The sequence below is a fragment of the Pinus tabuliformis genome, chromosome 1_1 (genome assembly GCF_031772625.1).
Source record: "Pinus tabuliformis cultivar Carrire ecotype Pingquan chromosome 1_1, CPIR1, whole genome shotgun sequence".
Taxonomy (NCBI): Eukaryota; Viridiplantae; Streptophyta; class Pinopsida; order Pinales; family Pinaceae; genus Pinus; species Pinus tabuliformis.
This window is the reverse complement of record NC_142297.1, coordinates 798481118-798542065: the sequence shown is the minus strand read 5'-3', so window position 1 is coordinate 798542065 and position 60948 is coordinate 798481118. Positions and strand designations below refer to the sequence as shown.

Here is a 60948-nt window from a genome sequence, read left to right as displayed (position 1 = left end):
TATAACTTTACACCTACAAGAATAGGAACCTTCACCGGTTTACTATCTTGCATATTAAATCTCTGCAATATTATCTTGACATACTTCCTCTGGTTTAACTAGAGCTTCCTCTTTGCCTGATCTCTTTTAATTTCCATGCCCAAAATATAGTTTGCAGCACCAAGATTTTTCATGTTGAATTTGGAGGACAATTGGGTCTTCGAATCCTGGATAATTTCTTTGTCATTTCCAGCCAGCAACATATCATCCACATACAAGACCAAATAAATAACACGGTCACCAATTAATTTAAAATACACATAGTGATCTGCTTTGCTTCTGGTGAAGCCAAGTCCCCGTATAAATGTATCAAATTTCTAATACCACATCCTTGGTGACTGTTTTAACCCATATAGAGACTTATTTAACTTTCATACCAGTTCTTTCTTACGCTTCGCTGCAAAGCCTTCAGGTTGCTTCATGTAGATTTCCTCCTCCAGATCCCCGTGAAGAAATGTTGTCTTCACATCCATCTGTTCTACCTCAAAATCAAAAGTAATAGCTACAGATAAAAGTAATCTAATAGAAGTTACCTTGGAAACAGGAGAAAAAATATCACCAAAATCAATTCCCGACACCTGGGAATAACCTTTTGCTACCAACCGAGCTTTGTATTTCTCCACCTTTCCTTTTGCATTTGTCTTCTTCTTGAACACCCATCTACTACCAATGGGTTTCCTTCCAGCCGGCAACTCCACCAGATCCCAAGCCTCATTTTTGTGCAAAGATGCCATTTCATCAACCATGGCCTCTTTCCAGAGGTTTCCATCCTCTAAATCTACTGCTTCCTTCACAGTTCTAGGATCATCATCAGTAACAGATAAAGCAAAATTTGAACAGAAAGCAGATGGACTATACCTTTTGGCTGCCTTCTTTCTCGAGCTGATCTTCTCACACCTGGAGTTTGTGGCTCTTCATCTTCTGATTCCTCATCTGTTGTAGAGTCTGATTCTTCCTCCTTTAGCTCAAACTCTTTCCTCTCAGGTTCCTTTGGTTGGACTTCACGTTTAATAACATCTTTCACCTCTCTGAAAACCACATCTTCGCTGTACACAACCTTCCTTGTTATTGGGTTCCAAAGCTTATAACCCTTTAAACCATCCTTATACCCAATAAAGATGCACTTTTCAGATTTACTATCCAACTTGGTTCGTTTCTCCTTTGTAACATGTACATATGTATCACATCCAAATACCCTCAAATGTGAAAGAGAGGGTTTCTTACTAGTCCATACCTCTTGTGGAGTTTTATCCTCCAACGCAGATGAAGATGATCTGTTGACCAGGTGACATGTTGTCTCCACCGCCTCTGCCCAAAATTCCTATCCTAACCCGGCACCACTGAGCATGCTTCTTTCCATTTCCATCAACGTTTTGTTCATTCTTTCTGCAACTCCATTTTGTTTAGGTGTATATGGAGTAGTCTTCTATTGTGCTATACCACACTTCTTACATAATTCTTCAAATTCCTTACTGCAAAACTCTCCACCGTTATCTATCCTCAGCACCTTTATCTTCTTCTCTGTCTGGTTTTCCACCAGAGCCTTGAATTCTTTAAACCTGTCAAAGACTTCAGATTTCTTCTTAAGGAAATATATCCATGTATTCCTTGAGAAGTCATCTATAAATGATACATAGTACATAGACTTACCCAGTGATGGAACCTTCACAGGTCCAAACACATCACTATGCACAAGCTCTAATATATGTTTCGCACTCTTACCACTAGAGGGGAAACTCACCCGATTCTACTTCCCATATACAAAATTTTCACAGAATTTAAAATCCAGAGAGCTATTACTCATACCTTCTACCATACCTTTACCATGAAGTATTCGAAGGCCCTTCTCTCAAATATGTCTAAGTCCTTGATGCCACAGCATGGTCTTCTCTCCAGAGACCACTAGATTTTCTACTCCACTTTCAGGAACCACAGAACTATTGCACCCATCAACAACTGTGCTAACTTGCAGCTTGTACAGAGTTCCAATCCGAACTCCTCGCATCAATACCAATGCTCCCCGAACCATCTTGCAGGTATCCTTCTCGAACACTGTTTTTACACCTACATCATCCAACTTGCTTACAGAAATCAGATTTCTGGCCAATGCAGGAATATGAAAAACACCCGAAGTGTTTTAACCCTTCCACCTTGCAACTTCAACTTTACTTTTCCACGACCAATGATTCTAGCCTTCCTATCATCCCCTAAGAAGACATCACCACCATCGTATTTCTCATACTCGCAGAACCACTCTCTATGGGGAGTGAAGTGAAAGGATGCACCTGAGTCAATCAACCATACCTCATGATCTACATGTGTACTTGAAGAAGCCAAGTACACATCCCCACCTTCATCTGAGGTGGTTTTTTCCTCTGTAGAAGGAGCACCATCAGATACCTTTCCTTTATCGGGAGCTTTAGATTTACAGTCCCTTTTGTAGTGCCCTTCCTTTCTGCATTTCCATCACACCACCTTTATAGGTTTTTCTGGAGATTTAGATCTCCCTCTAGATTTAGATCTCCCACTCGATGACTTATTTTTGTTTCTGTTATGGGACTATCCTCGTACAGACAAGGCATCACCATTTTGGCTCTCCATATTTTTCCATCTCATCTCCTCCATCAGCAAGGATGAGACTATTTCATCAAACTGTAAGGCAGTTGCATTGCTACCTATTGCAATAACCAGACTATCCCAAGAATCTGGTAGAGAACACAACAAATTGATGCACTTATCTTCATCTGAAATCTTAATATCAACAGATGCTAACTGACTTACCACAGTATTAAATGCGTTTAGATGCTCTGTCATCGAGTCTCCATCTTTCATCCTCAGGTTATACAACTTTTTCTCTGGGAACAGTTTATTCACTAGAGACTTAGATTGGTACAAAGTCCCTAATTTGTCCCACAAAGCCTTTGCCGTAGCTTCCCCTGATACATTCAACAATACTGAATCTGAGAGACACAATCGTATTGTGCTCTTTGCATTCCGATCCAACTTCTTCCATTCTTCATCAGACACTCCCATTAGTTTATTACCCGGATCTACCGCGATCCATTGGTCTTTATCCACCAATAGATCCTCCATCTTGAGTTTCCACAACTCAAAACTCTGACCATTAAATTTCTCGATCTCTATCTTTCCACTACTCGCCATCTTCTTTCACCACCAAAATCGATCTCGCAGATCTCCCACTGAACATGGTCTACCACAGGCCCGAGCGAAACCCCTCAAAAACAAATGCATCCCCTTGAAGCCAAAACAACTCCGATACCAAATGTAGGTTTTAACCCCATATAGAAATTACCTGCATACGAATTCTAAAACACATAAAATAAAAAATTTGAGAACATAACACATAAAACACATATACACCGAGATTTTCCCCTGGATCCCAAAACCGGGACTACCAGCTTGATTTTTCATTATGTTCCTTTCAATGTTATAATACATATTTATACATGCCAAAGCATCCAATACCATGGACCGAAAACCATCGCATCCAAAACCATGGACCGAAAACCATCGCGTCCAAAAACATGTATGAAAATCATGCACAAAACCATAGGTGGGTTCGGCCAACCTAACATAGGTTTCAAAACCAAAATTTTCCAGGGCGCTGCCTCGGACCCCATGGAGTGGGGTTACCTGCACCCCTCAAACCCCCTGTGACCCCCTTGTTATGAAATCGGCACAACGAAGGGGGGGCTCTGCCACCCCTCTAACCCCCAGGTTAACTATGTGGGCTAGTCATGGAAAGAATATAACACAACCCAACACATTCCACATGACTGGTGATAAAAATTTATTCACTGCCTTGGAGGAGAAAGATCTCAAGATGCGCAAAAAGATGGGTGACGATGGAAGGTATAGTGTTTCAGGAGTGGGCACAGTTGCTTTTCAGAGTGAGCATGGAGCTCCTCTCACTTGGACAAATGTGATGTATGTGCCTGGACTGAAGAAGAACTTGGTATTGGTCGCGATGTTGGAGGACAAAGGTTGCGATGTTGTCTTCAGTAAAGGAAAGGTGTTCCTAAGACACATAGCCACAGGTCAGACCAAGAGTATAGGGATTCGGGTGAATAATATCTATAAAATAGAGGTAGATGATTGTGTAGCATTGAGTATGAAAGAATAATTGGTGTAAAGCCAGGACATTGGCAAGTTGTGGCATTGGAAGTTGGGCCATTTGCATCATGGGGCTTTGAAGATAATGTAGATGATATCTACAGGACTTCCCAAAGGTAAACTTGAGAAAGTTGACACATGCAAAGGTTGTACCTTGGGAAATTACACCAAGTCTTCCTTTCAAGATCGAGATAGTTGAGCAGAGACTATCTTAGAGTGAGTTCATATTGATTTGTGTGGACCATTCTCGACAACATCCACAGCAAAGAAAAGGTATTATGTGATTTTCATTGATGGCTATTCTCGTAAATGCTGGATTTATTTCATGTAGAAGAAGGACCAAAATTTCACAAAGTTTTGTGAGTTCAAAGCTTTGGTCGAGAAAGAGTCAGGGAAGAAGATCAAGGCCTTAAGAAGTGACAATGGTGGAGAATATGTCTCTCAAGAGTTTAAGGACTTTTGTGCAATGGAAGGAATTAAACGAGAGTTAACAGCACCTCATAACCCACACCAGAATGGGGTGGCTGAGAGGAAGAATAGAACTATTATAGGGTAGCACTGGAAATGTTGCATGACCAAGGCCTACCACTTCACTTGTGAGCTGAGGCATGCAACACAGCGGTCTATTTCCAAAATAGAAGCCCACATCGCATACTTGGGATGAAGACACCAGAGGAAGCTTTCTCCGGTAAGAGACCAAATGTGGGTCACTTCAAGATCTTTGGCTCATCGGTATATTTCCATGCTACAAAGGATGCACGGAATAATCTTGAGCCGACAACAGAGTTGGGGATATTTGTGGGGTACAGTGATACACCTCACAACTATCGGGTGTACTTGCCTACCAGTCGGAGGAGAGTGGTTCAAAGAGATCTCAAGTTTGATGAGCAGAAGGCCATGCGAGTTTCCCTCGAGAGGGAGCTCTAACTACAGGTTGTTAAGGAACTGTTGGTTCCTAAGGAAGAGGAGCCTCAGACTGATGCGGAGCAGCTGCATGCAGAGGTTCCACAAGTGGAGGCATCCACTCAAGTAGAGTCTTCCAGAGATGGATGGAAGCACACAAGAGAAGCTGACAAATTGTTAGAGGATGCGAGAGAGAATGTGGGAGTACCATCTTCTCAGCACAAATAGAGGAGGTCACCTGAGAGGTACACTGGATACATGGCCCTTACTAGGGAATGTGTTGAGACTGAGCCATCTTCCTTTGAGGAAGCAGTGCAGCAACCGATCTGGGTTGATGCTATGGTAGAGGAGTATGACTCCATAGTTCGTAACAGTGTTTGGGACGTGGTTCTGAGACCAGAGAACAAGTCAGTTGTGATTTTCCGTTGGCTTTACAAGGTAAAGCAAGCTGCTGATGGTAGTGTGGAGAAGCATAAGGTAAGATTTGTTTCCCGTGGCTTTTCACAGGCTGAGGGGATTGACTGTGATGAGAATTTTTCTCCTATCGCAAGGTACTCATCTATCAGATCTATGTTGGCACTATCAACACAGATGGGTTGGAAGATCCATCAGATGGATGTGAAGACTGCATTCCTCAATGGCCAGATTGAGGAAGAGATGTACATAGAGCAGCGAAAGGTTTTGAGACCTTCAATCGTGAGTCGCATGTGTGCTGACTCAAGAGAGCGTTGTACGGGCTGAAGCAATCACCTCGTGCTTGGTACACCAAGATAGAAAACTACTTCACTGAGTTGGGCTTCATAAAGAGTGAAGCAGATGTGAACCTGTACCACATTGTGGTGAAAGGTAAGTTGTTGCTCATTGTACTTTATGTTGATGATATCATATTGACTGGTGATGATCATTTGATTATGTCTTTAAAGGAGGACCTTGCAAGAGAATTCGATATGAAAGACATGGGTCTCATGCATTACTTCCTTGGCATGGAAGTGTGGCAGAAGGATGGGGAGTTGTTTGTGTCTCAGGGCAAGTATGCCAATGAGATACTCAGGAGATTCTACATGGAGAAGTGCAAGCCCATGCAAACTCCTCTAGCAGGTAACTAGAGGAAGGAGGCTACTACTTCAAGAGAAATGGTAGAGGCTACAGTGTACATGCAGCTTGTGGGTTCATTGATGTACTTAGTGTACACACGACCAGATTTGTGCTATGCGGTGAACCAGCTGAGTCAAGTGATGGTTAAGCCTACCAAGATTTTTTGGAAGGTGGCAAAGCATGTATTGAGATACCTCAGAGGCACATCTCAATATGGATTATGGTACATACGGACAGAGGGAGTGAAGCTATAGGGCTTCACTGATGCAAATTGGGTAGGGAGTCCATCAAATCGGAAGAGCACATCAGGAGGGATTTTCAACCTTGGGTCAGCGGAAGTTTCTTGGTACAGCAAGAAACAGAGGTCAGTCGCACTTAGCTCGACAGAGGCAGAATACATGGCTGCAAGTCAGGCAGCATGTGAGGCCATCTAGATGCGGAAAATCCTAGTTGGTTTGTTTGATCAGAGGATGGATCCAACTGTGATCTATTGTGATAATAAGAGTTGTATCAAACTCTCTGAGAATCCAGTATTTCATGATAGGTCTAAGCACATCGACATGCAGTATCATCATCTCAGAGACTGTGTAGTGAGGAGGATCATGTTGTTGCAGTATATTTCAACAGAGGAGCATGATGCTGACATTTTGACAAAGGCATTGTCAAAGTGTAAGTTCGAGTTCCATAGAGACAGGATCGAGGTGGAAAATAATCCCTTTCTTGTTGAGAGGGAGTGTTGAAATATGGCAACAAGAATATTCCAATTTAATTTGTCCTTGAATTAAATTGTGAATTAAAATCGAATTTAGTCTTAACAGCTACTTGGAAATAATTAATTAATTAGTTGGAGAAATTCAAGTTAGAAGTCTTTCTGAAGTCATGCAAGAGTTATCCCTTAAATTAAGGAGATAAGATTGAGTTATATTTTATTTGTAATTAGTTAACTTAGTTTACTGAGTTAAGTCCAGTTAAATTAGTTCCAAACTGTTTAAGAAACTAATAATGAGTTAACAGTCAGTTGATGCATTAATGCATCCAACTTGTGCTACTCCAATTAACTGAAGATTCCCTCATCAGTAACTCATGCATGTCTATTCTGAGAAAGACCCAATTGAGATTAATGTCAAGGATAGTGTACTATCAATTGCATGTGTTTTATCATGGATAAAACTCATGCATGCAGTCAAGGGATTAATCCTTGATGATTGCGCAATTTTGGAGGTTGATCATCCACTTGGTAATAGGAAATCATCCACAAGGAACAGCGCAAGGAAATAGGAGCTTGGATGGCAAAGAGGAACGCTGGAGAGAAGCCAAGATTGCCTGTGAGCATCTATGAGGATTGTACTGAGAGCTGGCTAGTTATGAGAGCTAAGGCTTTGTATAATTCCTATCTATTTCCACCGCGTATGATAATACAATAGATGGGGTTTTCAGCTGAGGCTTTCCCCAAATTATTTACATGTGTATTGTGCCATTGATTCTTCTTCTTCTGGTTATATTTTTCAGCTCGATCTTTAAGCTTCCACAAATTGATAGTAGAAGTAGGTCATAGTATTCTTCTTTGATTTATATTGCATTATTGGGTTAACCTACCATCAGATTTTCTACAATTGGGGGAGAAATTCCCTCACTTTCCAATTGATTGATAAATCTTTTAGCGGCCCAAAAGCTTATTTGTGGGGAGGAATGATCCAGGTCACTCCAGAAATAGAAGTGGCCTTGAAAAAAAAACTCAAAAATCAAAGTCATCATATTGAAGTGAAACTAGGATCAGATTGTAGTGCTCATCGTCCTAATTCCAACAGTGTGAACAACACTCAAATCAGAGTTTGTATGCTCAAGATATAGCCGGTCAAACTAGGCCAAGTCGTAGTGACTAACGAGGCAACAATTTGGCAAAGGGATGGCACATTGAATCTGGTGGTCGGAACATGCGAATTTGTCACCTCTTTTGCTGATGATCCTCGAAACTCGACAATTTTTTTATAGCTCATATGGGCTATATAACAAATAATAATAATAATAAAATTCGGTTGGTGGGCCACCAACCCCGCCAACTAAGCAATAAATATGTTTCAATGACATTATTCATATAATATAATTAAGGGTTGGGCCACCAGAGACCCGAGCCCACCCGACCATATGAGAACACCACGTGGAGGAGGCTAGTAGGGTTCGAACCCACCTAACCCATGTGGGTCAACCCACCAACAGGCGGCCCCAAATATTACACCACCAATTGTAAAACATAACCATCAGGTGATAAAACATAACCGTTGGGTAATAGACCATAAAAATGCACCATATATAACATTTGTTACACCAAAACACGGGTTCCATGTGGTTGGACCCTGTAACCTCCCACTACTTGCGTGTTATTTATATGCCGCTAGCTAATGGGCCAACGACCCTTGGTTGGAAAAATCCACCAAACAACATGATTTAAACCTTAAAAAGTTTCTCATCCAGAGAGGAGTGGCGGAACCGAGAAGCAGCGAGATGAGTTTTGTAGGTGGGAATCTTGGGAGAATCTTTTTGCATGGAATATTGAGGGAATCTAAAGATTCCTTAGAGCTCCAAAGGTCACTTGACCAAAATATTGTCTAGTTTATAGTCGTTTGCCATGATTTCGTGCCACAAATCCAATGATGATGTCCGTTTCTACATCTGAGATTTGCACTTTTCGTCCATGACAGAAATTCGAGGTATAAGGGTCATTTATGTAAAGTTGATTGTAATTCATTTTTTCTACCATTTAATAATAGAGGCCTCACCACATTGATCAGGGCCCAGAGACATAGCCCACATTAGGTGAGCTCTATAATTATATAATTTTGTGCCTTTGATCTCATGGTTGGCTTATGATTTCCGCTTCTTTTTCATGTATTTAAGTTACTTGGTTACATGCTCTTTTGTATGCAATTATATATGCATCCTTCAAGTTAAAATATCTGGATTAATAAACCACACGGAGAGTAGGCCATTCTCCTTGTTGTTATGTGACTTGACTTTGGTTTTAATAGGGAGTCATATTGGTTCTTACTGTTGGAGGAAGTTGATAAACCACATAAATAGTGGACTCCTCTACTTGATGATTTGGTTGATTGGTATATATGTAAATACCCTTGAGCACTTAACTCCCAAAACTATGAATCTGGCTCGGGGGTGGTCAACTAGAAGAAATAAAGCAATGTAGTTGTCATATGGATGAGTGGAGAGTTGAAGTCCCTCCCTTAGTTTATATTCATTCAAGCTATACAAATAAGTTTGTTTACTTATACCTATGTTGCATTGTGAAAAGTGGAGGATCTTGTTATGTGTTATAACACTACACGTATATCAACATTGATTACAAAGGAATGTATTGTTTGTAGTTGTTTATAATGAGATGGTTATGTGAATGAATCTTGTTTTTATGAAAGGTGGGAGGTCTTTGTATGGATGTGTTGGTACTATTCTGAGTATGGATATATTTATATGATCATTTATGAATGTTTAATATGCTCAGTTCAATTGATACAATGTGGAATTCATAGTTCAACATGACATGGCTCTTATGGATTTATGTGCTTAAGATTGTTGAAAGTATGTGATTGATGTTGTGCATGGTATGTTATATCAATAGATTTGATACAATATGATTGAGACCGATGATGGGGTGGTTATGGTGTTGTTGTGTTGAATTACAAAGCGTTGCTAGTTGTGGTTTAACTGAGAGTTGAAGCCTAAAAGTAGGCATGTAATTGAATCTATTTATTGTATTCTATATTGAATCAATGTATAAAATGTTACAGCTAGAATGAAGGTTTTATTCCTATGGAAATTAGTGTTCTAAGAAACATTGTGTATCAATGGAAGTTTGGGCAAAGTCCTAGAAATCCTTAAAAGTTTCAAAGTCTGAGGAAGTGCAGAGAATACAGTTGTATCTAGGTCTGTATATGTTATCAGTGTAATTTTCTATCCTAGCTAGATAAATGCGAGCTTGAAGGAAATATATGAGGGTCTGAACATCAAGGTCAATTCCCTTGTGCATATTCATGAAAATTCTAGATTTGAAATGAACCTAGATAACTTGTGGAAAGGTGGGTAGAGCTACTATCTAATGTGAGGCATGTTTTAGGAGTCCAAGAGCTCGAAGCTCGATAGGCTCGCGAGTCGTATTTCGAGCAAATTCTGGGGTGGAGACCTTGGTCATAGAGTGGCGCAAGGCTATATTTCACCGTAGACAATAGATGCATATAGGAATTTAGGGCATCTGTTGACAATTGCATGGTTGCAATACTGAGAGGCTTGGATGTGAGTTAGGCCTGGATGTGTTGTGGAGTGAGGGTGATCAAGAAATATTAGAGGATTTGGGGATCTAAGATATTTTTTGAGTGAAAATTGTGTGAATAATTGTTTTATGGATAAATCCCCCTTGTGGACAAGGGTGATTTCCCTAGATTTGGCACCCATATCTAGAACAAAACATATAGTGGCAATAAACTTTCCTGAGGTTTATTACACATCAAAGCAAAAATTAACATAGAAATAGGATAGATACATAGCTTTTCCCAAATGATTGTCCTCATTGGTTATTTGTAACTCTTGGTCTTGTTCTTTATGCTTAGATGCAAAAACCTACAAGTGACAAAAGTAAATAAATCATCAAAGCACCGATGATTCAAAGATAATATGGTGTAACCTATATAAGTGATCAAGGAAGCAAATAATAAACATTGTTAACATGTAAACAATCATTTATGGGAAATAATAATGTAATTGTATTAAGAATGTAAAAAAAAGTTACAACCTAGTATTGATGTTATAGATCTCTTTTTTTATTTTTATTCATTCCAATGCCTTGCTTTCAAAAAATTTGGGGGGGGGGGGGGTGCTGGGGGAAGATAGGAATTTCGGTAGAGTTTCACGAAGCCTCCTGAGATTTTCTGACTAACCATCTTAATAGGATATAGTTCTATTTTTAAGCTTGGGAGGGATAATAAGTGATATGGGATGGAGTTTCATATCCAAGTGATATCCAACTAGGTAGGAAGTCGAACCAAATCCAAACTGATCGAAGAATATGCCATCCATGAGGCTTTTGGAGTATAAGCTTCTTGTATTCTTTTAATTTTTACTTTTTTTAAAACAATGTCACACCCTATGAACAGGAAAAATGTGGCAATGTCGTGGGTCAAAAGTTAGACATAGTGCAACAACCTAGCAAGATCATAGGTAATTATGGTCCCACCTATGCCACCCTTTAAAATTTGATTTTTTTAAAGTATTTTCATAATATTCTTATCTTCGTGGGTGAGTTTCTCTTCCAAATTATTTTAGGGGTTGTTGGAAATTGTGCTTTAGATGATGAAGGATAGGGGTATGATATCATCTATTATAAGTGAAAAAAAATAATATGTAATAGAATTCCTGCTACAGTATGAAGTCAAAATAAAGGTGATGATTGAACTAATTTATCATGCAAAGGCATTGAAAAAGGGATCAACTAGTCAGAAACCTGCTAACAACCATCAACAAATTACAACTCAATGATATCATATCATCATCTATAAGGTAGGAATTCCCATACTTAGTATACAAGTTACTTAAAGTACGAGTATGGACTATGTAAAGATCCATGCCAAATGAGGAAGGTCATGGCCACCAACATACATTGTGGATCCATGCATTCTTGACTCAATATGAACATAGGCACCAAATATACACTATGGATATGCACCAATCATAAATACTCAAATAACTCCATCACAACTTGGACATAACAGATTAGGTCAGGGTCTTCATCTCTATTGACAAAGTACGAATATATCCATGTGAATCAATGTGTTGAGGTCGAACATGGTAGAAATCATCTGATTAATAGTCAATGAAAGCATCTGATTACTAGTCAATGATGAAAACTACTAATAGGCATTAAAGGAACCACCAATAATGAAAATGGTCGTTAAGGTACTCAAGTACATTCTGTGGAGTGTAAATAAATGATCTAAAGTTGAACACTCATAGAATCAATCAATCGAAGTTCAATGATGTAAACCCATCGTCGAAGGTGAGGAAACATGTCATTAGGGCATGCAAGCTCTAAGGTATTGAATGGTTTCTAAATCAACTTCCCATATAATTTGTTTAAGTCAATAGGAAGTGATTCGTTGCAGGATGGCCTTGATGTATCCCCCATCAATGACACGAAACATGTATAAATATTTTATGTGGAACAGAGCATATAATAATTTAGGTATGAACCATGGATGAACAACACAATAAAATCCTTTAAAGACTGTAAAAGATGATTAATTTAGATATGGCCGATGTGATAGAAGGCTTAGAAACTGAAAACAGGTTGAACATCTCTTGAACATATTAATGACGCGACAATTGTCATGGTAGCACTTACTCAAAAAGTGGATCATAGACCCAAGTATAAGACCTTTAAAAGGTCATGTATGATCAATGAGAGACAAGTGGATTTCCCAACCTTGACACAAGAAGTGAAATGGTGTCATGTTCAAGAGTGACTTACTTCCATACATAGTAGATACACATTCCCTTCCCAAATTTCCCCCACCATTTCTAGCAAGTAAATCTTTATTTTTATGGAAGCTTGAGGAGGATAACATATGCTCAAAACTATAAGCTCATCCATCGGAAGAGTCATTCAAAGTATTTTTAACAAACCCTAGGAAGGAGTGGTTTAGTCCCGATTTAGAAATGTGTCTTTTTTGTTTAAGTTTTATGATTCCAAGGAAGGCGTAACTCAATGTCTATTCATGTTTACAAAATTTGAAAAGAAATAAAAGGGAAACTCCAAGATGAACTTTTTCATTTAGTTTTAATGAGTCCAAAAAGGGATAAAAGATAACTCGTTCAGTTATTTCAATGTAAAATTTGAACGAGCTAGGAAAAATTAAAGCTTGCCATTTTTTCATATTTAGGGAGTCTTAAAAGAACATAAAGAAGACTCCAAGGGAGTTCTTTTCATAAATTTAGTCTCCCATGGCCGAAAAAAGATAAAACAATACAATGGATACCTCTTCTAGCCATGATTGACTAGAGTATACCTTTTTCATACTTAGTCTATCTGGTCCAAAAAATGGGTAAAATCACACCGAATAGACACCCTTTCTAATCCTTTTAATGAATTTGAAAGGAAACAAGTTCACTCAACAAGCTTTTCATGTTCAGGGAGTCTAAAAAAATATAAATAAGACTCCAAGGGAGCTTTTTTCTTATAGTTTTTACAAGCCCGAAAAAGCTATAAAAGTATACTCGATAACTTATTCTCATGTATTTACGAGAACGAGAAGGAAAAATACTAAGATCGAGATAGGTTTTATTTTACACAAGCTTGAAATAGAGAAAAACTATGCTTGAGATATGTTTCATTTTTACACAATCTTGAAACAGAGAAAAAATCATGCTTGAGATAGATTTCATTTTTAAATAAGCTTGAAACAAAGAAAAAACTATGCTTGAGATAGTTTACCTTGCCCCTTGTTGTCGTTTTTTATTTTTGAGGTTGAGGGAGTAAACACATTGGACAACATCAAAACCACTTTGGAAGCTAGGATCTAGCCCTGCCAGCTTCAAAGAGGGATCTCTTTGTTTAATTTAGCTTTGTTTTAATGTAAGTTTTAGGCTAGCTATGATTGTACTTGTTTGCTTTGTTTGAAAGGTTTGGCTGATATGAGTGTTGTAATTCCATTGGGCTATGGAGTCTATAAACTAAACTGGAGTTTTTGCATCAATTTTTAGAGGAGTTCTCACAGGGCAAGCTAGGTTGCACTAACTAGATCTTTTTAGAAATTAAATGGATGGTGGGATAGCAGAAGTGTAAGGTTCAATAGAGACCAAAGATCAATTAAGAATTCCTTGATATGACTTCAGTGGAAAACATTAAAATTAGCAACAACCAAAATAGGGCGCTCTCAGTAGCAAATCCTATTTATCACAGTTTCCATTGATTAATTCAAATATTTGGAATAAAAAAGAAAGGAAAAACAATGTTTAAGCAAATAGATAAAAGAGACACATCACCATTTATTACACCACATGAATCCTGTGAAAGGTCCTTGTATTATTGATGCTCCAGTGCTTTGAAAATTACAATAGGCAAAAGGAAATTACATTCGGAAATAACCCTTAATACTTCAATGAGTGAAGTATTTATAATGAAAATTTACAAAATTCTTTACAAAATCGTTGTCAAACCGATAGTGTATTATTAACCTAATTACAAACTATATCATCAAATCCTGGCAAAAGACGTAGGTTGTTGAAGAGAACGGGGGCCGTGTTTTGATGGTTTCGATTACTGAGTCATCCTGAAACAGTGTTGCGACGTTGAACTGACCGTTGTGTTGGATGTTGCCTACAAAATTCGTTTTACTACTCATGATTTATCCTTCAATCCAATAAATCAACCAACTCCTCCCATCTCTTTTCACCTGGCACTGTCAACTTTGTTACCCTGCGATAAATTTCATCTACCTCTATGTATTTAGAAAAAATTGGTTTTACGGTAAAAATATATTTTACCCCATTCTACACATGGAAATCATTTGACATGGTCTCCAAGGATTCCTTTGATGTCATACTTCCTTTAATTCCACTGAACTTAATGTTGATTTAGGCCACTTCTTTCATCTTCAAGATATCGTCTTCCTGAGTGATCAACTTGTCATTTATGACATAGATACTGGACAATCCCTTTTGCATTAAGGCTTAAATCCTGTTTGTAAACATGTTTACCTGCAACTCTAAGGTTTCACACCTTTCCTCCAACTGATCAATGAGATTTCTCTTTGACAAGACATTATTGACTTCTAGAATGGTGGAAGTTCTATCACTAACTCCTACTTCCTCTAGCTCATATCTGGACTTTGATTTTAAGAGTTTAATTATATTGGCAGCTTCTGTTGGCATCTCTCCCATCTTTTCCCTTCCTTGCACAATAGTTTCTGTTTCCTGCTCTATTAGCTCTTTCTGCTCAAATATATTTTGGATAGAAGGCTAAATCTCATTCACATAGTCTAATATGTTCATCCAAATAGGTTTCTTGGCTTGGGCCAAGTTTTGGCCAATTGAAGTGTCTCTGTCTACCTGGTGCAACTTTTCCAACAGCCTCAGGGATTTCTCCAATTCAGCAGTCCGAGCGGCTTTAGCTTTGGCCTTTTGCACTTCCAAAGCTTTGAGTTGGCCTTGCAAAGTCTCAATTTCCTTTGACTGCAATGACATGTTTTGAAGTGTCTGTGTTACCTATTCAACACTGGGAGTCTGAGTTGAAGAAGTAGTTGCAATGGTTTCTCCTGTTGATGGCAGTTGAGAAAGAGGTACAACATCCAGGGGGACAATGGACATCTTCAGACTGTCTTCCTTCTCCTTTATCAATTTCTCCTACTCTTCCTCCTTTTGCCTAATCTGTATATTTTGCTCTATGATCAATTTCATCATATTTTCTTTCTATGCTTCACCCTCTTCAATGTCCTTGGTCATTGGATCTTCTATGGCTAGTAGCTTGAGCTTCTTTCTCAATGCTGCAATGTCCAAGTTCTTCTTTCTAATAATCTCCTTAGCAACATTAACATCTTTAGGATCATACCCTATCTTAATCACCAAGTCTTCCAAAGACTTGGTCATGTTATCTTTGGCCAAGGAGGAAACTTGCTCCATCGTCATGTGTGACTAGATATTTGCAAAAGAAACCTGCAATTTATAAAGTGACATTGTCGTGTTAGTTAGAGTGGAGGATATCATTTCACTAGTTTTCTTGTGCATCTCCATTTGATCAATGGGATGTATGTCCTTTGTGATGAATTCAAAGGTGGTTCTCTTGTAGTCTACTGTTGATTTGGGTTGTGGAATATGGGCCTCAAGAAAGGCCATCTGCATTTTACCATGCTCTGTGTCAAACACTGACAACAATCTACTTTGTGAGCTGGAAGTCTACTTCCAGAATTGGTTGTAATGGTTGTTCTTAAGAATTTCATTTCTGAGCTTTATCTCTCTGTACCTGCCAAAAATTGTCTTATCTTTTTCTGTTTGGATAGTTTGTGATTCTAACTCTGTCTCCTTATGACCTTGTGAAGATGAAGGTTCAGAAGGAGATGTAGTGAACTTGGTAGTTGAAGGTGGTGAACCTGTGATGATGATGGTTGACTGCTCTTTAGTTTCTTTGTCTACTTGTGTTATAGGAGTTACCTTTGGTCTTTTTCTATAAATGATTGTGAATTTTATAGCTTCAATTCCAGTAGTAGATGATGATCCTTCCTCCCTCTGCCTTTTGCTTGATTTTTCCTGAGGAATTGGATTCTGCAAACTGGAAGTAGAAACAAGCTGCTCTTCAATTTCGTGTAAGGTATTTTCTTACCACTCCAGCTGATTGGCATACTACTCTATGTCTGGCCTTGAATTATGAATGTAAGGAGTGTTGTTGTTTTCCACTATGAGCATTGAGATGATGCCATAGGGGTCATAAGACCACGTAAAGCTCAAAATGAACTTCATTCCCTTCAGTATTTTATTTTCTTCCTCTCCCACTCTCTTGGTGTTGCACACAAATAGACCCAACTATGTCTTTATCCTAAATTGTGCCTTCTTCTTGGCCACTACAAAATGAATGTCATATGATAGAGGAGGAATAACCTGTTATAGAGTTTTATGAACCCAATGTTGTGGACTACCAAGTGAGTCCATCCTTAAGGGTGATGTTGGGTTCATAAAACTCTATAATAGGTCATTCCTCCTCTATCTTAAACTATATTCACCTGTATGGATTCATTATTTAACAATGTCATATGAGTTCAACATCTGCCTGATATACTCCAGTGCAAAGATCCTCATTGGGAGGTAGTTGGGGAGTTTATAGGGGGCTAGTTCACAGCCATACACTCTAATTTCTATGTAGTTTTGATATAGATACCAGTCACCGGTCTTTTCTTGGTATGATAGATGCAGGATTCTCTTGATTTTCTCACTAATTCAGGGTTGTACCGCACTATTGAGAATGTTCATGGATGGATGAACAAAGTCTTCAATAAATTGCTTGTAGGTGAATTCCTTATGTTCTTTCATGACCAATGAGGTCCAAAAGATCATTGGTTGTTAGTTCCCTGCATCATCCAACTTCTGCAATGCAAAACTGAACTTGTCTTCTTGATAATAGATGAATATGTAAATCAAAATAGAGGTGTAATTGAACACCTGCTTTGTAGGAAACTTAATAAATTTCTCATGATTATTATTAGCCAAGAACTTACTGAAGTTGAAAATCCTAAAATGGGCTCATCTACCTACTGATCAGAATGATAGCCTAAAATGTAAGAAATCATGGAAATAATCTTGCTTGGCCTCATCAAGGAAAGCGGAAGAAGGATATGGAGGATTCTTCTTGGACAATTGGGCATTCTCTGGCAAGAAAATCTCAAAAATTATGCCTTTGGTGGCAAATTCCATCTTTTGATAAAGTTGGGTGAGGGCTTCTAGGGAGAAAGGGGCAACATTTTCCGCAGTGCAGGCCAGCATCATTTGGTCAATGGATTGGGCTGTGATGGTGAAAAGAATGTCACCTGTAGGGGCAATAATGGCTCTCTGGGCAGGGACATAGCATGCTTGACACCTTCTGGTAAATTTTTGGGCTTGGAATGTCAAGGGGAAGATATAATGGGGGAGGTTGGACTCCCAAAGCCCTTTTTCATCAGTCTTGTCTGTGTGCTTATCCTCTAACCAACAATACAGTTCTAGAAAATCACAGTCACACTGAGTGTCATTTATCCTATAATCTCTATCCGCTAATGGTATATCATCTAAATCTACAAAAGGGGGAATTAATGTATTAATGCTCTTATCCTGGGTTTTAGTTTTAGGAGGCATGACTGTAAATAATCTGTGAATCGAATGAATTTACAGAGGAGGCTTACTGAGGTTAGCAAGATATCAGATTGTCAGGTGAAAATGGAAAGAAAAGTCAGTTTCTATCACAGTTTGGTCGCGGAAATGCTTTGATGGAGATCGCTGTGGGAAATTATGAATATAAAAAACAATCAGGAGTGAAAGGTTGAGAATGACAGGCTCGGAGTTATCTAAACATTGTGACAAAGTCCTGTTTGGAATGGCGCAGGACTGTTAGGATGAACGGTTACTCAAGAAAATAGAAATAAATGAAGAACGAGTATTTGGCCGGGAAAGCATTCAATTGGCCCAACGATCATGCCATGTGGCAGGCGATAAGTGGTGGAAGCAGAGTGGTGGGGCGCGGTGGAAGAATAAGGGAAAGGCAGTTTTTGGAGGATGTAGCGGGTGGTTAGTGGTATCTGATGGGGGGTTAGCGGTATTATTTGACTTGATAAATAAATCAACTCCTCCCCCGTGCCAGTTAATGATAGGTCGATTATTGTCAATATTATTAACAAGAACGATAACTCCTTCCCAAATTTTTCTTTTCACCGTTCTCCCTCACTTCCCTATTATAATAAAAATTTTGACAATATTAATAATAATATGAAGAAACATAATACCTCTAAAAATTCAATTAAATACAAAAATAATAAGAATGAGTTCACTTATAATAATAACTCATCTTTCAATTTTAATAATAATAATAATAATATGGTAGGTTTTAAGAATGTTATTAATCTTTCCAGCAAAAATTTTGATCCCTTCGTCTTTAGTCTCCTCAATAAAGGTCTCAATTTTTCCCTTGGCCTGAATAAGACTCCTACTGATGACATCATCTGTAGCATTGAATACAGGATCAAGGACCTTCCACACAATATCAAGGAGACTATCAGACAAGATTGCATCGTTGTTCTTAGGAAGGCTAAACCTCCTAAGAAGAACCTAAGCAAGGTCAAGTTTCTTTCTCTTAAAACCCTAAGGGATGACCCCGACATTGTCGTCCTTAAGGCGGATAATGGTGGAGATGTTGTCATTCTTGACAAGTCTGATTATGTCCACAAAATGGTAGAACATCTATCTAGTAGTGGGAGTTACATCAAGCTTAAGAAAAATCCCCTTAAATCCATTTCTAAGGAGGTTTCTTCTACGATTAAAGCAATTCCATCTCTTAATCCCCTTTCCCATAAACTCATCGTAAGAAACCCCCTTACCCCTAGAATCTATGGTCTTCCGAAGATTCATAAATTTGGTGCCCCCTTGAGACCTATCGTTAATACCATTAACGGTCTGACCTATCCTCTAGCTAAGTTCCTAGCCCAAAAGCTCAAACCTCTTGTGGGCTGCACTAATTCTTTTGTGAAAGACTCTGCCTCCTTTGTTCAAGAATGGAAAGATATCAAATTAGATCCTGGAGATTTATTGGTGAGTTTTGATGTCATTTCCTTATACACAAAACTCCCCATCCAAGAAGCCATTGATATCATTAATCGTATCACTGATAAAGGCACTGCCAAGTTAGGTGGCCTTCACCTCACCTCTACTTTCTTTAGTTTCCAAGGTGAGTTCTATGAACAAACCTATGGTGTTTTGATGGGCTCCCTTCTCTTGCCCGTCGTCACAAACTTGTTTATGGAAGATTTTGTGATAAGGGCCCTTGCATTCACCAAATTCCGTCCTAAAAAATGGAAGATGTTTTTCGATGACACTTGTGCCATCTGGCCTCATGAACGGGAGAAACTAGATATGTTCCTCAACCACCTGAATTCTCTTTCAGATTCCATTAAGTTCACCATGGAGGTTGAGGAGAATGGTCGCCTTCCCTTTCTCAACATTCTCCTTTCTAGGAGGGATGACGGTTCCATTTTTCACCAAGTTTTTCGAAAGAAGACTCACACGGAGCAGTACCTCCATGCTAGTTCTCATCATTTCCTAGCTCAGAAATTCAAGGTTCTCGACACTCTCGCTACCCGTGCTCTAAGAATCTCAGATGATAACCACCTTGATCAGGAGAAGTCTCATCTTCTTGAGGTTTTTGAGAACAATGGGTATAGCAGACCCCTTAGCCTCAAGGCCTTTCAAAGAGCTAGCAAAGAGCTGAGGGTTAAACCCACTCTTGCTGATCCTATTCCTAAGGTTTATCTCCCATATATCTAAGGAACCACCGATAGGATTGCCCATATTCTTAAGAACACTAATGTTTCTTCCTCCTTCAAACCTCTCAATACCATTAAAAATTCTCTTATATTGTTTAAGGACCTTATTGACCCAAAGGGCTCAAAAGGGGTCTACCTTGTTCCCTGCTCATGTGGTATCCCCTACATTGGAGAAACAGGAAGATCTATTAAGCAGAGGATCATTGAACATGCTACTGACATTAGACACAATCGCTCCCGCACCTCGGCTCTTGCAGAACATGTTACTGACATCAGACACAATTGCTCCTGCACCTCGGCTCTTGTAGAACATGCTGAGAAATCAAAACACCATGTCTGCATTGAAGAATCCAAATTCATCGCTAAGATTGATCATTTCCACCACAGGAAGCTCAGGGAAGCAATTGAGATTGAAAGGCATGCCAAAAACCTCAATAGGGAAGATGGCTAGAAATTAAGTAAAAGTTGGATTCCAGCTCTCGCTTCATAACTTCACTGCCCTTTCCTCACCCTTATCTTTTTTCATCTTTAGTTGTTTCTATCCTAATTTTTTTTTCTTTCTTCTTGTTAATGGTAATACCTTTACCCTATCTTTTCTTTTTTTCCTTTTTAAGGAGGATGAACTATCCTCTTTCCTTTGATGGTCTCATAAAATTTATTTTTGAATCATTCCTAGCAATGAAGTTTGAACCAAATTTTCCTTAATTAAATCACCCCCAACTAACAGTTTCTTGAATAATTAAATAATAATTACATAAATTAATCATTTTTAATAATATTATCAACCAATTTACTATGATAATGGCTAGTTTTTCTACCTAATTCACTCTAACTAATAATATTATATAAATAAATGATTCATAGATGATATTATTATTTGATTTTAAAAATAAATTAGTTTTAATTATGAACTAATTCTTTACCTAAAAACTAATTCTCAACCAAATATTATTATATATATTAATTATTTTTACTAATATTATTAACTAATTTATTAAAATGGCTAGTTTTCCGCATTATTCGCATTGAATAGGTCAACCCTAACTATTAATATTATATAAATAAATTATGCTTGGATAATATTATTATTTTAATTGATAAAGATATTAATTATTTTTAAGATTATTATTAACTAATTTATTAATTATAACGGCTAGTCTTCTACCTAACTCACCTTGAATAAAGCAACCCTAACTAATAATATCACGTAAATTAGTTATTCTTAGATTATATTATTATTTAAATTGATAAATTATTTACAAATTCGATATTAATTAATTAATTATTACATAACAATTATTTTCTAACTTAATATACATCTTTTCATCACATATTCCTAAATAATTTCATTTTACCAACGACTAGTTTTGAACGGCTTACCCTGAACCATGGTGCATCCCTGCTATTTATTCTCTCAGATCGTTTGGTTTCTCACCTTGTCCTGAGGATGAACCACATTAGTTGGTTCGAAATGTCAACCCAATCCTTACAATGTGATTAATCCGAAAGACTACTCTCTACATTATGGATCACAAAAGTCTTAGATCTAACATTATTACCCTTCACGGAAAGGGAATGGCTGAAAAGGCTCGTCAATTTGAACGGGCTCGACTGAAAATTGCTAAGAAGAAATCTGATTTGACCTTTCTCAAAAGGTGTAGGGATGCATCATTGGTTCCAGTGTTCGCCCATATCTCTCATCCGCTTAATAACTCTAAAAATAAGCATGTTTTTCTGAAATCTAGCTCTACTCTTGTTAGATCTGAAATTGGTTTAATGAGGGATCTTGATCATCTTTCCCGCAGACTTCTCTCGCTCCATTTGTATCTAGCAAACAAGGTTTCGTTTTCTCTATGGATGGTGATCGATGGTAGTTCGGCAACGAAGGCCCTCTCGTTAGAGGAATCCACGATGAAAAAGCATTTGATTAAATTTGAGAAACTATTCAACGTTGGAACTCGCTCCTCCGACTTCGCTTTTGTCCTTGAGTTGCGTCCGTCGACAAGTGCAACCAATAAAGAGAAGATTATTGCTTTAAAGGACTAGATTTTCTCGCAAAATTCAGCTTCAAGGTCGTCTAGATCCGCATTGGCCTTTCTGTCCTCCTCTCTGCCATGGTCTCTTACATTCTCTGCATCGTCTTCCTTAGTGTCATCCTCGGTCTCTGCTCCTTCTCGGTCCTCATCGTTGGCTGTCTTGGTTTCACCCTCGTCTCCAGCCTCTCTCTCTTCCTTTAGAAGCTCTCATCACGTAGACACGGTGATAGATCTAGTGGATTTGTTACCTTTTGTTCCGTTGAATTCTATTTCGTCCATTGGACTCTCCGAGTCTAACCTCTCTCGCTCTGGCGCATTACCTCCTACTCGCCCCGCAATGAACCTGCTCCAAGCTCCTATCTTATCCAAGCTTTCTTCGTCCTCCGTCCAAGCTTCTTCCTACCCCATGGCGCCCCTGCCCCCTCGTGCTCTGCTCCCCTCTTCCCCTCCGTACGCCATCCCTCCCCCTCTACACTTGGATGAGTGCAATGTCGCGGCCCCTCCCTCCCTTGATGATTCCTTCCCCCCTCCCTCGGATTTCGTTCTCAGCTCCTCCCCCATGCATGTTAATGATAAGTCGATTATTGCCGATATTATTAACAACACTGATAACTCCTTCCCTAATTTTGATTTTCATCGTTCTCCCTCGCTTCCCTATTATAATAAATATTTTGACAATATTAATAATAATATGAAGAAATATAATAAATGCTCTAAAAATTCAATTAAATACAAAAATAATAAGAATACTATTAATACGAATGACTTCACTTATAATAATAACTCCTCTTTCAAGTTTAATAATAATAATAATAACTACTACTACTACTATAATAATAATTACAACAACTACTATAATAAAAATAATAATAATATGGTAGGTTTTAAGAATGTTATTAATCTTTCGAGCAAAAGTTTTGATCCCTCCGTTTTTAGTCTCCTCAATAAAGGTCTCAATTTTTCCCTTGCCCCGAATAAGATTCCTACTGATGACATCATCTATAGCATCGAATACGGGATCAAGGACCTTCCAAACAATATCAAGGAGACTATCAGACAAGATTGCGCCACTGTTCTTAGTAAGGCTAAACCTCCTAAGAAGAACCTAAGAAAGGCCAAGTTTCTTGCTCTTAAAACCCTAAGGGATGACCTCGACATTGTCATCCTTAAGGCGAACAAGGGTGGAGCTGTTGTCATTCTTGACAAGTCTAATTATGTCCATGAAATGGTAGAACATCTATCTAGTAGTGGGAGTTACATCAATCTTAAGAAAAATCCCCTTAAACCCATTTCTAAGGAGGTTTCTTCAACAATTAAATCAAACCATATCCTAATCCCCTTTCCCGTAAGCTCATCGTAAGCAGCCCCCTAACCCCTAGAATCTATGGTCTTCTGAAGATTCATAAATCTGGTGCCCCCTTGAGACCTATCGTTAATACCATTAACGGTTCGACCTATCCTATGGCTAAGTTCCTAGCCCAAAATCTCAAACCTCTTGTAGGATGCACTGATTCTTTTATGAAAGACTCTGCCTCCTTCATTCAAGAATGGAAAGATATCAAATTAGATCCTGGAGATTTATTGGTGAGGTTTGATGTCCTTTCCTTATACACCAAAATCCCCATCCAAGTAGCTGTTGATATCATTAATCGCATCACTAATAAGGACACTTCCAAGTTAGTTGGCCTTTGCCTCACCTCTACTTTCTTCAGTTTCCAAGGCGAGTTCTATGAACAAACCTATGGTGTTGCGATGGGCTCCCCTCTCTCCCCCATTGTTGTAAACTCGTTTATGGAAGATTTTGAGACAAGGGCCCTTGCATCTGCCAAATTCCATCCTAAAAAATGGAAGTGGTTTGTCGATGACACTTGTGTCATCTAGCCTCATGGATGGGAGAAACTAGTTCTGTTCCTCAACCATTCTCTTTAAGATTCCATCAAGTTCACTATGGAAGTTGAGGAGAATGGTCGTCTTTCCTTTCTCGACATTCTTCTTTCTAGGAGGGATGATGGTTCCATTGGTCACCAAGTTTTCCAAAATAAGACTCACATAGAACAATACCTCCATTCCAATTCTCATCATTTCCCAGCTCAAAAATTCAGGGTTCTCAGCACTCTCGCTACCCGTGCTCTAAGAATCTTGGATGATGACCACCTTGATCAGAAGAGGTCTCTTCTTCTTGAGGTTTTTGAGAAAAATGGGTATAGAAAACCCCTTAGCCTCAAGGCCTTTCACAGAGCTAGCAAAGAGTCGAGGGTTAAATCCGTTCTTGCTGATCCTATTCCTAAGAAAGGAACCACGGATAGGATTTCCCATATTCTTAAGAAGACTAATGTTTCTTCCTCCTTCAAACATCTCAATACCATTAAAAATTCTCTTAGACCAGTTAAGGACCCTATTGACCCAAAGGACTCAAAAGGGGTCTACCTCATTCCCTACTACTGTGGTATCCCCTACATTGGAGAAACAGGAAGATCTATTAAGCAGAGGATCAGTGAACATGCTGTTGACATCAGACACAATTGCTCTCGCACCTCGGCTCTTGCAAAACATGCTAAGAAATCAAAACACCATGTCTACATTGAAGAATCCAAAGTCATCGCTAAGATTGATCATTTCCACAACAGGAAGCTCAAGGAAGCGATTGAGATTGAAATGCATGCCAAAAACCTCAATAGGGATGATGGCTAGAAATTAAGTAAACGTTGGATTCCAGCTCTCGCTTCATAAATCCGACGCCCTTTCCTCACCCTTATCTTTTTTCATCCTCAGTGGTTTTCTATCCTAATTTTTTTTTCTTTCTTCTTGTTGATGGTATTACCTTTACTCTATCTTTTCTTTTTTTCCTTTTTAAGGAGGATAAACTATCCTCTTTCCTTTGATGGTCTCATAAAATTTATTTTTGAATCATTCCTAGCAATGAAGTTTGAACCAAATTTTCCTTAATTAAATCACCCCCAACTAATAGAATCTTGAATGATTATTTTAGGTCATAGTATTATATAAATAATTAATTTATTACATAATAATTACATAAATTAATCATTTTTAATAAAATTATCAACCAAATTACTATGAAAACTACTAGTTTTTCTACTTAATGCACCCTAACTAATAATATTATATAAATAAATTATTCATATATTATTTGACTTGAAAAATAAATTAGTTTTAATTATGAACTAATTCTTTACCTAACATCTAATTCTAAACCAAATATACATATATATATATATATATATATATATATATAAATTATTTTTAATAATATTATTAACTAATTTATTAAAACTTCTAGTTTTCCACCTTATTCATATTGAATAGGTCAACCCTAATTATTAATTTTATATAAATAAATTATGCTTAGATAATATTATTATTTTAATTGATAAATATATTAATTATTTTTAAGATTATTATTAACTAATTTATTAATGATAACGACTAGTTTTCTACCTAACTCACCTTGAATAAATCAACCGTAACTAATAATATCACGTAAATTAGTTATTCTTAGATTATATTATTATTTAAATTGATAAATTATTTACAAATTCGATTATTAATTAATCAATTATTACATAACAGTTATTTTCTAACTTAATATACATCTTTTCATCACATATTCCTAAATAATTTCATTTTACCAATGGTTAGTTTTGAACGGCTTACCCTGAACTATGATGCATCCCTGCTATTTATTCTCTCTGATCGTTTGGTTTCTCACCTTGTCCTGAGGATGAACCACATTAGTTGGTTCGAAACGTCGACCCAATCCTTATAATGTGATTAATTCAAAAGACTGCTCTCTACATTATGGATCACAAAAGCCTTATATCTAACATTAAAAATAAAATTAAATCAGGGATAGTTAAGATCCTCAACTCCTGCAAAGACAAGTATATATTCTTATTGGGTTTTATGATATAACAGAGGAGCATATTAGGTTTTACGGTCTAACAACAAAGATTCAAGTAGATTGTCTTAACATCATACACTCCTGATCTATTATTGAGCTTCAAGATCCATCTTAACTCCTGATCTATTAAGCATCAAGAGGATGAAATCTCTCAAGGTGCAAACATTTCCTCAAGTTTTGCACTAAAAAAAAGGTTTGCATGACAAGAGATTTGATCCCTCTCGACGCTTGATAGATTTGAAGTTAAAATGGATCTAGGTTGGTTTTATCAAAACTTTAATAATACATATAGTCAAATATATGCATTTGACATTTTTCTTTAGGGAAAGATAGTATAATTTTTGTATGTTAATAATTAAATTCAGATAGTATAATTTATGTATGTTAATAATTAAATTCAGATATGAAATTCTAAAATATCATAATTACTAATATAAATCATTATTATTTTAATATGTATCATTAAATAAATGTAAATTATTTATATTTTATATATATTTCACATCTATATAGAAATATTCTTATATATTTATTAATTAAATTAAATTAATAAATTATAAAATACCATAATTACAAAAATAAATAATTATTATTTTAATATGATATGTATATTACAAATTCTTTCTCAAAAATTAATTTATGATTTTATTAAAAATAAATTAAATTTAATCTTATTATTTTTATTTTTTATTATTTTTCAATAAAACCCACAACATATAACCCTTAATGACAACATCTCGTTTAATTCACCATTTTAATATCTCCCTCACTCTAAAAACACCCCTCCAAAAAAAAATATATATATATAACTATTCCATTTCCTTCCCCACATATATATATATATATATATATATATATATATATATATATATTATAATAATATAACAATATATTTGTTGTTTAAAAAACTAAAAGAACTTTGCATCATTAAAACACTTAAAAAATTTATATAATAATTATAAAAGACACTTTAGATTATTAATATAATGATTTGACTCTTAAAACAAGAAAGAGTTTGCATCATTAAAGCATTTAAAAAACCTACATGCCTATGATTGAGGCGTTATGCACAAGAGAAAAAATGTAGTTTTTATAAGTTAATAATTAAATTTAATTATAAGCATAACTTATATATGTGTGTGTGTGTGTGATAGTGGTGGTGGTTAATGTCCACTAAGACCAAATTTTGGTCTATTAGACCTAAAAAAACAAAATATTTAGTTTGATTTAAGATTTTATTCCTATGCTCAAAAAGCTTGGAGAGAAGTCTCCCGAGCACACTGTAATTTTGACAACATAAAAGGCTAGGAAGGTCAATATTGCAACAAAGATTTTGAAACTGAGATCTAATGTGGTTGTACACGGGGCACTCTAAGAGGAAGTGATTTTCATCCTCGATGTTCGTATTATCACAAAGATGGCAGAACCTTTCCATCCATGGTGTTTTAGGAACTGCCCAATGACCTGTTTCACTATGGAGCTCATGAGAGTTCGTTCTAATCTTGGTTATGTTAATTTTCTTCTTTGAGCTAGTTAAAACAGAAAGATACTTTTGATCTTCTAGGGTGGGGTTGATGACCTCCTTATAATATCTTAATTTTCTTTTAGCTGCTAAATATTTCTCACACCACATTTTTTCTTTGAACTTAGAAGTAACAATATTTTTAATCTTATTAATGTTTTGCAATGCAACATTCTCATCGATCTCCTAATGGTTTAACCAGGTCCTGGTGTCTTTATACCAACCTCGTTTGAGCCTTAGGTGGTTTTGGTTGGAATTTAAAGTTAGCTTAGGAAGTCTATGGTCTCCTATGTTATTGAGTTTGTGCTTGTACAATAGAAGCCTAATCATAGCTAGGCTCTCAATAGGGGAAAGACCCACTTCTATAAAGAGAATAGGATAGGGTGTGTTGCTTTTAATTTTGAGGTTATACGTTATAAAACGCTTCTGGACTTTCTCAATCTTTCTCCAAGATTCTCTAGAGATGCTACAACCCCAAACCTCACATCCATATAAGATAACCGAAGTGACTAAAGTTTCAAAGAGGAACTTCTTTCTATCCTACATTACCAGGTTTGACTTTTTACAATTATTTTCAAGATCAAAATAAGCTTTCCATTCCCCATTAATCCTTTTCTCAATGCTATAGTTCTAGTTGAGTTTGTGATGAATATCAATTCCTAGGTACTTGTAGGAAGACACTTCCTCCAAGTTACTATTGTCATACATAAAATTAGTGTAAGTGTCCTTCTTGAATTTGATAATCATAACTTTATATATATATATATATATATATATATAATTTTAAAAAATAAACTCTAAAATATTATAATTCTAAATATAAATAATTATTATTTTAATTAATTTTAATATCTTATACTTATTATAATTTTTAAAAAAATTATAATAAAAACCAATTAAATTTAACTCTTTTTATTATTTTTCAATTTAACTCTTAATGACAACATCTCGTTTAATTCACCACTATATTATCTACCCCACTTTAAAAACACCCCTTGATATAAAAAAAGGTAACTATTCCTTTTCCATATATAATATGTATTATTAATATAACAAAGTTTTGTTGTAAGGCACTCGTTTGACCAAGGCCTAATACAAGTGGGATCTTTTAAATGAGCAGAAAGACTTTGCATCATTAACACACTTTTAAAAATCGATGTAATGATTAGAGAAGACAAGTTGGATTATTAATATAATGATTTGTCTATTAAGACAAAAAAGAGTTTGCATCATTAAAGCACTTAAAAAAACCTATATGCGTGGATCTAGGCCCACGCTTGATATCATAAGGTGGAGTGGGTAGTGGTGTGGTGTTACATGTTTTACAAAATTTATAATATAAATTCCGTGGGTCGTCGCCTATTTCAATGAATATTGAAAGATTTATTAAACAAATTATTAAAAGTAGGGGGTGGCCTCTTACCTCATTTTCGTGTTAACCACCAAATACGAATCTTCTTCCAGATATTTCGGATTCATTACCCCTCGTTATAACTATTCTATTTCCCTACACATATTATATATAATATAATATAACAAAGTATTTGCTCCGAAAAACTCGTTTGACCCAGGCTTATATTATATTATATAATATAATATAAGGGTTATTTTTTTCAATTTAACCCTTAGTAACAACATTAAGGGTTTAATTCACCACTATATTATCTCCCCTACTCTAAAAACACCCCTCGATATAAAAAAGTAACTATTCCATTTCCACATATATAATATGTATTATTAATATAACAAAGTTTTTGTTGTAAGGCACTCGTTTGACCGAGGCCTAATACAAGTTGGGATCTTTTAAAAGAAGAGAAAGACTTTGCATCATTAAAACACTTTTTAAAATAGATATAATAATTAGAAAAGACAAATTGCATTATTAATATAATGATTTGCCTATTAAGACAAGAAAGAGTTTGCATCATTAAAGCACTTAAAAAACCTAGATGCGTGGATCTAGGCCCATGCTTGATATAATAAGGTGGGGTGGGTAGTGGTGTGGTGTTACATGTTTTACTAAATTTATGATATAAATTCCGTGGGTCGTGGCCCATTTGAATGAATATTGAAAGACTTATTAGAGCATCTTGAACGTGGGATATTTGTAAGTGGGTGGCCTCTGACCTCCTTCTCGTGTTAACCACCAAATACGAATCTATTCATTACCCTTTGCTATATATATAAAAAAATAAATTCCCTACCTATTATATATAATATATTATAACAAAGTATTTGTTCCGAAAAACTCGTTTGACCGAGGCCTAATGCAAGTTGGATCTTTTAAAAACCAAGTTTCTAGACGAGAGAAATATTATTAACTATTATTTATGTAAGTGGTTTATATTAATATTATTTTTTATTATGATGTTATGGAGAAGTTTTTTAAGAATAGGGGGAAAAGATTTGGGTAGAAAGAAAAAGTATCATGTTTAGGAATTCAATCTCATTTGTGATCTCCAACAAAAAAAAGTGCAATGGAGCTAGCATTCTGTGGGGAGAAAAGATTCGTATTGTTCAATTAAGAACTAATTTATCAAATTCGGTGTGAAACGAGACAGTGGAAAAGACCTAAAGACACTTGGGAAGAATGGGTGTGTATTTTTTGCACTTCTCGAGAAGTGCAATCGAAAAAACATTTCATTTTGGAATGTGATGCTTTCAAAGACATCAGAGGCAATTATGGCAATACGTTAGCATTGGTCCCTTGGCATTGTCTTTTCAGTGAGGGGATAGTTAAAAGGTTGGGTTAACTCATCATCAATTTGAATAAGAAAATGATTGAATTGCAAAAGACCAAAAACAAAGAGGTTGGTGGTCCCATAAACTATTTTTAGTCTAGTGAAAGTTAAAATATCATTCATTCATTCTTCCAAATTTACAATGATTTTATGGTAAAACTAAATTTTCATGCCCAATACCATATAGATATATGGTTTCATTTTTATATATAAACACTGCTTAGTCTAACTAATAAACAAAATGGCTTTTTTCAAGGCAGTTTTTAGGTAACTAATAAACAAAATGGTTTTTTTCAGGGCATTTTTAAGGTTAATTTTATCCAAAATGTAGGTGAGATTTTTAAAAACTTGAGTTTAAGTTGTTTTTTTGTAGAGATGAAATGACCTTTTCAGGGCATTTTTTTATTTAATTTTCCACCAAAACATGACAAATATTTTTAAAAATTTAAATTTAAATTGTTTAATTTGTAAAATTGGAATACCCAATTTTTTTTAGAACATTGAATACTTTTATAGATTTAAAAATGTATTTCAAATAATAACAAAATTACAAATTTACTTAAAATTTTATCTCCGAATTTATTAGAAAAATCACTTCATCTACTTAAATTATTTTATGTTATTATACTTAATTGACTCTTTATCACCATTATAACAACTCAAGTATATTCTTTACCTGGTGAATAAACAAAAAGAAATGCGTAAATTATGTGTTTATTAATTTAGGTTCACATTGACTCTTTATCGCCGTTATACCAAAGGAGATCAGTGTTCCTGAATCACTGTTGACCTTTCTTCACAGGAAAGGTATTTTCTTTTGGGACGGTTTAATCTCAAGATGGCAGGGTCCAATCCCTATCTGGTGTGAAGCGGATAGTTTGGAAATGCCAGTTGATATCGCTATGCAATGGGACCATATTAGGACTCGTCTCAGAAATTGTGGCATCTTTCGCTCGACGGAGCATGATTGTCTCATATGGAGAAACTCGAAAGGGATGAGTTCCATTCGGGTAAAAGACGTTTATCAGAGTTTGATTAGTCTTAAAAAGTCCTCTTGCAATAACTCATTCCCTTGCATTTACTGGAAATATGGGTGTCCATCCAAAATGGTTTTCTTTTCATGGCTGTCCTTCCACAACAAGAATCTAACGTGGGAGAATTTAAAAAATCGGGGATGGCAGGGTCCTGGTATTTGCCCCATTTGCAGATCGGCAGAGGAAGATAACTTTCACTTATTTCTAAATTGCAATGGATCTCAACAATTATGGCTTTTCTTAGAGAAATACTTTGGAATCCAGCATATGTCTCATGCTTCAATAAATGAAGCGTTTCTATGGTGTAGTAAGCAAAAAGAATCACGGAGATCAATTTTCATCATTACTTTCTGGTGCATCTGGAAGTGGCGCAACAATTATATTTTCAATGCCAAAAGGGCCCCTTCTTTGGAAATCTATTTTAATATTATTGCTCTCTATGATGCAATCCCGCAATACTCTCCCAAGAAAAAGAAGGAGGTTAGTAAAGAACTCTCACAGGAACACTCTTCTCTGCCAAGGGCGTACTTCGATGGAGCTGAGCAGAATGGTTTATGTGGCTGTGGTTTTCATATTTTAGCAAAAGAAGACAGTCATTTTTCCATACATTGGAATGGGGGGAAGGGCACAAATAATTTGGCTGAGGCGATGGCTCTCGCAGGTCTTTTGAGTTTCTGTCTTTTTTTAAATCTTCAGGATGTTTCAATCTTTGGAGACTCAAAAGTTTTGGTGGATTATGTCTCTGGAAAAAATTCCATTTCCAGGCCTCATCTAGTGGGGTGGCTAGACAGGATCAGATTTTATTGGAACTCTTTAACAGGTGGCTCAGTTCATCACATCAACAGGGATCAAAATCAAAAGGAAGACGCATTATCTAAAAAGGGTCTCCAAGCGGCTCCGGGGTTTTGGCATCTACAGGTTTCCTCTGGAGGAAAAATCTTTCCCATACAGGAATTCTATCCTCCTGAATTCTAGTTCTCTATGCAGATCTTCGGATCCTCTCTGGTTTTCTCTTCTGGTTCATATTTCCCCATGTCTGTTTTTCTTTTTATATATATGATGCTGCTTTCATGGTTCTTGTTTCTGCTCCGCAGGTTTCTACTCATACTTGTATCCTATGTTCTCATCGGAAGCATGCAGCGGGTTAATAGTCCAGATTTTGTTTTGTTGTGGCCTTTTCTTGATCTGGTTTCATCATGATGTTGGTGTTCAGCTCAAGCTCCGTGGGTTTTATTGGCTCGATCTCGACATTTTTGAAATATGGCTCTTTTCTGTGCTGAACCAAATCTTTCGGGACATATACTATGTACAAGTGAATGTACATTTTGGCTCTTTTATATATCTTATATAAATACAATCATGCTTTTTCTGTCCTGATTCAAAAAAAAAAAAAAAGAGAAGAAGAAGAAGAAGAAAAAGAAAAAAAAAGAACAAAAAGAAAAAGAAATAAATTATGCGCTAATTTATTAATTTAAGTTTAAAGTGTGACACCTATATACCACGGGTGCTGAGATTTAGGCGATGTTTTAAAAATAAAACATCACATCACATTAAAGAAATGTCTCATCCCAACATTGTTAAATATGTTTTGAGTATTTAAAAACTATAAAGCAAAATATATATATATATATATATATAGAAAATTTATGCTTATAATTAAATTTAATTATTAACCTATAAAAACTAAAGTAAATACATATTTTTTCCTTTTTCTTTTTTATAATTATTTAAATACTATATAACATTTTTCATATATATTTAATTGTACTTTTGTCAAATTCATATAAATAAAATAATAAATATTTTTTATTTAATTTTCAATTTACTTAATATTATATCAAAATAAATATTTAGACTTCTTATATTATATTCAAATAGATACACACTCTATTGTTATAACATTGACTTAGATTTATTTTAATTATGGATCTACTAAGCACTAAGAGAGATCAAATCTCTCTTGAAATGTAAACATTTTTTTTACAGTGAAAAGAGATTTGATATCTCGTATCTCTTGGTAGATTCAGAATTAAGATAGATCTATGCTGGTTTAATTATTAGTCTTTAAATATATTACATTAGAAAAAATACCATACCAAAAAAATAAACTAGAAAATTTTATGTTTTCATTCTATTTTATTTTATTTTTTAATTTTAAATTAATTTAATTTTGACTAAGTCAGAATGTTAAGCATTACACTTTTTTCTCCATATTAAACTTGAAATAACCTCTCAATACAACAAATTAAATATATATAAATTATCATATACCTTTTAAAAATTTAAATAATTTTTATTTAATTTAAAATTTTAAAACATTTTTTAATTAAAAAATTATTAAGATTTTAATTATATATATAACTGTATGCAAATATATGTTAACTTGTTACTATATAACATCTAGTATATATCAATCAAATAGTTTTATTTAATTGTTGACTTATTACAATGTTATGATTTATAAGTTATATTATACTTTTAAGTAATAGTGTTCGTATAGCCTGAAAAATTATATATACATTGTTAAAGATTTATTTAAAAACAATTACTATCCTAATTGACAGAGGAAGACATTGTTAAAGATTTATTTAAAAACAATTACTATCCTAATTGACAGGGGAAGACGATACGATGAAAATTTCATTACATATTTAGAATGGCTTGAGATAAATCACATTTAATGTTTGTTGTGCATATTCAGTCTTGACATATTAACAAAAATGTTTATTTTGGAATGATCACATTAATCTACATTTTCACTCTAATGGTGGCTTCATTGTATTACTTATTTGAATAGGTAAAACATTGGATTAAATCTCTTTTTTTTCTTAAATTATATATGTATATGTATATGTATGGTAAGTATAGGTTGAAACATATAAATATAAAGGTTTAATTTTTATAACTTATGAATAGTTTCCAAGGATTATAAGAGAATATTATGTCATTTCTTTTTAGTGTAATATTTGTCATTTTGTTTGACTGTGAAACTTAAAAAATAAAAGATAAAATGGTTTTTTATACTTGAACTAATGATATACTTATTAGTGAAATTTTTGAAGTTTAAAATAGGTATCCTAAGGAATATATAAATAATAATGAAAATAATAAAATAAGATTACATAACAACATCAAATTTTAGAGGGAAAAGAGAAAAAAACTACTTTTTCAATTCGTATTTTAAACTGTTGGACACCTAATCCTAAAGGGTTAGTGTGGAAGCCGAAAAGACTAAGCAGTCCAAGAGACCTTGGGATCTGAAACCCAAGAGTCACAACATTGTATTATAAATGTACATCTCCTGTTAATAAAAAAATGCACTCACTGATTTATCTTTCCTATTGTTTTACTATCCATGTGTGTTTAACATGGTATCAGAGCCATGATGAGTGGCCTATTTTCCCTGGCATCTCTGTGCATGTCTGTCTTACATTTCATGAATATGTTGTCAGCTAAATTGTAGCTGCAATCTCTGCCCAGTTCTATAGCAGTGCTAAGAAACGTTACTTGTGCACACTGTTCTGCGACCATTTACCTTCTATTCAAAAAAAAAAAAAAAAGGAAGAAAAAAGGGCAGGTTCTTTATGGTGAATAGAGCGTTTCTCTGGCGAATTTGCAGATTTAACAGTCTACAAATTACCCTAGTCTCTTGGTCTTTTTGAGCGTTGGTTGAATGTTTTAGTCGGAGGAAGGCTATACCATGTCAGCTGCATTCTTTTCAAAATTTGTCTGTCATTTCCCTATTTAAAGAAATATTCTAACGCTGCTCTATTCTGCTGCACCTCCTGCGCTCTGCGCTCTGCCCATATACTCTGTCGATTCGCTGCCCCTCTCTGCGCTGCCTCTGACCTGACTGCGCATCCGTTTTCTCTGAGAGACTGCGCATTTTTTGCCTGAATGCGCTGCTCCATCTGCATTCTCTGACATTCATCTGACAGTCATACGTTTCATACGTTTGAACGCAATTGGTGGGTGTGACTTTGTTGTTCCAATATGAAATAATGCAGCCACCTCTTGAAATTGCTGGCTCCATGGAGGTTTGCCTGTTGCCATTTCAATAACAGTACAACCAACACTCCATATATCCGCAGACAAGCCATGTCCAGTTTGACGAATGACTTCAGGTGCCATCCAATATGAATTCAAATTGATATCGATTCTCTGCTCTCTGCTATTCAAATTGCATGCAGGTGTGTGTCGCTGCATTTAAAAAGAGCCAGGTTCACTGGTTTTCTGAATTCAAATGGATAAGGCTTTATGTATGCGGTGACTACGTTTTTAATAGAATGGTGACTGTATTTTGATGACTGTGGTATTCGCTGCGTTTTGATGACTGTGGTATTCACTGTGGTATTCGCTGCCTTTTTTTATGACTGTGGTATTCACTGTGGTATTCGCTGCCTTTTTTGATGACTGTGGTATTCGCTGCCTTTTTTGATGACTGTGGTATTCGCTGCACGCAACAAGCACCCGTAACCCGGATTCACACCCATTGTATGCACAACAGTTTGAGAACCCGTGGGCGCCAGAACCGCACAACGGTTTGAGAACCCGTGGACTGTGATATATGTGACGTTGTGCTGTTGAAGAACTGTTTTTCTCTCACCTGGACGCAGATATATGTGAGCGCAAACACTTTGTGTGAAGACCGCTACCAATAAAGAACGACTTAGTCCCAACATTTGGTGATCGCCTTTCGGCTGCTCCTTTTGGTGTTGGCTGTGCATGATTTATCCTTCATATTTAGCCAGAGACAGACATGCGGTCGTTTTTGTATCTAATTCTTCGTTGAATTGACTGTTGGCATGCCGAACAAACTCATAAGCTTCTGTCTTGCGGTGCATGCAATTATAAATCAAACCCTTCATTGACAATGTCTCTCCATGCTCTGATTCTTTTGATTTCTGATATGAAGACTACAATGGTGGCTGCATTGAAAACTGAGGTATCGTTTTTGTAATGGTATGACATTGCGTTGTATTGAAGACTGTTTTCTTGTGTCTGCGTTTTTTTGGTGTAAGAGGACTGTATAAAAGAGTTGTGGAGCTCTCTTACCAAACGGTGCTCGTGGACAGTAACGGTTGGGGCCGTCACTTCTGAAACTCAACTTCAAACGGGTGCTCGAGACAGTTGGGGCCGTCATCTCATTTGGTGCTGGTGTCTCCACGTCAGAAGGATGGTTCTGTAGACCCATGTACTGGAGGCGCAATACCAACCCAACGTTGCCTACGCGCGAGCAACATGCAGTCAGCAACTCTCTGCCTCTGAGTGCAGCGCCCGGGTTTTGCAGTTTGCATTCCGATTGGGTAACTCCATCTGGGCCTTTGCAACAATGCCAGCGGTGGTGATCTCTATTTCGGCACTTACCAGTGTTCCATTTAGTATCAACTATTCTACAACACGGGGTGATATGAAATGCATCTCTGTTATTCAAAGATTCTCTAATCTCTGTAGCGATATTACTTGCTTGATTGATAATGTGCTGATATCTTTCTAGTTTGCATTCCGATTGCGGTCAAGTCGGCGGAGCTCGAGCAACGTCCACACTATCCAGTTCACCCAATTCCATCTCAGAAGTGGTGCTTCGCTGGAGGCAGCGCATGCTATACGGATTTATGTATGGTATGGTAGCTGGTAGCTGATTCATCTCAACGTGGACCTTCCCTTGCCGTTTATAAATACTCGTTGCAGTTGTATTGTTGAATGGTGAATGCAGTATAACTGGAGTTAACACTGATAGATGATTTGTAAGTCAAAATTTTTTATGACTTGGCACATGCTCAAGCAGATTTTAAGAGCAGTATTGAAGCCACCTCGAAGCAGATTTGGTGTTGTCCATGGAACAATTTGAAACAACCTCTGAGTGAAGTGATTCGTGGAGAAGTGATCAGCATTGTGAAGTGAATTTGAAGCATTTTTGAAGACATTTTTGGAAGTCATTTTTTGTAGTTTCTTGTAGAGATTTTGCATGATTTCCATAGCAGCTAGATGCTCTGAAGTTTGAAGTTGAGGACAACGCTCATCTTCACATTTATATATTTTTTTGCATTGGTGATGTTATGCTCCAGTTCATTCTTGAAACGAACAGTGGACTGTTGATTTACCATGTGCCCAATTATACCAATGTTTATTGTAGCTTGACGAGAAATGTTTATTGAAGTTTAACTTGGTAACATCCAGCTTACTCAGGTCCTGCTCCATCAACCATTTTCGCGACATTGTTGCCACTTGATAAGCCCTTACAATATCTTGTAGTAAGAGTACAATATTATTTTTCTGTTGCTGTTGCCTCAGTTGTGTTTTTTAAGTGACATTGAAGAAAAATGGCCAGACTTGAAGATGCATTAAAGTTATTGAATATCCTAATTCATTCCACTGTTGATGAGATGGTCAAAGTTAACAAAGAAACTCTCTTTGACATCCAAACCTCTCTGTAAACTGCACATGAGAATATTGAGTTTTTGCAGCTTGAAACAAAACTACAGCAGGAAGAATTACACCAGTGGAGTCATCATTCTGAACCTGTTTCTGTTCAGAACAATGAAGCAGACTCCCATAAACAGCAAGTCAATAATGTTACAGTTCATTCAGATAAAGCAGCAAAGTTACATGCAGATGCAGAGGTTCAGTCTGCACTTCCCAAGCCCATCATCAGACCTTGGGAACAGCTTGTCCACAACAAGCACAAAACTGGTCTTGGATATGACAAGGACTTGTCCTTTCATATTCCAGACTACACCAAGCCCATTCAGTTTCAGAGTGCTGGTTTCATTAATGACAGTTCACCTGCTCCTTATGACAGTTCAGCTTCAACTGTTCCAGATTCTACCCCTCTTCCACAGCAACAACAAAAACAACAGATCGTGAAATGCCAACACTGTGATCGAGTCGGCCATCTAAAAGATCACTATTTTGATCTTCAACCATGTAAGCACTGTCATAAAACCAGTCATTCTTCACACAGATGCTTCAGAAACAAACGTCCTGCAAGAACAAAGATTCATCTTGGATGGATCGCTTCTTGGCAATGGGCATCAACAGCCAAGAAGATATTCCAAACGCATGTTAGAACTTGTTCTAGAGTATTGAACAGTCTTGCAGTTGAGTTTTCTCCATCTTCTCACCTTGTACCTGACAGGGGGGGAAATGATGGTCATCTACAAGCTTCAAAGCCACATCAAGCGAGCCTGAGCCACAACCTGCCACACCAGTTTTAGAGTTGTAGCCAGAGATAAGATGCCTGAACATGCCTTCAGTTGGCAATCTGGGACTTCCTCTAGCAGAAGACTCCAGCTTCTTGCCAGTTTTGGAAGAGTTCCAGCAGAGTTGTTGGTCATCCTTAAACCATCACAGATTAAGGACACTTCCTCTAGCAGAAGACTCCAGCTTCTTGCTAGTTTTGGAAGAATTCCAGGAATTGCATTAAGCATTCCAGAGTTGTTGGTCATCCTTAAACCATCACAGATTAAGAACACTTCCTCTAGCAGAAGACTCCAGCTCTTGCCAGTTTTTGGAAGAGTTCCGGGAACTGCACTAAGCGTTCCAGTGTTGGTGGTCATCCTTAAACCACCGCCCTTTTTTACCAACATTTCATAGAGCACATTCAGCCTAGTGCTGCCATGCATTTTTTCACATTTTGTATTACAGCTCTTTTCTTGGACTCATACATAACCCTTCAGATTAAGGGGGGGAATGTTGGACACCTAATCCTAAAGGGTTAGTGTGGAAGCCGAAAAGACTAAGCAGTCCAAGAGACCTTGGGATCTGAAACCCAAGAGTCACAACATTGTATTATAAATGTACATCTCCTGTTAATAAAAAAATGCACTCACTGATTTATCTTTCCTATTGTTTTACTGTCCATGTGTGTTTAACATAAACTCATCTCCTTACAATTTTACTCAAATTTTGAGTGTGAGCACTCATTGGATGCATAATTTAATTCATCATCCAAGGATTACTCACGTTGCAAACTTTTGATAGAACCAACTACATGAAAAAGCGCAAAAGGACATTGGGATCATTAGCAACAGTGGGTTTTGCTTGCAGGTATCAAGTTGCATGTGTTATTTCCTTGCTAGTTTGCGCATGCATGGAACATGCATGTGGTTTCTTGGTTGTGATATGTCATTGTCATGGAGGATTTTCTGGGCTGACAATGAAATTTCCTAGCCTTTCTATTTCTTGGATAGCTATGGTTTTGTGGGTTTATTTCTTTGTTTGTATGGTTGGTTCTCATGTTTCCTTTAGCTTGGGTTGTGTTACTAGTTCCTCGAAGCCCTATTACAGCTTGGGTTGAGTTACTAGTCCTAGAAACCTTGGTTGGACAAATTCTCTAGAAGCACTTGGTGGGTTGAGTTACTAGTCCTGGAAGCCCTGTTTGGATAAACACTTTAGAAGCCCGACGACAGTTGTGGGTTGAGTTATTAGTCCTGAAAGCCTTGGTTAGAATAAACGCTCTAGAGCTTTGGAAGGCTTCGGTAGAGAACGATCTGGTGATGGTTGTGATGTATGAATGTGAGGTGGAATCATTGTTTGATGGGTTGAGGTGGTTTGGCCTCGGGAAGCCCTGGATGGTTTTGGTTGAAATGTTTTATGAGATCCCACATTCATGCTTGGAATATGGCATGGGGGTGATTGGCTGAAGAGAGACTTGGCTCAACCAATCTATGGTCGAGTGGAACATCGTAGTATTATACCTGGTTGGCTCTTGCATCATTAATATGAGGTTATTTCTCACTATTATTTCATGAGTATTGTATTGGTTATATGTGGATTATATGGTTGTTGTTTCCTTGGTATCTCTATGGTTATTATGTTGGTTATGAACAAGTATCATGATAGTGGCTATGTATGGCTATCATCATGTTTTTACTCGTAAATGAATGAACAATGTATCTATGGCCTAATAGATGAAATTTTAGCCAATATGTTGAGGCATCAATTCTTCTTAGCAATTCTCAGATAAGTATGAGACCCCTATGCTCAGTTCTACTATTAAGGCCTGTATCTTTCATATTTTTGATATGTTTAACGAAACGCGTGTCATGGCTAGTAGGGGTCCAATCTAGTCCTTGTTAATGTTTTTGTAGATATATCATTGTTTTTTTGTGATAATTCATTTATGAACCTATCATCGAGTTCTGGGTAGTGACCTGGGCTCTCGGCTTGAAAAAGTGGCACAAATCTTGGAGTCGCAGGCACATTTTTGAGGAAAAAAGTCCCCAGACGCATGGATACCCATGTTGTGGGAGCGTATAAAGTCTCCTGGACGCATGCTTGTCCATATCAAGGGAACTTCCGGGGGTTTAATGGTTTAAAAATGTAGTGGGACCTAGGGGTTGGTTACCTGAGTGGTTAGGATGACTCCTGGGAGTTATGTTGCTAATGTGGAAGGTATGTGTGATGTATTTTTCTAGTTCCACTTCCTTAACTAACACATAGGCAATCAAATCATATCATAGTAACTTCTCATCACATGTTTACCCCGGTTGGTCGGTTACTTGGGTAGATGTGGGAGGAGAGTGTTACAAAATTTTAAAATTTATCTGGAATTAGATTTTAGTTTCAAGGCTCACCATGAGTTCACCTGGATTCCCTACAATTTAATCTAACATGATAATATGAACTCTTTACTTGTCGATGAAAAAATAACTATGAGAAGGAAGAGATTCAAACAATAATGGAGAAAACAAACAATGCAACAAACAACACTTCCTAATAAAAAAATTAGACACAACTGCTCTAATTTCCTAATTTCATTCAAAACCCTAAATGCAATGCAAAATATGCAAAATGATAGGATTTTTCTTTTCTTTTCTCTTAGTTTGAAATGGAATGAAAACTAAGATGCAACAAGATCATTGATAAAAGAAATCACATAGAATATAACTGTAATATCAATTTCTTCAAGTCAGCCAATGATCAAGTGAAAATTCACCAAAGACCTAATTGATAAGAAAAAGAAAAATCAAAGAAATCCTTACCAAAGGCTAATAAAAAAAAAAAAAAAAACATAACGATGGCTTTTTAGAGGTAAAGACAAACTCAGAGACACAGAAAAAACTTTCTGAACTCAGGCTGAATGAGGAGCAAGGATAAGGAATGCAAATTTTTGCATCCTACAGGGATTAGCGGAGGTGTAGAACATGAACCAGTGCTTTGTAGTGCTGGTAAAGAGAAGGGACAGGTGTGATGAAGCTCTTTGTCTCAAGATTAGGGGGTTTGCTGAGGTAGTTTCAGTTAAAAAACATGGCACAAAAACTCAACCAAGATGAAAAGGATGTTTTCTTTAGGTCAATCAATTTCTAAGTGAGTCAATTAAGGTCGCTTCAAGAGGTGGAAAGGGTGTTAAGATCAAGGAAACCACTAAGGGAAGAATTGATCCCCAACATAGTTGCCAATTTATTATCTGGAATTTTAACGATGGTAGACAAATGTTAATTCCTTAGATCTAGTGGCCTGATCTAGAACAATAGAAGAAAAAAGCTTCAAGTTTTCCTTAGAGAGATTAGAAAATGGAAAGAAGCCTACCTAGAATCTGTAGCAATCCTTCTTTTCCTCCTTGTTTGTAAGCCCCAACTCTAGCTCCAAGTGCTATAATTAGAACCTGCACATATGACTAAAACAAGAAAAGGAACCAAAATCCACGTAGCATAATCTAAAATCTTTATTCAACAAATCAACATGGCATTGAAATATATGAGTGCAAACATAACACATCAAATATAGGAGAACAAGATGATCTTTGTATTGATAAATATAGGAGAGAGTTTACAACCATAAATAGAAGATGATCTTGTAGATGTCTCCCCAAGTTGACTTGTCCTTCCTCGCCACAAAGCACACCTCAACACAAACCCTAATGAATGAATGTGATGACTCCTTCAGGTTCAAAGCAGCAACATCCAACCCAAACCTTATGGGAGGTAGTAAATTTATAGGAGTGTGGTAGTTTAGGAATTTTTATCTAATTATCAATCTAGGCTTGAGATCCACTTATGATGGGAAGATGAGCTCAATGGATAAGAGCTGAGGTCTCCAAGATAAGATCAGATGGGATTCGAGCTCCTATCCATGGTAAATAGTTAAAACTACCTTGGAAGCTTCTGGAAGAGGAAACTTCAGTTTTTTTTTCCTTTTGTTTGCATTTCTAGAATCAATGCACCTATAGAAGGGAGAAATAAGTGCTGACTAGCGCTATCTGAGAGGTATGTAACATGCGATGAATGTAGGTGGATAAAGAGACAAGGTGCACTGAGGCTAAAAACAATGTTTTTGTCCTAATTGTACTAGAAACTCAAACTTTTTGGAGAAGTGATTCTTAGGGCTTAGTGAAGGGGTTATGACAAAGTGTTCCAGGATTTTAATTGATACGGTTTATAGGCTTATTGTGTTGATGTGACAAATTGGGTTGTAACAATAACCTTGAGAAAATTTCATATCCGATTTGGCAAAGAAAACCACATAATAGAGGTACACTACACAAAGACTTTATAGCTCTATAGATGCATGTCTCCCACGCAAAACTTGGGAAAAGAAACCTTGCTCACTTTGTTACATAACCTTCAAAGATAATATTTTTCTTATGTTATTCATTTAATTTATATTTTGGAAATTTTACTCTTGAGTGTGAAGAGAAGTGCAAACACGAAAAAAATAAAATCGGTTGCATGCAGTCCTACATTTTGTTTATATTTTGTTGTCTGCATTAAAATTGATTGGATTTGCTTAGTTCGGAATTTGTCAACCATTGGTTTTAACTTCCTCATGAAAATTCACTAGAATATGTCTCTAAGATGTTCATAACAACTTAGTTTAGATACAATTGTTATTGAGTTTTATTTAGGACATGAAATGATGACATCAAAAATAAAATAAAATTAGGGATAGGTAATATCCTCAACTCCTGCAAAGACATGTATATATTCTTATTAGGTTTTACGATATAACAGAGGAGCGTATTGGGTTTTACGGTCTAACAACAAAGCTTCAAGTACACTGTCTTAACTTCATACACTCCTGATCTATTATTGAGCTTCAAGATCCATCTTAACTCATGATCTATTAAGCATCGAGAGGGATCAAATCTCTCAAGGAGCAAACATTTCCTCAAGTTTTGCACTCAAAAAAAAGGTTTTCATAACAAGAGATTTGATCCCTCTCGAAGCTTGATAGATTTGAAATTAAAATGGATCTAGGTTGGTTTTATTAAAACCTAAATAATACATATAGTTAAATACATGCATTTGACATTTTTCTTTAGAGAAAGAAAGTGTAAATTTTGTATGTTAATAATTAAATTTAAATATGAAATTCTAGAATATCATAATTATGAATATAAATTATTATTATTTTAATTTGTATGATTAAATAAATGTAAATTATTTATATTTTATATATTTCACATTTATATATATAAATATTCTTATATATTTATTAATTAAATTTAAATAATAAATTATAAAATAGTGTGATTACAAAAATAAATAATTATTATTTTAATATGATAGGTATATTACAAATTATTTTTAAAAAAATTATTTATAATTTTATTAAAAAACAAATTAAATTTAATATTATTATTTTTATTTTTTATTATTTTTCAATATAACGCACGACATATAACCCTTAATGACAACAGCTCGTTTAATTCACCATTATAATATCTCCCTTACTCTAAAAACACCCCTTGATCTAGAACTATAACTATTCCATGTACTTCTATATAAAAAATATATATTATTATTATAACAAAGTATTTGCTGCGAGACACTCGTTTGAGCAAGGCTTAATACAATTAGGATCTTTTAAAAGACTAAAAAGACTTTGCATCATTAAAACACTTAAAAAAATTATATAATGACAAATTGAATTATTAATATAATGATTTGCCTCTTAAAACATGAAAGAGTTTGCATCATTAAAACATTTAAAAAACGTACATGCCTATGATCGAGGCGTTAGGCACATGCTCAAGGAAAAATGTAGTTTTTATAAATTAATAATTAAATTTAAATATAAATATAAATTATATAGTAATATATATATATATATATAAATTAAATATATATATATATATATATTTTAAAAAAAAATCTAAAATAATATAATTATAGCTATAAATAATTATTATTTTAATTAATTTTAATATGTTATACATATTATAATTAAAAATATATATATAATAAAAACATTGTTATTTTCTATTTTTATTATTTCTCAATTTAACCCTTAATGACAACATTAAGAGTTTAGTTCACCACTATATTATGTCCCTACTTTAAAAACACCCCTCGATATAAAAAAGTAACTATTCCATTTCCACATATATATAATATGTATTATTAATATAACAAAGTTTTTGTTGTAAGGCACTCGTTTGACCAAGGCCTAATACAAGTTGGATGTTTTAAAAGAACAAAAAGACTTTGCACGATTAAAACACTTTTAAAAATCGATATAATAATTAGAAAAGACAAATTGGATTATTAATATAATGATTTGCCTATTAAGACAAGAAAGAGTTGTTAAAAAACCTATATGTGTTTGTATATGCCTAGGATCTAGGCCGATGCTTGATATCATAAGGTGGGGTGGGTAGTGGTGTGGTGTTACGTGTTTTACTAAATTTATGATATAAATTCCGTGGATCGTGGCCCATTTGAATGAATATTGAAAGAGTTATTAGAGCATCCTGAACGTGGGGTATTTGTAAGTGGGTGGCCAATACGAATCTTCTTCCTGATATTTCAGATTCATTACCCCTCGCTAAAAAAAATTAACTATTCTATTTCTCTATATATACCGAAAAAATCGTTTGACCAAGGCGCAATGCAAGTTGGATCTTTTAAAAACCAAGTTCCTACGTACAGCTAATTGATTATCATGTGTATGAATAATCTAAGAAATGTTATTAACGAATTTTTTTTTGATTAGGGAGAAGTTTCGTAAATATACAGAGAAAAGAGTTGGGTGGAAAGAAAAAGTACTATGTTTAAGAATTCAATCTTATTTGTAATTTCCAACAAAAAAAAATACAATGGATTTAGCATTCTTTGGAGAGAAAAGATTCGTATTGCTCAATTAAAAACTAATTCACATCAAATTTGGCGTGAAACGAGACAATTGAAAAAGAGTTATCATTCTGTGGAGAGAAAAAATTCGGATTGCTCAATAAGAACTAATTCACATCAAATTCGGTGTGAAACAAGACAGTTGAAAAAACCTAAAGAAGCTTGGGAAGAACATGTGTATATTTTTTGCACTACTGGGGAAGCGGAATCGAAAAAACATTTCATTTTGGAATGTGATGCTTTCAAAGACATCAAAGACAATTATGGCAATATGTTAGCATTGGTCCCTTGGCATTGTCTTTTCAGTGAGGGGATTGTTAAAAGGTTGGGTCAACTCATCATCAATTTGAATAAGAAAAGGATTGAATTGCAAAAGAGGTTGGTGATCCCATAAACTATTTTTAGTCTCGTGAATGTTAAAATATCATTCATTCATTCTTCCAAATTTACAATGATTTTATGGTAAAGCTAAATTTTCATGCCCAACACCATATAGATATATGGTTTAATCTTTATATATAAAAACTACATATTCTAATTAATAAACAAAATGGTTTTTTCCAGGGCATTTTTTTAGTTAATTTTATCCAAAATGTAGCTGAGATTTTTAAAAACTTGAGTTTAAGTTGTTTAGTTTGTAGAGATGAAATGATTTTTTCAGGGCATTTTTTTTGTTAATTTTCCACCAAAACGTGACAAATATTTTTAAGATTTAAGTTTAAATTATTTAATTTGTAAAATTCAAATATCTAGAATTTTTTAAAACATTGAATACATTTATAGATTTAGAAATGTATTTCAAATAACAACAAAATTAAGAATTTACTTAAAATTTTATCTCCAAATTTATTATAAAAAATCACTTCACCTACTTAAAAAAAATTGTTATTATACTTAATTCACTATCTATCACCATTATAACAACTCAAGTATATTCTTTACCTCGTGAATAAACAAAAATAAATGGGTAAATTATGTGTTAATTTATTAATTTAGGTTCCATATTGACTCTTTATCACCATTATACCAAATCAAGTATATTCTATATCCTATGAATAAACAAAAAAAAGGGTAAATTATGTGCTAATTTATTAATTTAGGTTTAAAGTGTGACACCTATATACCACCGGTGAGAAAGGGTAAATTATGTGTAAATTATGTGCTAATTTATTAATTTAGGTTTAAAGTGTCACACCTATATACCACCGGTGAGATTTAGACAATATTAACATCACACCACATTAGAGAAATGTCACATCCCAACACTTTTAAATATTACATCCCAACATTGCTAAATATGTTTTAAGCATTGAAAGACGGTAATTAATATATATATATATATATATATATATATATATATATATATATATATATATATATATATATATATATATATATATATATATATATAATTATTTAAATATTTTATAACATTTTTCATATATATTTAATTGTATTTTTGTAAAATTCATATAAATAAAATAATAAATATATTTTATATTAATTCTCAATTTATTTTAACACTTTGTATCAAAATAAATATTTAGACTTCTTATATTATATTCAAATAGATACACACTCTTTTTTTATAACATTGACTTAGATTTATTTTAATTATGGATCTACCAAACATCAAGAAGGATCAAATTTTTCTTTTGAAATGTAAATTTTTTTATAATGAAAAGAGATTTGATCTTTTAATGTTTGGTAGATCCAGAGTTAAGATAGATCTATGCTGGTTTAATTATTAGCTTTTAAATAAGCTACATTAGAAAAAAAACACCATACAAAAAAATAAACTAGAAAATTTTATGTTTTTATTTTAAATTAATTTAATTTTGTTTTATTTTGACTAAGTCAAAATGTTAAACATTACATCTTTTTCTCCATATTAAACTCAAAGAACTTCTCAATACAAGCAATTAGATATATATAAATTATCATATACCTTTTAAAAATTTAAATATATTTTTATTTAATTTAAAATTTTAAAATATTTTTCAATTAAAAAATAATTAATGATTTTAATTTTATATATATATATATATATATATATATATATATATCTATATATATATATATATATTAACTTGTTAACAGCGAGATCTAGTATATATAATCAAATCGAGTTATTACAATGTTATGATTTATATTATACTTTCAAGTAATAATGTTCGTATAGTCTGAAGAATTATATATACATTGTTAAAGATCTATTTAAAAACAATGACTATCCTAATTGAGAGAGGAAGACAATATGATGAAAATTCCATTACATATTTAGAATGGCTTTAGATAAATCACATTTAATGCTTGTTGTGTATGTTTAGTCTTGACATATTGACAAAAATGTTTATCTTGGAATGATTACATTAATCTTACATTTCCACTCAATGGTGGCTTCATTGTATCACTTATTTGAATAGGTAAAACATTGGGTTAAGTCTTTTTTTTCTTAATTTTTTTTTTTTTAAATTATATATATATATATATATATATAATATAATTATGGTATAGGTTTAACATGTAAATATAAAGGTTTAATTTTTATAATTTATGAATAGTTTTTAATTTTTATAACTTATGAATCAGCCTCTTCGAGAGGGAAACCTCCTTTACATTACACAAATGAACAATTATTGGATGATACAAATGACTAAACCTCCTTTCTATATATATGAGTCTAAGGGGTCACAATATAATCAAAGCAGACATAACAATAATAATATAAGGGCACAACAATAACAATAGTGGGCTCTATGGGGCACACTAATAACAATATGGGGACAATAGGGGCACAATAATAAAAATAAGGGATACAACTACAATAGTAATGGGGGAATCACTATTATTATAGGGAATTAACAGGCCCCTCGACTTCAAAAAAGTGTTGTCCTCAATGCTTGAGTAGTTTTGGATGGTTCTATATAAAATTCTCATCCTCCCATGTGGAATCTTCAGTGGGTAAGTTCTTCCACTTGATGACATACTCTGAAATTGATAATCTTCGTAGCTGTCGATTTCTTGTTTTTGTGACTACTTCAGGTTCTAATAAGATTTTTCCTTCCTCATCAAGTTCTGGAAATATTGTTTGAACTCGGAGCTTGTCAGTTATAACCTTCTTTAAACATGAAACATGGAAAATTGGGTGCACTCGGGAAGCTGCAGGAAGCTCCAATTTGTATGCCATAGTAACAATCTTTTGCAAACCCCTGTATGGACCATAAAACTTTGGTGATGATTTATTATCCTTCTTAGCTTGCTTGAGGGACATTTGTTTATATGGTTGTAGCCATAGGAATACCCAGTCACCTACATCAAAACTTCTCTCGCTGCAATATTGATCTTCCTGTTGTTTCATTCTATTTTGCACCAAAGTGAGATTATCCTTTAAGAGTTGGAGAACTTGTTGTTGATGCTCGATGTGATCTTCCACTGCTTGAACCTTAGAATTTTCTCTTAAATATGATGTGATGTATGGTGGATGATATCCATAAAGTGCCATAAATGGGGTCAATTTTGTTGCAGTATGGAAGGAAGTGTTATACCACCATTTAGCTAGAGGCAACCATTTGACCCATTGTGTCTATTTATCAAAGACAAAGCAATGAAGATATCTTTCCAAACATTTTTTTACTATCTTAGTTTTCCCATCAAATTGAGTATGATAAGATGATCTATGAGCTAACTGAGTACCGAGACAAGAAAATAATTTTTTCCAAAAATTTCCAGGGAAAATGGGATCTTTGTCACTTACAATAATCTTTGGGTTTCTATGTAGCTTTTGAATTGTTTCCATAAATGCAGTAGAAACTGTACTGGCTTTAAATGGATGAGATAATGCACGAAAGTGTGCATACTTGGTAACTCTGTCAATTACCACCATGATGACACTTTTTCCTTCGGACTTGGGTAACCCTGTGATAAAATCCATTGAAACCTCCTCCCAATGTTGGCTTGGAATAGATAAAGGTTGTAATAGACCTGACGTTTTAATTGTTTCAGCTTTATTTTGTTGGAAAACCAAACATTACGCCTCAAACTTTTGAATAACCGATTTAAGGCCATCCCAAACAAATTCCTTCTTAACCCTGTGGTAAGTTTTTAAAAATCCTGAGTGCCCTCCTAAGGGAGAAGTGTGCAATTCCATAAGAATCTTTAGTTTGAGTTGGGAATTCTTACATAGGTATAAGTGATCTGTGTACCATAATGAATCATTTTTCTAGCTAAATGTATCATATGTACTGGGATCTTGTTGTAACTTTTGAATGAGTGCCCACACTTCTTCGTCATTATTCCATTCATCCCTTGCTTCGTTTATCCAATCTGGTTGGATAATGGGAATGGTGCAAATCAATGCTTCCACATCCTCATCATTTCTTGAGAGTGCATCTACCACAACATTTTTCTTCCCTTTTTTGTAGATGATTTCAAAGTCATAACCCAACATCTTTGTGACCCAGTTTTGCTACTCTTTTGAAGATAATCTTTGTTATAAAAATTATTTAAGACTATCATGATCTGTTTTTACCTTGAAGTGTCTTCCCATTAGGTAGGGTCGTCATTTATTAAGTGCATGTAGTATTGCTAACATTTCCTTCTCATAAATAGCTTTATGTAAATACCTTTCCTTGATTGGATGACTTCCGAAAGAAATGGATCTTTCTTATTGCATTAAAACAACACCAATTCCATCTCGTGAGGCATCACATTCCACAATAAAGGTTTTTGTGAAGTCCGACGTAGCTTAGGCCGGTGCTTGGAAAATTGCCTCTTTAAGATGTTCAAAGGCCTTTGTTGCTTCTCGAGTCCATGAAAATGCATCTTTCTTCAATAATATTGTTAGAGGTGCTGCTATTCTCCCATAATTATTAAAAAACTTGCGATAATACCCTATCAACCAAAAAAATCCTCGCAAATGCTTTATGGATGTGGGGATTTTCCATTCTTTAATAGCTTTAATTTTGTTAGGGTCTACCTTAACACCTTCATGAGATATAATATGACCCAGATATTCCACCTCTTGTACTCCAAAGAAACATTTGGATATTTTTGCATATAATTGTTTCTCCTCCAATAGCTTGAGCAACATATCAACATGTTGAACATGATCCTTCCAAGAGTTGTTGTAGATTAATATATCATTAGAAAATACTAACACAAATTTTTTAAGGAATTGTTTGAAAATGGAATTCATCAAACCTTGAAATGTAGAAGGTGCATTAGTAAGGCCAAAAGGCATGACCAAAAGTTCATAATGGCCCTCATGAGTTCTAAATGTTGTTTTCGGAATGTCTTCAATCTTCATTCTGATTTGAGGATATCCTGAACGAAGATCCAACTTGGTGAAGTAAATTGATCCATGCAATTAATCCAATACATCAATGATAGGAATGGGAAATTTATATTTAATAGTGAGTTTGTTGAGCTCCCTATAATCCAAACACGTGTGCCATGATCCATCCTTCTTGTGCACCAATACTACTGGAGCAGAGAAAGAACTTTGACTAGGTTGAATTATACCAGCCTCTAACATTTCTGCAACTATATGTTCAATTTCACTCTTTTGGGCATAGGGATATCTGGAAGGCCTGATGTTTGGAGGAACACTTCCTGGAATCAAATGAATAGCATGATCATGATCATGAATAGGTGGGAGGCCTTCGGGAGTCTCAAATACCTTGGAAGGGTTGTCCAAGACTTTTTTGAGATTTGGAGAAATAGATGATTTCGATGTGGGAACCTCTAGCAAACATAATTGTGTAATTATGCCTCGTTGTTATTTCTTTAGAAGCTTTATCATTCGATTAGAGCTGATTATATTTCCTAGTTTCCCTGCGATACTCCTTAATTCAACTTCATTTCCTTCTGAACAAAATTTCATGAAAAGTTCTTGAAAATTAAAAGCTAGTGTACCCAAGGATTGTAACCATTACACTCCTAGTACAACATCAACACCACCCATTGGAATGGAAAGCATTGGGCTATTCAATTCATATTCTCCCATGGATAGCTTGATATTGTGTCACTTTCCAGAGAAATTTATGGTTCTTCCACTTGCAACCATCAATTAACACTCTAGTGCTGCATATAGGAAGAAATTCAATTCCTTGGCTATCTTATAATGAATAAAATTATGGGTACTGCCCGAATCAATGAACACTATTACCTTTTTGTTCTTGACATGTCCTTCTATATTAATAGTTTAAGGAGTGGTAATTCCAACCAATGCATTACAAGATATGGTTGGATTTGTTTCTGCTTTCTATAGGGTTTTTTCATGGTGTATTTCCTCTTCTCTTGATGTTTCTTGTTCCTTTTCTTCCAACCTTTCAAAATCTATGTAAAATAATTTCTTCTCAGCACACTTATGACCTTTAGTATATTTTCTATCACAACTATAACAAAGCCTTTTTTCTACTTTTTCTTCCAACTGTTGTGGTGTCAACCTTGTAGGTTGTGGAAGGCTAGGGGCAACAACACTTCCATCTTTATAGTTGTGAGTGTTACGCTTCCTGGTTGTCATAATTTTGTTTTCCATTTTTCTTGCCAACCTAAATGCCTTCTCCAATGAATCAGGTTCCCAAATGCGAACCTCATGTTGGATGTTATCATTTAAAGTCCCTATGAACACATCAATCCTATGCTTCTTTGGAATATGTTTTACCCTTATATTCAATTTTTGGAAGTCCTCAATGTGCTCCATCATTGAACCCTTTTGTTTGAGATTTATCAATTGGCTAAAAAATGTGTTGCTTTTTGTATCCTCATAATGTGCTATCATTTCTTCCATAAAAATTGCCCAAGTGACAATTTATTTACGAGAGAATAGCCATCGATACCATACAAACTTATTTGGTTTCAAATATAAAGTTGCAATGTGTACCTTTTGTGTGTTTTTCACATTATGGAGATCAAAATATTGCTCCATCTGTAGTATCCATGTTATGGGATCCTTGCCATCAAACTTCCTTGTATCGATCTTTGGAACATGGTGGTTCTTCAATCCAACGTTAGAGTCTATGAAATCATGATTGACATTTCTTTTGTTCTCATCATGAGTTTCCTTTACTACCCTTTCACCATTAGTAAACATTTCTTTTAGCAAATTTGTCAAATCTGTCTTCAAATATTCCATTTTGCCTTCCATCTTAGCTTCCACGTCAAGTTTCATCTTAGCTTCCATGCCTTTATTTAAACCATCCATCTTATCTTCTACACCATCCATCTTAGCTTCCATGCCTTTCTTTAAACCATCCATCTTAGCTTCTGTTACTTTTTGTGAGAGTGAATTTTGTTGCACTTGGTCTCGTAATTTTGATATATCATGTTGCATTTCTTCCTCTTCTTCATGAGTCATGCTAGAGCTTTCAGGTTGCTTACTAGCTATTTCCATTTTCATTCTTTGAGGCATCAATTAATGATAATTATGCTTCATTATGCCCTTTGGATTACTTCAAACTAATTTTTCAAATAAAACTTATGCAAAAAAAAAACTACACACCTTTTTTCACTTTGTAAGAGCTCGATGTTGAATCTGATGTATCTTTGAAACTTCAGATCTCCAAGGTCTGAAATTGCAAACTGTGATAGCCCTTTGAGTCCTCTTTCCAATGCCACCAATCTAATCGAAATTGGATTCTCCAAGAAATATTTATGCCTAATCTCCCAAGATGACCTGCTTATATGCTTTTTCAGTAGGGCAAACTTGTACAAAGTGCTACATGTCACTATTTCAACCTTCGGACTTGAAACCAATGCAAAGAAAACTAAAGTCCGTCCTCTTTTTGTAACTTCTTACGAAATTTCAATCTGATACTCAAAGGTAAAGTTATGACGATTTTCTCAAGGTCACCTGTTCGGGATGTAATTTGGGAGCCCGCAAAGACCCTAATGTCCTTAGATCATATCTCTGAAAATATAGCGAGACAAGATCTGAAATTCGGACTCGAGGATCATCGATATTTCGGCTCAAATGGTTTTTTTATAGCTTCTGAAACGTGGTAGAAAAAAATTTATAGCAAAAATAACACGATGACCTATTTGGAGTAGTGAAACCTTAGAACCCAAAGCTCTGATACCAAATGTTATGAAATAGCTCACAAAAATATAGAAAAAGATAGATCAACGACTTCAAAATTAACCTCTTCGAGGGGGAAACCTCCTTTACATTACACAAATGAACAATTCTTGGATGATACAAATGACTGAACCTCCTTTCTATATATAGGAGTCTAAGGGGTCACAATATAATCAAAGCCGACATAACAATAATAATATAAGGGCGCAACAATAACAATAGTGGGCTTCTATGGGGCACACTAATAACAATATGGGGACAATAGGGGCACAATAATAACAATAAGGGCTACAATGACAATAGTAATGGGGGAATCACTAGTATTATAGGGACCTAACAGAAAAAGTGGCAAGTTTGGGCCAATTAAACAACAAGGAAAGCATAGTCAGAATCAAAATTGGAGCAAAAACAACAATCTGACAGCCAAAACACTAAGTCAACCCAAAGCTAGGTATAAACAAGATGAAGTTTCTCAATGACGAGATGGTAAGGAGAAGGAGCCTCTAATATGTTGGGGTTGTGGAGAACCTCATTTATTGTGAAATTGTCCCTACAACAAGTTTGAGTCTGTGCAAAATTTACAACACCTTCAGGAAGCCTCTACAGTCAATGATGTGGCTAGGAACGTGTCGCACATTAATGAAGTGTTGGATGGACTCCAAGTAGAGCATCAATCCACAATGGTGGAAATTGATGGTTCTATTCTTAACTAATACATTTATGTATTAATAGACCCAAGTCCTATTCTTAGTTACATTTGCCCCCAAGTGGTATAAAAGTTGAGATTAGATATGAGATTAGAATAGTGGAATTGTCTTTGCATTAATATTGATATTAGAAAAGTAGAATTGTCTTTGCATTAATGTCAAGATTAGATCTGAGCAACCCTTTCAATCTTGGTTGGGGGGGGGGGGGGGGGGGTCAAGTTCTTGGCGTCAAATTAGATAGAATGGTTATGGAAATTCGCGTTAGACTCCATCCCTCAAACTCTGGCTTTTGTCCCTTCTCCTTGTATTTTTAATAATCAAATAAATATTTAATTATCAATATTATAATTAATAATTAATTATTAATTATAATACTAAAACTTAATTAATTATACTTAATTAAATCACTAATACAAAATTAATTTATTTCAAGCATGAATATATGCCTATTTTAGCTTTGGAATTAATTATAGTGTTGAAGCATGATTAACATTAAACAAAGTATTCATGAAAAACTTGGCACCATGATCGAAATAAGAACGAATTTCACCAGTAATGATTTTTATTATATTAAGACAAAGTTTCCACAAGCAATAATATATTGCATTGAGATGCTCAATTGCAATTTTTTTTTATAAAGGTCATAATTAATGCAGGGGATGTCATAGATGCAACTACAGATGAAAGTATGTGTAGGCTTGTGAGATGCAAAAATTGCATGTGTAAGATTAGAGCATATACTTAAGGAATTAACCATAAAGGTATACACCATAATAACATCTTACCAGAATTGCATCTTTATGATTACAAGTTTCACTTGTTCAGAGTGTTCGGGTAATCACAATTAATTTAATTTAGTGGATGACGATAGGGATGGATGCAACTACAAATGCAAAGTAAGTAAACCGCAAACTACATCTTGGGTATTGTCAACTAAGGAATCAAATACATCATTCTTAGAAACTTCAAGAATTAATTGAACTTTACACAAGACACCAATTGATTACCTAGATAAGGAATACCAACAGTAAATGAAATGTACTAGTCTAATTACAAAGGATGATTGCAAAGTGAACTCGATATGTAAACAAATCACTAAGATAAGAAATTAAGTATATCTATCTATCCTAACTAGATAATCTAATTGTAACATAGGCCAAGTTGAGGGTCCCTACCAATTGCCTTGCGTTGCAAAGAATTACAATGTTATAAGAAAATTACACACACAAAGGATTGGCTTGAAATATTAGTACAATGACATTCTATTAATTAATTCAAAAGTTCATAATTACAAGTATGAATTCAAATTCTATTATCCTCTTCTTCTTTGCTTTCTCATCACTTTGCCCCTCTTGCCCCTCCACATATCATTACAACATCTTTTTATAAAGCTTACAATACAAAAGGGAGGCCTACATCCCGTAACTGCTTGATCCTAAACTTGTGGATCTCCAATTACTTACACCTAGAATATAGGATGTGTGCCTCTATAGGAAATTAAAGCCCTTGAAGAGAAAGCCAATACACAAAGATGTATGGACTTTATCATAAATATATCTCATGATTGAAAGCATGAAATCTCATTCGTGTGCTTCAAATCCTGTGCATTGCCAATGATTAACTGAATCTTTGATCATGAGACTACGTTCTTGATAATGAGATCTAAATCCAACTAAATAACAATAATCCATATGCTCAATTTTGTTTTGAAATACAACAAATGTTCAAACTCCTAAAATGTTACTAAAATTCTAAAAAATTGATAGTTACAAAAAAATTTAATAGCAAATGGCTTTCTAATAATAACTAAACCACTACTAAAATTATAAATTGTCATAAAATTTTATCTAGTCTGCTAATTGTGAGAAAAATAAATTCTAATCTCAACAATTAATTTTATCTAGTCTGCTAATTGTGAGATAAAAATAAATTCTAATCTAAACAATTGCTAAAACATTAGAAAATAGTTTAAAATCATTAATAAGACACTCATCATACTTTTTGGGAAATGTTAAAAAAAAACTAATAATTAAAATTACATGACACCTCACTTTTATGATGTGAAATATAAATTTATTTAATTTAAATGCATGCACATGGAGAGAGGTTCAAAAGAAAATCTAATAATTAAAGTTACACAACGAAAAAAAAGATATGTAGTAAATGAAAAAGAGATATTGAGCATTAAAAAACACACATCGAGAATCAACATATATACACATGACTTGACTTGTCTTTAAAACTGAGCTTCACATTGGAAGAAAGGATACTTTTTCAAACCATGGATAATGCTAACCACTTTTTGTTGACGGTGCATAAACACCTAACTTTTATGATGTGAAATACAGATTTATTTAATTTAAATGCATGCAAATGGAGATATGTTCAAAAGAATTGCTTCGACTTGGTGCCCATAGTGTCACAATTTCGCTTTTGTCATTTTAAACATAATGTCAAATGATGCGACACTTTTTCTTTATCAATGTCAAATCGGTGTTGGCCATTACCAATTAGCATAGATTATATAAATCAAAAGTCTTTGGCCATTTACCAATTAGCATAGATTATATAAATCAAAAGTCTTTGTTGAATGAGAAGATACCTTGGCTTTTGTTTTTTAAAGTTGAGTGGAACTTAAGTGTAAAGCTACTTTAACTTTATTTCTTTATTAAACGGAGAAGATACGTTAGATTTCATGTAGTTTAATGAGGTGGAGGAGTTGCTCAATAAGTTATGGAAATTCTGGTTATATTTAGAAGAAATCCGATAAAGATTTTTGTAAATCTAAGTTATAATTGTTAAACTTCAAAATTTTAGGTGTCTTAAATGTTTTTGATGGTGCTAAATCTATTTCCATCATAAAAAACATGATTCAAACACTGCTTCTACAAGAATTTTTTGAAAATTTTTTGCCAGATTCTGACCACTTTTGGCCATTTGAGCAATTCTTCTGTCTCGTTAGACTACTCCATTATATTTTATGAAGTAAAGAAATACTTATTTATAGTAAAATATATTAGTTTAAATGATAATTCACTCTACATGATAAAAACTAAGGTATTTTCTCTTTTAATAATATATATATATATATATACAATTATAATATTTTAATTATTAAATTTTAGGTTATATATTAATTTTATTTATTATATTTATATAATATTTTAATTATTAAATTTTAGGTTATATATTAATTTTTTTTATTAAATAATAAATAATTACAAGTTGATAAATTTGGTTGTTAGATGGGTTTCATTATTTTGTTTTTTTGTTTTTCATACATGTATATCTACACAATTATTTATTTTTTATTAATATATATATATATATATATATATAATTATTTATTTATTATTAATATATATATAAAATAAATAAATAAATATTATATATATATATATATATATATATATATATATATATTTTGTTATGTGACAATATTTTTTCTATTTTGTAATCAATTTTAAGTAGAGCTTATACCAACTCTTTTTACTGCGCTCCATATATGTAGATATCATTGTGTGAATTTAGGCATTTGTAAATTTATGTGAAAATAATTTGGTGGATGGCTGAAGAAATAGGTACACAGATCCAATGCTCTAAGGGGGTTGCTTGTGGTGTGCCATGAGCAGGGCCATACCAACCTCTTTTAAATCCGCTTAACATCACCCTGACCATTCACTTGCTTGCACTGATAGGTTTTGAAGTTTCAAAGTGTGCAACATGGGTGAAGGACATTGTCTATCCCTATACCTTCCTCATGGATCAAGACAAGATAGTGGCTTCCTCGAGAAGAAAGGAGAGAGGCCAACAGGGGAATAAAAGAGAAATCAAAGAAGACAAATAGATAGGAAATTAACGCACAATGAGAAGTCTGTATGTCAAATGGGATAGGAGAAAGAAAATGGACACGTTTATGGGGAGAAGAGTGGTCCCAGAGGAGCAACCGAGTAAAATACTTATAAAGAAGAAGAGCATGGAGTTGTTGGAAGACCAATTGAAAGATTGAACTGGTCTGGATTGTCACTAAGCCAATGTTCAAAAGCCATGGTTGTGATTCTTTGCATTTTCTTGTATAGAGGCCTTGGACTATGTGTTTAAGCTTGAATGAAAGAACTGTTAAATCACATATACAATAAACAATAGACCCATGCAGCACTTGCCACAAAATGATAGATGTTAAATCATCTACATTGTGGATTCAATCTCATGGAATTGTGAAATACCCTATATGGGCCTTAGGTGAAGCTATAACATTATCTACCACCCCCTTGAAGAATTGTGGATTATGGAATGCACTATTATAGTTTTTAGTTTGGTTTTTAAAGTCTAACATGAAAATGTGTAATAGAAAAATATCATTTTCTAAAAGTTTACGAAATTAGTTAATAATAGCATCGAGAGGCGCTTTACAACCCAATATGAGAGAAACGTGTCGGCATAATATAAGTATATCTAACATTTTTTAAATAATGGCTCTACTACACATCATAATGAGAAAACACAAGGAAATTAAAATTGAATAAATAATAATAGCTCGCAATATTTTCAACAAAGCCTTTTTAAAGATAATTTTAAATCATATTAATTTAATATTATGAGTATGACCAATGAAATATTTTCTTTTATGAATCTTGTTACGATAAGTATATTTATTTACATCTTATTTCTATTGACTTTTTATCCACATGATATTATATTATGCAACTGCTATAACAAGGCCTTGAAATTGTAGTTCAATAAAATGTTTGAAAAATAATTTTTTAAATAATATTGAAAAAAATATTTAATTTTCAAAGTTAAACATTATAAGAACTTGAATTGGTCAATGCTAAACTAATAATGGTCAATGAGAATATCTATTACTAGAGTCCTACCTTGGGAGAGACTAATAATGGGTTTCTAACCATATTTAAATTTAATTAATAAGCACATAAAAACTTTATATTTACAATAAACTTACAATACGACAAAATTATTAATTATGAATATTCACCCTCACTTCTATCACTAGAGTCCTACCTTGGGAGAGATTAATAATGATTTTCTAACCATATTTAAATTTAATTAATAAGCACATAAAAATTTTATATTTACAATAAACTTACAATACGACAAAATTATTGATTATGAATATTCACCCTCGCTTCTATTACTAGATTCCTACCTTGGGAGAGACTAATAATGATTTTCTAACCATATTTAAATTTAATTAATAAGCACATAAAAACTTTATATTTACAATAAACTTACAATACGACAAAATTATTAATTATGAATATTCACCCTCGCTTTAGTATTGACTTGTAAATAGAATTTTCTACAATATCATGGGTCAATACCATGGCTTATCAATACCACATGCCCAAAAAACCATAACTCATTTCACAATCAAAATATTTTATGAATATTTTATTTTAATTCAAGTTTATAATTTTTTTTAATTTAAATCTAAACTAAAAAAATGTATAAAAGAAAAAAATGTTATAATTACTTCTGAGATATATCTAAACCCTCTATCCTTAATACTTTTAAAAATATTTCATGGATATTTTAGAGAGATTAAATCAAGATTTTAATAAAATAAAAAATGAGAATACTTTTACATTTGGAAGATTTACAATTTGGAGAGAAACTATGATAAAAATGATGCCCAAGTATCTTTTGAATTATGCAGACAAATGAAATGCAAAGTAGGTTACAAACCAAAAAAAAAGATTGTTGCGTGTCACCATAAGAAATGCAAATCCTCACCCACAAATTGCATGTTTTGCATCACAAAATTCACACCCCACGTCAAGAAATGCACACCCTACCTAAGAAAATACACACTCTACCTCAAGAAATGCACACCCCATCTCAAGAAACGTATGCCCTTCCTCAAGAAATGCATGCCCTACCTATGATGCTTCAACAAAATAAACTTTGACAAGTTTTCTCTAGACATCTTGCTATCAATGATTATGTTCACAATTGTCCACTTTGATCAAATTGGAGCCCATGCCTCCTCTGAAATATTCATAGAATCAATTTTTCAATGAAAGTTGTTTATTCTTATCATGGCGTACATGGGTATGCCTTGAAAACCTTCCCAAACTCTTCTAGGGGAATCCATGAATAGTGCAAGAAAGATATTGACTTCCACTTCATTAAATATTTTTTGACTATTTTTTTAGTTGAAGGCCAAGACGTTGAATCTTCATTATTGTCAACACTTTTTTGTCCCATTTGAAAATATATATTTTTACCAACCTCGGGTAGGGGATTAACACCTTGAGGGCAGTGCCATATGCCACAAAAGAAAAAGGAATAGTGGTGGAACCAAGTATATAAGACAATATACAATAGGACTTGTATCACAAATGCATGTGCCTCAAAATTAGTTAGGTGCCTTGTGTCCAATGTATCATAAGCATGTCTTTCATTATACAACATCGTTTTTTTCAACTTGTAAGAACACCGACATATATCCTCGCCAATGGGAAATATCTCCTCGCCACATCCCATGATTGCATTAGTTTGTATCCTCACCTATGCCCCATTTTAAACCCTCAATGCCAAGTACTTACTAATCATAAGGAAGGTTAATGCCATGGATAACCATTGATTTTA

The 60948-nt window shown here is 34.6% G+C and overlaps 1 protein-coding gene across 1 annotated transcript; it reads left to right on the top strand.

Moving 5' to 3' along the window:
- The first annotated feature begins 19659 nt into the window (after positions 1-19659).
- Positions 19660-20223, top strand: LOC149216417 (uncharacterized). Its single transcript, XM_089389945.1, has one exon. The coding sequence runs from the start codon at positions 19660-19662 to the stop codon at positions 20221-20223; it is 564 nt and encodes a 187-aa protein (XP_089246071.1).
- The last annotated feature ends 40725 nt before the right edge of the window (positions 20224-60948 follow it).

Coding starts and splice junctions, on each gene's coding strand:
- LOC149216417 (XM_089389945.1), top strand. CDS start 19,660: ATGGGCTCCCTTCTCTTGCCCGTCGTCACAAACTTGTTTATGGAAGAT.